Source organism: Scomber scombrus, chromosome 4 (genome assembly GCF_963691925.1).
Source record: "Scomber scombrus chromosome 4, fScoSco1.1, whole genome shotgun sequence".
NCBI classification, from domain to species: Eukaryota; Metazoa; Chordata; class Actinopteri; order Scombriformes; family Scombridae; genus Scomber; species Scomber scombrus.
The window spans coordinates 10,558,963-10,629,564 of record NC_084973.1 but is presented as its reverse complement, the minus strand read 5'-3'; the positions used below and the strand labels follow the sequence as shown (position 1 = coordinate 10,629,564).

The window sequence follows — 70,602 nt, the reverse complement described above, 5'->3', positions numbered from 1 at the left end:
CATTAGGAGATGAATGCAAACCAAGTAGGGAGGAGATTTAGCTCATGCTGTATGGGGGGGTGAAGCAAGGGGTTAATCACTAGCGACGTGATTCTCGTTCACCAAGGTGTGCCAGCGCTCAATCTTCTTGTCCTTGTTCTTCAAACACTCATACCAGTGCTTCAGCCTCTCTCCTTTGGCAGTAATACCCAGCTGACACCCACCTGTCAAAAAAAAGGAGAAGTGTGAAATATGTTAAACAGGTGTTGAACAGGTGGGAATTTTTTCCTTTTTCTTATTTCATCATAATAATCAAATGTTTACCAATGTAGTCGTTGGACTTCCCGATATCATAATCCCACACAGAGATATCTAAAGTCTTCTTGGCCAGCTCACTGTGTTTGATTTCGTAGCCGAATTCCTGAAATTTCAATCAAGACATATTACTTAGGCATCAATTCCAAAGCCATTCCCCAACATTTTTCTTACCTGAGTTGGATATTAACATGCTGTTTTAATAATCACTTGGGGATAATCAAATTTTTATTAATCATGGCTTTTCACCATGAGCTCGCTTACAAACCTCATTAAACTCTGGGTTCAAAGTCCTCTTCTTGATCTGCGTTTTGCACTTGGCCTTCTTCCCCATGTCAGGTTTCAGAACTCTGTAAATTGCATATGTATGAAATTCAATTGATGCCATTTTTTCAATGCACATCACTTACAATATAAGTGTACATCTCACACTGCTCCACCTACATTTTGACATAAGGGTCAGAGTAGCCATTAGCATCCATGGCGGCCAGATGAACACAGCGCACAACGCCCACAAGCAGGCGGTTCTGCTGGGTGCTGTACATGAGGGAGATCAGAATGCGACCACGCTCCTCTACCTCTCCGCCATCTTTCCCTGACTGGAAACACATATCAGAGGGAGGAGGGGGGGAGGGTTATTCAGGGTTTCATGTTAAGAGTTGTATGAACTTCTGGAGAAATCTGTTTAGACATGCTTGGAAATAAAGCATTGCCTCATCTTCATAGAGGGCAATGCCTCTAGCTCCTCCAGCTGTTGCACTTCTCTTCGTCTGTGATGGGGAATGACATTACAGCAAGTCAATAAGACATTCAGATGAGGAGAACAAAGTATTGTTCGACAGTAGCTGAATTCCACTCACAGGGACAACTCTCTCAAGACACACGTTAAAGTTTTTCTTCTGGTTAATTTTCAGTTTCTTCAGCGCCACCCTGGTCTCCCCAATAAACTCATTGTGCCCAAACTTGTCCTCATCGCAGACTGACAGCCTGTAGAAATCAAAAGGGAGCACATTAAATTTAAAACCTGCATAGAGTGCTGTTGCTGGTAATTGAGTGATTTAAGTGTGACTGCTAGGAGTACAGTCTCTACCTGAGGGTCTTGCGCTGCATGTCTTCATCTGTCAGGCCGTGGTATGTGAGCGTCTCATTCCACATGGGGTTGCGGGTGTTTCTCAAGGTCTTTGTGCGCAGCTTCGTAGACTGTTAAATGCAGGGTAGGTTAAGTCAAGGAAGTGGAAATATTCAAGGCACGTTACAGCAGCACAAGATCTCTCGCATCTGTGGTTTGTGTTATTTTTTCACAGGATGCATCTACATGGTGGGGTTTCCTATCAAAACATGTTTTGGCAAGCCTAACCTAACCCCATTCTCCATGCAGTACATAGACAAACACTACAACTGAAATACACCTGGGACTTTTTACTTTATTCATAATGTCTCAATATCCTTTTCTAGATACCATACCTGGTAATTCAAGGATTTTATCCTTTCAACCACAAGGTGTCAGGCTTGAGCTTGCAGAAAGGCCTCTATTCAAACCACAGGGGTCTAAAATTATTATGCCTTCTTTTTATATTTTACTGAGCAGGATTTAAGGGTACAAATCTCCACACACAAAAAAGCAGAAAGAAAGAAAAAGGAAAAAAAAGTAATTGCTCAATGCAGGGAATGTGTGTTTCACCTTACTAGCCCCTGGAAGCAGATGAAGCTTGATGTAGGGATCTGCCAGTCCATTTGAATCCATAGGCTTCAATCCCTGAGGATGAAAAGAGCACCGCGTCCATCATATCATGAACAGCAGATAGCAATTAAGCTAAAGTGCCACTCAGGAGCTTTTTAACATAAACCACTTGATTGTAATTGTTCCTATTTATGATAGTACGAGAATAGTGGTACCTTTGCTTTGAGGATGCTACAGTGGAGGCTGCTGCTTTCCTGTTCGTAGAGCAGACTGAACTCTAGAGACCCCAGAGTAGCTGAAAGAGACCCAGACCAATCATTACATTAGAGTACAGAGAGACAGCAAGTCTGCTCTTGAATAATTAAGAGTATAAATACAGGGGGAAGATTAAACAACATTCTGGTTGTGAATACGAGTGACAATAAGCACTGGCACAGGATGTGGCGAGAGGTCCAAAAGATGTGTATAGATGAACTTGACTCACACGCATGCTGCATGTTCACACGCTTTTATTTACTTTTAGAAAAATCTCATTTCAAAGCAGGAAGATATGCAATAAATTAAAGAAATTACACAAAAGTCTCAAAGGGAGACATTCAGAAAATAAGGTCTTGGATTAAAAACAGACTGAAACTGCTGCCCACACACATTTTCTTTGGAGGAGTTTTATTGCCTTGCATGTAGCTGTGGGGGATGAAATATCCACATGTCATTTTTAAATTTCTTTTATAACTGTTAACTATCCTGGGCTGAGTTTCACCACCAGTTTGCTGCTCCAAAAGCGCAGATGCTCTTCCAACAAGACAAGAGTCTACAGCCACACTAGTCACAATGTAAGGCAGTACTTTGAGCTAAGAGCTGCATGTATACAATGCTAACATGTTGACCATTTGACCTCATGGTGCTAGATGAAAAGTCTGGGGATCACCAAGGTATTCATAATTCATTGTCGGGGGGGTTGCATGAATGTCTGTACTACATTTCATGCCAATCCATCTTATAGCTGTCAAGATATTTCACTCTGAACCACAAATGTCAAACCCATGGTGACACTAGAGGAAAAGTAAGGGTTCTTTCATCTAATAACCATGAATGATTGCTGCTGCCATCCTTTGAGCCATACATGACTAAAAATAAGCAATACATGCTCATCCACTTTTTTTAATGATCGTTATACATTTTGATTAATTATATATAAAAACACATACCTGTAGAGAAAAATAAACATACTTTGTTTAACCATATTCAATTCTATTGATATTGTATATTTGCTTTTTAAACTGAAATGCACCACTGAAAATGTTAAAGTTACAATCAGTTGAACCACTGAAACTGTCAGCACCGGAGGACAAGCTGTTCTCACCCCTCACAGCAACTCTGTAGGGAACAGGCACATGAAACCACTGCTATTTCTGTAATTTTCACTATGAACACAGGGGACTGGATCAAACACAAGGGGAATCTATCTATCTGTTAGCCCTGTTATTTCTTAAATTATTTTCATAGCTCCATATCCCCAGACCTCAATAAAATAAATTATCACCAAATCCCCCTGAGAGACAATGAGGGCCATTTGACGCTGCAGGCACAGAGCATGAATGGCATGACACCATTCCTATCATTAAAATGGGAAATTTAAGGAAAGACAAACATGGTACAGTTAAACAACCTATGTTTCATTCATATGTTTGATTTACTGATTCACATATTCCTCTGCTGTTGTTCTCGGATATTGATTTCTATGCTCCGATATCATATGGCGCTTATCATTTGTAATTTTTCGAATTCTTAAAAAGATAGATGTTGCCAGATACTTGCTGTTAGCTAGGACTATTGGGCAATTTATAGATATGAATTATTACCAGCAGATTAAAATGCTAAAAATCAAGCATCAACACGAAATGAGTCAGAATCCCTACGGGGAACATTACTGCTGCCAAATTAAGGAGGTCAACGCCCAGTACTGTATCCCGAACAACAATTTGTTTGGCTTTACTTAAATATAAAACGTCCCATCTGGTACTTTTAACCTAGGGTGAGTGGAAGGAAATCACTGATGTCAAAGTGTGCACAAGGGGAAATGAAACTAGACACATCAGCCACTTTACTGAAGAGTATGGTTTAGAACCTGCTCTACGGTATGTGTAAAGTGCCTTGAGATGACTTTATTGTGATTTGGCGCTATACAAATAAAGATTGATTGATTGATTGATTTACTCTATGAAAAGAGACAGCAGATGGTGTACTCACTGGCTTCATCAGAGTCATAGTCGTTGACTTCGTCCGCCTCCGCAGCTGGGGGAGGCTGCTGTCGAGCGGGAGGGGCACTGTAGGCAGCGGGCTGCCTCCTGTCCTCTCGTACTGCAGGGGGCGCTCTCTGCTCTGGACCAGAAGAGTAGGCACCTCCATCTCCTGCCACTGAACCTACAACCACATTTAATCATCTGAGACTGGGGATTCTATATTTGGCTTATGTTTGGGGCCCCTCATGAGGACCTGTGCAGAGGTCTCAATTGTGTCTCACCTTGCTGGGCAATGGTGGCCATACCAGCAGGCTGTGGTCTGGAGCTCTGGACAGGCACCATCTTCTTCATGACCACTGGGCTTCCCTGACCCACTTCTTCAGGACCTGCTCCGCCTGTGGCCATGCGCACAGCTGATGGTTTAGGGGCTACAGGTGGGTAAGCAGCGCGGCCCTGTGTCTCCGGCCCTGAAAATTAGCATGAATAGCATAACACAGTATATATACACTATACATTAGGGAAACATGCATAATCACACCACTTCAGGCTCCTGCTGCAGTGGAATCTGTAATACTCCCTAGTCTATCTGGATACTTTTGATGTTGCAGCTTTTTTGTTGCAAAGGCATTGACCTACATACACTACAACAAGCTGTGGCAGCCAACTACTGTATGTGCAGCCGCTATATAGCATTCATCTGCTCAGGCTACCTCTATCTTTTATGGGGATGTCACAATGCACAGGTAATCATGCTGAAAGTGTGAAAAAATACAATATGACCCATCATGCCAGCACCACCTGGAGACACATCTCATGTCACAGCATGCACCTTGCCACAGCTTAATTGGCCTCTCCATCCCCCTCCTTTGTAACAGTGGGTGGTAGGCCTACTCCCAAATTTGGGAAGCAGATAAAAGGTGTGATGTTTGGGAAAAGCGCAAAGAAAGGTGGGGCTGTGAGAGGACTGGTGTACAGATGCTGATGTAATGACACTGAGGAGGTGGTGCACTGAAAAAGTGTTTGAAGTCTAATTGAATTTAAAATTAATTTCTGCAACAACAAAAAAAAATGCAGTGTTTGTTTTGACTTGTGTACTTTTTTGGTTAAAATTGTAATGTAATAATACTGTTGTCAACACTGATAGCCGTTGATTATCCCCATCTGTGATTAGAGCACACCCAGGTTAACTCTGCTGATAAGTTACTGTGTGTCATGATTCGGTAACAGTGTAATGTACATGTGCTGATTTTTGACAGTCTGGTCATTAGCCATCAACATATTTGGACCCATGACAGAACAGCAAAACACCCTCCTGTATAATGTGGGACAACACTGAGTGTGCAGTAGCTGCCAATGACTCAGCAGCTGTTGGCAAACACCCTGCATGTATTAGTGTTTTTAATATATATACACAATACGGTATTATCCACTGGCACATCACCAATTCCTAGCAACGCGGTCAGCTGTCCCTGAACTGATGACTTGGGAAATGCCCACTCTGAGGTTTGAAGCTTAGATGCTGTTTCAACAGTTGTGCTGTGTTTACCTAGTGGTTGTGGCTTGGTTTCTGACTTCCTGGGCCCAGAGGCTGGTGGTCCTTTGGGCTCGGCTGCATCCTGTCTTGTTTTAGATAACGGCATGGGTGAAGGCAGGAAATGTTTAGGGAAACCTTTAAAGAACCAGGCACCAGATCTCTTCCATACCTGAGAAAAAACAAACAAAATGTGTGTTGTGGGGTTCCGAATTAAGTTAAGTTTATTCCTTTATTTATTCTCAGGGGTAAAGCACTCACCTCTCGCTGTTCTCTGCAGATCTTACATAGCCACACCGCGCGTGGCCGACTGCTACACTGTGTACCGCACTTGGTACACATGTTCTACACGAAAGGGAAAAATAAAGATTTCCAGCTGTACATCATTTAAAATGTTACACAGCTCACAGACCATGACCTATTGTCAACTTTAGACTGAATTGCAGCAGAAGAGAGGGTTGTTAATTTGCTTTGTTATAATTGGCTGACTCATTACCTACCTTTTTGCAGTCCTCACACACCACTGAGCTGACCCCAGGTGAGCCAAGCTGCTCCCCACACAGCACACAGCGGGACAATCCATCCCCACACACAGTCTTCTTCATGTCGTCCAGGCGGTTTATCAAGCGCCTGCAGCAGCACAGGGTGACATCTTACTTAAAATTTCACTGTTAATTACCCCAGGTCAAAATGAGTGCACCTCATTATTATCAACAGGTCATAATGTTTTCATACAGGAATATTATTGGTGAAAGCACTCCATGTTTAACAATGGCTCACCCAATCCTCTCCTGCTCCATGGCCTCCATTTTCTCAGCACGGGCGATCACACTGTTTATAATCTCTTTCTCTTCATCTGTCAGGTCTGGACCAGAACCAGATCCTGGCTGTTTGGTCCAGTTGCCCCTGTGAGCCAAACATATTCTCTGGTTACACTGCTGACAATTTCATGATATGATGATATCTAATCTCGCATTTGCCTATACACAGACACACTTCACATTCAATGTTTGGGCAAATTGAGCAGACAGAAAACAAATCTGCAAAGACAACAGCAGATTGTGCACAATACATACGCATCTCATATCTATGAATGAACATGCATTCACAATATCAACACACACATTGCTTTCTGGCAGATACACACAATGCAGAAGGGGAGATGAGAGAGATTGAGTAGGAGTTTATCTACTTACTGCTCTTTATCACTGTGTCACAGATCACACATCAGAGGGATGCAGGTGAAAAAAAAGGATTACAGATTAGTGTTGGTGCAGCCATGATGATGGATGGCAGTACCGAAAATCTTGTGATAATCACGCTTACCTCGCATGCATGGTTCTCTGCCTGTCGTTGGACACCCAGCGATCCGAGCTGCTGCTCATCACTGTGTCCGTCATGACCGCACTATCGCAGTCTGCAGGTGAACACAAAGCATAAAGACAGAGAAATGAACGCAGCATCTAGACAAACAATATTTGCCTGAATTCAGTATTTAAAGTTCCTAATTAAGGTGGGAAATAATGGTGTAGTTGGTTTTTGACAAGTATAGTCGGAAGTCATTAAATTCACGATTCGTTCAGACTTAAATCCTCAAGTTCACACTTTTAGCTGTTCCATGTCCTTATCTAATACTTGGGCAGCACTAACTTAACTGCCACCGTGGGTTGCTCTCTCATTAGAGAAGACATTTGTTCCAAATGTGTGAACCCGGACAGTGCTGAGCTCAAATTGGCAAAACCACCAGGTACACTTAATTGCAGCAGAGTGATGCAAGTCTACATAGTGACCTCCCATTGGTGACCATCAATAGACAAACAACCTCTAGTATGAACACAGATCAATTACATTTTCCAGACAAGTAATGATCACTTTTTTCTCCTTCATTTACTTGCTTCCTATTAATTTCCATACCAAGCCTGGAATAGCAACAAATATTAGCTACCAACTGCAATGTAAGCACATTTCCTGGTGCCAAATCCACAGCCTTATCAGCACAATCTCCTCTTGAAAAGCCTATTATATCTGTTCTTTCCACAGACACATTGAGGAAATAGATGGGCACAGGAATACATTGCGAACGATAAAACACACACAAACACAATGGATCTGCTAATATGAGCATAAGCTCATCAACAGAGTAGGGAAGAGTTTTTTAGTGTGTGTATGGTAAAGGGTATAAAGCTTCTGTGACCTGAGTGAAATGGCGGTGAAGTGGGTGGTCTGGCTCATTTAAATATGTGTGCACTTTCTACATCAGGGCTGCACAAATTAGGGGTGGCAAGACTAGTTATTTTCGCAGCTGTAAGTGAAACTGTGAAAAATGTGCTCCAATTTATGACTCGCCACATATGAAAGAAACAGATGGTTCCAGATTGCAGGAGTGGATCAATTATGCTCCGACAAAGTGGGAGGAGAGAGGATGAGGATGAGGAGGAGGAGGACTGACTTTTTAAGGATTTTTAAGTTTTGAGTCTTTGCTGTGTTTCCAACTGTTGGTGGTGACTTAGCTGAGGCTGAAGTCCAAAGTGGTTAGACTCTCTTTCCAGGGATGCTGGTGGGACTCTGTGTGTGGTTGGATGGTACAAGAGGGGGCTGGGATGAGATCTGCAGGACGTTCTTAAGAGGGAACAGAAGAGCTACTCTTGCACGGAGGTTCAGTTGGGTGTCTGCCTTAATAAAACAAACATACAAACAAAAAAACCCCTGCAATCTTTGTATTTCCCAAAAACAAACTCAGAAGAAAAAAATTGAAAAAATAATCACTAAATGTGTTCATCTTTAGCCTCTTTCACACATAGTTCCTAGTAAACTACTGGGATAACCTTTCAGACCCTGCCAGCGATTTTCACTACTCCCACACGCAGCTACATTCATTTCCGTCTTGTGCATTTTCACACATGCCAACTGCCATAAAACTCAACAGACAAAGAAGAGGATGGGTCAAGTTCAGTTGTACACGTATACGGCGGTAGATGTCTCTTATGTGCAAACTGAGAGGAGCTCCCTTTTTTCTAAATTGGTCCAGTTCTCAGATATTCTTTAATAAAAACAGGAGCTTGTCTGCAAACAGAAGAACTTGTATTTCCTGTTAGCTATCAAATCACCTGTGAAAGCACTGGCAAGGAATCATAAAAAAGTTGCAGATTTAAATACATCATCAGCGGAGTCTTGTAATTGGTTTGCTCGCTCCATGTGAGTGTCTTAAATTGGATGGATGTAACCCTTTACGTGTTTGTCCCTGCAATGTTACTTCTTTTCATTAACAACACAGCAATACCAGAATTTCTTAGAAATGTTTATAAAAATGTTAATCAGCTTGAGGTGGGAAACTGGTGGTGCAAATTTCCCTTAATATTGATCCCTGCTCCCATTCACACAACCCCCTGTTTGTTTTTTCTTACTTGACATCTGTAAGAAGTTACTGTCAATCGAAACAGGATTGTTTGCAGCCAAAAAGAGACTCCCTGTTGTTGAGGAGTCCAAGAACAGTTGTATCATCAGAGTATTTTAAGTACACAATGACAGGAGATAAGATTTTGTCATTATTTGAGTTCATGGATCAAAAAAACAGGCTGAGAATACAGCAAAGTGCTAATGATTACAGTGGGAAACAGTCAGTTGTCAGCTGAATTTCTCACACTTGATAGACCAACAATGTAATTTAATGTCAGAGTGACATGATAAAGATGATCTAAAGATGTCAACAGAAATCAGTGAGGCGAGTGCCTTTGGGCAAGTCTGCTGAGTGTGTGTGTGTCTGGATTCCCTGTGCAATTGCTTCAATTGTCTGCCAGACAATACATGAAGGCATGCTGCTGCAGTCACAGGCCGGGAGATACACCAATGTATGTCCTGAGGGCAAGTACCGCCAGTCAAAGACCAGCGGGCTCGGAAAAGGAGCAACAACGTCCTCTAAGAGGAACTAAAAGCCTCTGGAGCCTCAAATGTTGAAAACTGTGGCTGTGCAGGATGATGAGAGTGCAGGTATTGTATGGTAGAGAGAGACAGCAAGGAGGATAAAGAATGAATAATGGGGAGGATGCATAAAGGGAAAATCAATAGGTTTCTCCTGTCTTCAGCTTTTCGGATGCAATCTTTTCACAGCAGTAAAAATCTTTCACTGTAGAAGGTAATAGAAAGTGAAAGAGGGAGTGAACGGGGGGTGCGCCACTCTCTCTCTCTCTCTCATTCAGCTGCTTGTATTATACTGCGTAACGTCAGGCTACATACCTTTTGGAGGTCTAATCTGTTGCTGCGCTGCCTGCGGGATTCACAGAATAACAAATTTGCTGTGCTATCAATAGACACTCTGGGTGTGGGCTTTTCCCTCTGCTGCTGCTGCATCCAGCCAACAGTCGCACGCCAGTCCTCAGGGAGCAATTGTCTTATTCTGCTTTTCAGCAGCAGTGTAACGGTTCAGACATTACTCTGACTATATAGTTAATATTATACAGTATACAGTGAGGATCTCAAATGTGGCCCTCCTGCAATGGCCAAAATGAATTATACCACTATTGCTTAACATGATTGTCCTGGAGAGGTAGATGCAGACATACAAACATACTTAAAGTATATCCTTTAATGCATCACAGATCTGGACTGTTCAAATGAGCATCCTTGCTGAAGGTGACAATCCACGGATAATATATAAATATTTCTGTCTGCTTTGATGCTTCAGGCACAGAAAAACACAGCTTGGTTTCATATACTATGCATCCAGAGTTTTTACCTCTCAAAAAGTTTACATGTTACATACCAGAAACCATTTATAATGGGCCATCTGGACCAAAATGTCATATTGAACCTTGTTATTCTGCAGTCGTGACGTCACTGTGACCCACAGTGGCACAACATCCCTTATGCTGTCAAGGTTACAAATGCAACTCATCTGTGTCATCTGTGGCTCTAACTTGGTGCCACCGTCATCTTGTACATGTGTTCCACCCATATGAGATGACTCAGTCAGGTGATGGGTTCTTCTCTGGAGAGATATTCTCCTGTGTGTTTTTTTCCAAATGTCACGAAGCCTGCATGATGCTGGTTTCTGCAAAGTGATGCCCAGGAACTGTGCGAGCAACACCACACACTTGTGTCTACAAATACAGCAGGCATGAATAGTAACAGATCCTGTGTGAGATGACAACAGGAAAGACCAGAAGGAGAGCATCGACTCAGATAGTCATCTGCCTTATCATCATAAGACATCCACGCAGCAGGATCTCTCCTGTATAGAATTTCATATGGGGGTGTAGATGCCCAATTTAGAAACCTGCGTCTCCCCATGGGGCCTTGTCAATACAAATCTGCATCCGTACATCTTCCGGGATGCATACATACACAACTAAAGCATACCCTATACACACAGCACTTGCAGGCCATTTTTAGAAACACAGCCATGCATTCTCCTTGGATACTTGAAGTGAATGCTCAGTGTGAGTTAACTCACTTGAAGTCTTATCAGGCACTTGCACAGATTAATGTTGCTATGTGACTTTCAATAGCAGGTGAGTGACTCATTACTGCAGACTAGATGACTGAAAAAGGAGTGGACTGGACTTTTTCCCCCCAAGAATTTGGTATTTGGTGGTGGAACAAAGAACTGAAGAAAGCAGGTGGAGTGACAATAAGGCAGTGGGGGATTGATGGATTGATCCAACATGGATTGTTATGGATGCATAACTCAGAGCTTAAGTGGGGGATGGAGATAGAGTAAAGAAAGTCATCTCCGGTTCTCTTGGACTGAGGTTTTGCTCCCATCACACAGCAATGAGTGTGGGAACAATCACTTAATAAATCAACTGGCAGAAAATTGTTTATTAGTTCCACTAAAAATGTAATCATTGAAGTTATTATAAATATAAACTTTAGCAGTTTCTTGCTCCTCAAATGTAAGGATTTGTTCCTTTTCTCTGTATTTATGTCATTATACACTGAACATATTTGGGTTTAGGGCTGGTTGTCAATTTGAACATGTCACCTTGTGCTCCAGAAAATTGTGATGCGCCAATAAGATTTCAGATTTTCTGTTACATCCTGCTGTGTGCCCTATTTGTAAATGTATTGAATATAATGACACTCCAACACCACATGGGACTGTACTTCAATTCCAGGGCAAGAATTCCCTCGCCATTCTCCAAGAGGGACATTTTGAAAATGGGTTAATGAGGGTTGGAAATCAATGCAAAGTCCTGAAATTGGTTTCACTTTCATTAATCACTAATCAGGTTTCTATCTGTATTTTGATGCCTGAAGCTGCATCGTACTTACGTATATTGGAGGTCGCCTTAAAAATCTCAACCCGACCATCCACCAACAGGCTTTATCACTGGCCGATGCAGAGTTCCTGCACGCTCACATCAGCACTTTCTTCAGAATCATTTCCTAGTTTTAAGTAGATGCCAGAATCGATATCCATGTCAGCACAGCATATCCACAGTACCAGGGATTTAATAATCCTGGTGTAGAAACATTTTTATCAGGTTGCAGTGACCATTAATGTTTCAGCAGCCATAACACACTATGCTGTTTCCCATTACAGGCTCAATAACCTTGCTACCATGTGCAATTTCTCAAAAGCCTGCAAGAAATGAACTCAGCCATAACATTCTTTAACTTAGCCATTACTGGGCTCATTCTGCCTTGCATGGCTATATAATGTAATCTGCTCTGAGGGTCGGATCAAATGAGCAACATGCACCAAGCAACATGAAAAATATGCATCTATCCATAAATCATCATTATTGAGATGTTTGGTATAATTTAAAGGTGGCACTGTCGTCCTCTGCAAAATTCTAATTCTGATAGCATTAGGACTTTGGAAAGTTTTAAGATTTGAGAGTTAACATTTGTTTACGCAGTGTGTCTTGAGTTTGGTTAAAGAGGAGACGGTAAATCTTTTTTTTGTCATCATTTTCCTGCTCTACCATCTGCCCTGGCTGTATCTCAGAATGTTTTATGTATTATGAAACAGAACAGAGTCTGAAATCCTCAGACAGGAGACTCCTGGCTGGTCTACAAATTTGTCCTGTGATGATCTGGAACATCACCCTTAAGCTGGGAGGACTGAAAAAGCCTTTTATTTTCCTTCTATAAATACAGACTTGTTTGAGAGCCAATCCGAAGTCACATTCGCCGATATAAAAATCCCTTAACATGGAAGGAAAACAATATTAGAAGGTTTCCTGTTACAACTATACAGCAGCATCGATAACTGTGGACACAGTTCAATACAGTTTGAGTGGCAAGAACAACAAAAAGGATGTATGTTTGTAGCTTATCTTTGCTCACAAATCGGTCAAATCCACCTGCTAAACTGGCAGAGAGCATTTGGAATTGTGCTTATATCTCAACTTCATAATCTGAATTGTATTGACAATTTCAAGAACAAAGGTTATGATAAATATAGAGTTTCATTCCAAGAGAAACAGCAGACAACTGAACTGGCTACAGTAAAAGACAACCCTATTAATGGTTGTTACTGCCGAGTTATGAGTCATCAAAAGACCTTCACTAAAAAGGTACTGAAAGCATCTCACACATACTATAGGCTACCAATCATCAACAACCAGCCGCTCCCTCACATTCTGTGGTGACACATGAGGGCTGAGGGTTGGTGGTGCTAACTGGTACCATTATAACTAGCAGCTGACCAGCCAGGCCATAAAAACACAGCACAAGTGTACCCAAGTACAGTTTCACAGATCCGCTACCATGAATGTAGACCTGTTTGAATTTAAAGGATTAGGCTGATGTTTTTCTAAAAGGATTTTTTTTTTAAGTTTCAAAAGGGTTCACAATACCCATGTTCCTTTTCATGACATTTGTTGAAGAAAAATATTAAATACCACCAGATTTCTCCATTTGATAATCAGCAGTGATGATATCAGACCCATGGTAGATTAATTAATGGTTAAATAATGTTCTCACGTTTCCGTGTCACTGTACACTGATCCTACATTTGACGACCATTTGGTGTTAAACAATAGCTCCGCACAGTACTCTACACAGTATGCTGCTGGTGTGTGATGCTTACACACCAAGCGAGTGGGGAGAACGGGTGGGAAAGACCAAAAACACGAGGTAGCCACCCACTCCTGGTTGCATGGCACAACTCTATCCATCCCCCATAGAGGGCTGCAAGGCAAGATACCAACGTACTGTAGCAACACACTGAGGCTAAACCTGGGCAAGATTGTAAAGCACTGCACCAAGAAGCCCTCCACTGCAGGAAGAAAACATCACTCAGCATTTCTTAACTATTTACAACTCCTACCCTCAGTGCCGTTCACTTTGTATAAATCCCCTCTTTAAGGCATTACTATATGCTTTATGATACTCAGATCTTGATCAAACATTAACAGTGAGGGCTCTATTTTGGGAAACAGTACGGATGTTTTTAACTATTGGTCTTTTGGGTTCGCGGCATCTAAAAATCATGCATGTTTTCATTCAGACAATGGCGTGGATGTGGGACCATCTGTGGGACCATCTGTGAGGACTCTTCACCTCTCAAATGTGAGAGTGTTGCACCGTTTGAACTACATTCTCCAGGCAGGCATGGCTCCAGGTCCCGCATCGCTGGAGAACAAACAGGAAAGACCATCCAGTGACCAACCTACCATGCTGTTATCCCGCTATCACGGCAGCCCTATCCAAGAGAGCTGAGAGAGAAAAAAACAGCCTGGTGTATTTTCATTCTTAAATCCAACCAAAACACACACTGAATAAGCAGTTTATATCCTTTACAGCAGATTTCATTTCCAGTAATCATCTTCAAATCTAGCAGAGAAAAAAAACAAAACACGTTGCTGACACACATTTTCTCAGGCAATTTGCTGTAATTTAGTGGCTGCTATTGTCCAGGCCTTATTTTAGAACTACTGAAATAAACAGCGATCGGACATGGAGCATTCAATTAACTGCACTCCGACGAGAGCCTGCAGTAAGTCTCAAATTTGCTTGGCTGATGGTGATTCATCCCTGTATGCCCCAGAGGTAAGAGGTGGGACTGGCTGCTGATGTATTGGCCAGTAATGCTCCTTCAATTTCCTCTCATCTTATCTCATGGAAACAAGTACTACCGGACAGGGGCATTAAATCAGCACACTAAAGGTCTGTTGTAAAAACATTATGCATCTATTTCATACTAACTAGAAGAAACCTACAGTACAGCTGGTGGTCTGTTGAGATAATCTACAAGGCTCAGAACATATAAAAGGATGTCAGATCTGCTATCAATCCCTCAGTGGGATGGTCATGATCCTGTCTCTTTGTTGCTCTGCTTTGAAGATCTGGCACGTCTCAGCAGCTGGATATCTGACCCTCCCTCTTGTCCACCTCGTGAACCAGCAGCAACAACACCCTTGGGTGTTTTTAGCAGATCTCTGTTGGCAAATGACAGCTTGTTCTAATCTGGAAACACTGCAGCACTAAAAAATACTCTGTACCCCCAACTTTTGAGATTAAAACTCCTGTCAGAAAGACTTGAGATGAAAGAGACAAGAGCATCACCGTGGCTACAACATGTGCACAGAGGTGATTTTAATCAGTTAAATCAACATGTACGTGATTTTAAATGGTAGTGGACATGCTTACATATAGGCTGCTGTTATAGATTCAATCACACCCCAACAGCAAGGAGGTTTTGGATTTTTAACTCCTTGTGATCTAGGGGAAACTTTGTTAAAGGCCACATTAATTACATCTGTCTTTTCCAATATGCCAGAGCGTTTAAGCAGATCTAATCACCAGTTTTGCAGAGGCTGGTGAATCAATTCTCATCCACTGCTCTGATGAGAATTTGAAGATGAGGCCACTCCCTTCTGAAGCTCGACCACAAACAGAAGAAAAATGTCTCCTCGTACTGTACACAAGACGTTAAGCTTTGCTCGAAAACAAGGCACAGAAACCTGCAGATATCACAATGTAATGTATAATTTGGGATCTAAGCTCCATATATGGATTGTGAAGAACACAGAGGAACATAGAGTCATGCACCTTTACCAACTGTGGCCATGGTAACAGCAAGATCAGAAGACGAGAATCAGAATGATTAAACGCTGTGTGTGTGTGTGTGTGTGTGTGTGTGTGTGTGTGTGTGTGTGTGTGTGTGTGTGTGTGTGTGTGTGTGTGTGTGTGTGTGTGTGTGTGTGTGTGTGTGTGTGTGTGTGTGTGATCATACTACCTGTGCCAAATTTCAAAGCCCATGCAGAATGGGTCAGTGTTTTAGTAACAGTGTCAGTGGATCATAAAACCTGGTTGCAATCTGACCCAAATGATGCATCTCAACAGTAATAGTTGAAAAGACAGCATGGCTGGAGAGGAAGACAAGGCGAATACATGGGATTCTGGGTACAGTCGCCTTACATCCTCCAGCTTTAAATAATGCAGTTAGTGTGCAGAGCACTTACTTCATTCCTCCATCTTTTTCCACCTTTTTCTTTCCCTTTTGCACTCTCCTCCTTTCTCTCATTTCCTCACATTTTATGTGGCGTTTTCTCCTGCTTCTTTCTTGCCTAATTCCATTTTTAATTCTGAACTCAGAGGAAGTGTGGCAGGCTGACAGAGAGAAAGAGAGATACAAAGAGAGAGGTACCAGCATATGGGTGTAGTCCAATCACTACTGTAGTTGCTCATGTGAGAGGAGGCAGCTGCAGATATCTCAGACCGTTCATTCAGTCTTCTCTCCCCTCCCCCATTTAATCCCCATGCTTCAGGTCTGTAGGAGGAGTTGGAGATGGTGGAACTGGAAGACACATTCCCAGCTCCTTTTTCCTCTGTCCTCCTTGCATACTAACACTAGCAGCAATTAAGTGCTTTGGTCCAATAAGTCAGTTTACGCTGCTCTTTAATGACCTACGGGTGCAGAATAAGATAACGTCACAACAAGTAGGCGACTGAATCACCTGTCCTGTGGCACAGCTGGAGTTCAGAGCTGCCCTGCCCACATCAGCATTTGGAGGCATCACTAATGTTTTCCTCCTATTCTGCAGGCACATCAAGCCCCAGTGTGCGCTCCTAAAAATCATGCAGCAACGCCCAGGGACTGCAACCACACAATCTCCTACATGACTTACCAGGTCTGTTTTCTTATATCAGATCTGCGACCAGGAAGCACCTTTGTTTTAATTAATCTTGAAGGCGATTAAAACGTTACCTATCTGAGCAAGACCTAAATTTACCATAGTCATTCATGAATAAGCTGAGTACATAACCATAACACCAAAGCATGCTGTAGTGAATCAATGCAACAATTCAAAATAAGGAGGCAATCAGCTCTATCAAACACCTCTGCATGAATGGGAGGAACATTCTGCTGCAGAGCAATGTTTTCACCGAGACATATTTTCCCTTAAACAAAGGAATCAATCAAATGTTCATTTACATAATTGGTACCTCACATAGGTTAATTAGCAGCAGCAGCTTCATGCATACTGAGCGCACTGCACACATTCACATATGTTCCTTGTTTCCCCTTTCAAATGACTCAGTAAGTAACTGGCTACTAGAGACAATGAAAATCTGTTCCATCAAATTAATAAATACATGCACTGAGATATGTTTCCCTCGTAAGAGCTCATCTGGTCCCTCTCTCTTGTGAATGAAATTGCTGCATTCATTCAACTTGTAAATGAGAAAATCTAATTCACTGAGTCACTGGCCGAAGGCAGTAACCTCAAAGTGATTTCAGGTCGAGGATGCAATATTTGAAAATCCTTCGAAGGCGATTGTAAAACCTACCTGAGAGTCCAACCCAGCCTCCCTCTCCTCTCTCTCGTAGAGCTGAATGATGCGGACTAAATTTCTGTGCAGCGCTTGGATCCGACTACTGAGTCAGTCATTGCGCATGGTTCCTCTGTCACCAAAACCCCCGTTTTTGTTTTTTTTTGCTTGGAGGAGTAGTCTGTTGCCAGAGGCGCCGCGGATCTCCACAGTGCGTGGGAACTCGTCTTCTATCCTTGCGTGGAGGATGGAAAGCCCTTGGTACCCTGGGAAGGAAACCCCTGGATCTTAAGTGATAACACTGATGCTCAAGTGGACAGTCATCACCTGATCAGATTCTCTGTTTAACAGCGCAGTGTCTAAATTTGTCTCAAGATCCATGCAGCCCTATCGACAAATCACTGCCACTTTGAGAAGATCTTGTTTATCATATTAGGTATAGGCCTATCAAGATAAGCCTTTACAATGTTTAACTGGCATTTGAATGCAATCGTTAAAATAATTAAGCTACTCTTCTCATTTCATCTTAAGAATTTGTTTTTCTTTCTTTTGTGTTCAAATATATCATTTAGGCTATAACTATACACACTCACTTTTTTGGCAGCAAACAAGATATGGCTACTGAAATACTTTGATGTTTCGTACATAATCATAAAAATCTACTAATGTCCAGTCAGAAAAGTTAGGCTAATATATTGTTTTGCAGCAAAAATGCAATCTGCAATACATAACCACTTAAAATCCGAACATCAGTGTCTCAATTATCGGGGCATACCTCCACTTTGATTCTACTGCTGACACATTGCGCCATCTAATGGATTAAGTATTCATTGCGGCAAAAAAAGGGGGATGAAAATCGCTCGTTCTGCCTTATTACAAGCACGTACGGAAAAATGCAAACGCACTGACTGGGAGAGCAATCGGCATTTATTATCAAATAAGTGCAGATTTTTTGCGGTCAATACTGTATGTGAAGCCGCACCTATACACAAGAAAAGGCTGCAGGACATAAGATTTACATCCTTTGTACTTCCGTGTTCGTGTCTCGAGATAGGAAGAATGAAAAAGGGAAAGTATACAGTATACCGTGCTGCTTAAGTTCTGAGCAGAAATGTTTGACAACAGGTTGAACGTACTGATAGCTCCATGCGCATGAGATGTAGATATTCTTCAAAACGGGCTTCAAGTAAAGATATTTTACGAGCACACAGTACGCATGCGCGAGACAAATGAGCTCTCCCGTTAGCTAGTTAGCATCAATCATGATCATTTTAGACCTTTGTTTCGCTGGCCATAAACTGTAATAAAAGAATATGTGCAGTCTATGGTGCAAACTAAAGAACCAGTGTCCAAAGGCTGAACGCAATTAAATGTACGTTTAACAGTATTTTTGGGCTGTGGCATGATGTGAACTATCTTAACAGTGCATACTCTTTGGTCACATGACTGCGTTGTTACCCGCTGAAGTCACCTGACTCGTTGTGTTGTGCAGATGAAGAGAAATGGCTGCCCACCTGTCGTACGGGAGAGTCAATTTAAACATTTTGAGAGAAGCGGCACGAAAAGAGCTGCGAGAGTTTTTGGACAAATGCGCGGGAAGCAAGGTGACTTAATAAACACATAAAAACGAGTTAATCTGACAGCTGAGCCTCAGCGTTACCATGGAGCTATCAGTTGAATATTAGCTAACATCATCTGACAACATAGCAAGAGGCCTGTCTGATATATATGTGAGCTGTAACTTCATTTGAGTGCATGTCAGTTTACTGTAATCTAAATAATTTGCTAACATGAGCCGTTTCTCTTTAGGCCATAGTTTGGGATGAATATCTGACGGGACCCTTTGGACTGATAGCACAGTACTCTTTACTGAAGGTAAGTGCTGTCTGTCTGTCTGTGTGCAGCTTTTGTATTGTAAAGTAACAATAAACAAGGTCAGCACCGGGTATCTGAAGGCAAATGCACAGTAACTAGTAACTAGTAACTAGTCTTTCTGTCAGCTGTAACTGTCAAACACACGTTGCATGTTTATTCCTATGTTTTCCAGGAACATGAAGTGGAAAAGATGTTTACTCTCAAGAGTGGCCGGCTCCCACCTGCTGATGTCAAAAATATTATCTTCTTTGTCCGTCCCAGACTGGAGCTTATGGATATCATCGCTGAGAATGTATTCAGGTTTGTTGACCCATCTCAATTTCAAGCTCCACGCTGTAAACATTGATATAAGCATTTTTCTCCATGTCAGTAAATTCCTGTATGTAAAAGTCTTTCCAAAGACATTCACTGTTTTTACCTCTTTGGTTCTGAATTCAGTGTTTTTTTCCCCCTAGTGAGGATAAGATACATTCATCACGCGACTTTCACATTCTGTTTGTGCCTCGGAGGAGTATGCTGTGTGAACAGCGGCTGAAGGAGCAGGGAGTGCTGGGCTCTTTCATCAACATTGATGAGTATATCCTGGACTTGATTCCCTATGACGGGGACCTTCTGTCCATGGAGTATGAAAGTGCCTTCAGGGTGCGTCCCACATGTACACACCAAATAAACATCAACCATTAACATAAAAGATTGCTGTCTGATATGGTTGTTAAATTGTTTTAAAATCTCTAGATGGAAACATTTTGAGTTATTGTCATTACTTGCTTTAATTGCATTTTGCCTCATACAGGAGTGCTACTTGGAAAATGACCAAACAAGCCTTTACCACACAGCCAAAGGCCTCATGACCTTACAGGCGCTGTATGGCACCATTCCACAGATTTATGGGAAAGGAGAATGTGCACGAGTGAGTGTGGAGCAAGCTGGAATAACTTTGCATGAAAAATTCTGATAATTTTCAAAGTAAAATTGGCTCTCAGCAGCAGTCAAGTGAATACTTCTTTGTTTGTTCTCAGCACGTTGCCAACATGATGCTGAGGATGAAGAGGGAGTTTGCTGGTAGTCAGAATCAGATTCTGCCAGTGTTTGACACACTGCTCCTCCTGGACCGAAACGTTGACCTGCTCACCCCTCTGGCCACACAGCTCACCTATGAAGGTCTCATTGATGAGATCTATGGAATCAATAATGGTCAGGATTCACTTTTTTCCATTTCTTCTCATACTTGTGAACATCAGTCTTATACAGATGCACGGTTATTTTTATCAGATATTTGCATTTCCTCCAGTGTTTAATTGCCTGTCCTTGTTTTTACTTCCTCTGGCTTACAGGTTATGTCAAGTTGCCTCCTGAGAAGTTTGCACAGAAGAAACAAGGTGAGGCGAGTAAAGATTTACCTACAGAAGCCAAGAAGTTACAGCTCAACTCAGCAGAGGAACTGTATGCAGAAATCCGGGACAAGAATTTCAACGCGGTTGGAGCAGCACTCAGCAAGAAGGCCAAAATCATTTCTGCTGCTTTTGAGGTTGGTCTGGTACTTATAGAAAGCAACACTATATCACAGACATCTCTGCTGATCTGATGATAATCTCTGTGGCATTTTGCCTCAAAGGTCATACCAGAAATCCATTAGGTTTAGGAGGTAATGGCAATCACAGAGAGATAAGACACAGTACTAATCTGTCAAACAGAATGCTTAAGAAGACCACAATATTGTCAATCTGTCATCAGCTCAGAATTCAGACACACTGAGTGAAATACAAATAACATGAATACAGATTGTTGATAAGCAAATTGATGTACGAGCAGTGTTTTTTCATTTGTGCATTAGCAGGCTGCTCTTTGCTAATGAGGGGAAAGATGCTTCCCATTAGATGTTTCAGAAATGCAATTAATTGATTGTGTGGTCACTGCTTAGGTTGAAGGCAATTTGTGTAGAAAGATAAAAGACTGAGATCACATTATGTGTGTTGTGTCACATAGAAAAACTGTCTTGTCTACAAATATAATCAGACGAAGAATCCACAGCTTTGTTTATTTTTGGTACTTTTTAATTAACTGTCATGCCCAGACCTGTTTTTATGATTGATTTCATTTTGATAATTAAATTGGCTTCCACTATTTATATGCTTTTTGGGCTGCAATATTAAATTACCAAATGATTTTTTTTTTTCTTGTCTCACAGGAACGTCATAATGCCAAAACAGTAGGAGAAATAAAGCAGTTTGTGTCTCAGTTGCCACACATGCAGGCTGCACGGAGCTCACTGGCGAACCACACATCGATAGCAGAACTCATCAAGGACATCACCAGTGCGTAAACAGTCCTCTGGGTATCTTCTGTTAACCACATGGCATCTTACTGTCTCTTTTTGCATTTTGGACCAAATCTCATGTCATATTTTCAACAATTACAATATAAAGCTTTGTGGTTTGTAAGAATGTGCTGATGATCTTTATTTTGAAAAAAACATTATCTGACACTTGACCAAAAAAGACGGTATTTGTTTGTGGTGAAAATATAAATCATGTAATTAGTGCTTATGTTTCTCTTGTCTTACAAAATAAAATAAATGCATCTTGTTTCAGCATCTGAGGCCTTCTTTGATAACCTAACAGTGGAGCAGGAGTTTATGACTGGAGTCGACACTGACAAGGTACCGCAAACCTTTTTTTTCTATTTACAAAAGAATATTACTTCTTAAGATTTTTAAAAAAGAAATATTTAAAACTTAAAAATTAAGGGATGCCTTACTGCATTTGTATTACAGGTTTTACCTCTTCATTTAAATATTTAGTTCTGATGAATGCTCTTTTATTACCCAGGTGAACACTTACATTGAAGACTGCATTGCCCAAAAAGACCCACTGATCAAGATTTTACGTTTGGTGTGCATGCAGTCTGTCTGCAACAACGGCCTCAAGCAGAAAGTGTTTGACTACTACAAGAGAGAGATTCTCCAGGTAGAGTGGGAGACATAAAGATTTGTTGTGAAGTGAGAAGTGATTGTGATGTAATAAATCAGGAGTTCACTAGTCTAGTCCGTGCCCGCAGATTTCTGCTGCATCAGAGAAAGACACTGTGTTGGTGAATGACCAATTTTGGGTTTTGGTTTTTATCCAAGAATTACTTTAATTAATAATCCACTTACACTTCTGGCGTCTTGCAATGCAGTTAGTTTTACTCTTGCAAGTTGAGTTTTTCAGATATCCACCTCTGCCACACCTCCAATACAATGGAAGTGAATGAAAATTCATCTGTACTCGTGAAATCATCTAAATTGTATTTAAAAAAAACTATATATTACTATCTTTTCTAGAAGTAATGTCCAGATGTCATAGAAATAATTTTATTGGTGAGGTCTGCTGGTTATCCAGAGTAGTTGGGACATTGTCTCTGGAAAGGCAAGTTGAGTATTTCAGATGAGTATTTCAGATGAAATTTTTTGCTGTGTCAGATTGATATCTCAACAGGTGAGTACATAAAACCAAAGACTATCTGCTTGCTTAGATAGTAGGGGTCAGAAAAATGGTAATTCAGGTGAACCCACCCTTTAATATATTTAACAAACTAGTAAAACATACAGGTGACTTTTTTTTTAACGATGCCTCTCTCTGTCTCCCCTCTTTGTCTTGTGTGTAGACCTATGGTTACGAACACATATTAACACTGAGCAACCTAGAGAAGGCGGGTCTTTTGAAGCCACAGACAGGCTCGAGGAATAACTACCCCACCATTAGAAAAACCCTTAAACTGTGGATGGAGGATGCTAATGAACAGGTATGAGTTAAAAAAGAGAAGTACTTTGATTGAACGCTTGAACTTTTTTTGCCGTCCTTGACTCATGTTTTTGTTTTTTTCTCAGAACCCCAATGACATCTCGTATGTGTACAGCGGTTACGCTCCACTAAGCATCCGACTGACCCAGGTCCTGGCCAGGCCGGGCTGGCGTAGCATTGAAGAGGTGCTGAAGATGCTCCCAGGTCCACACTTTGAGGAGAGACAACAGCTACCTGCTGGACTCCACAAGAAACGTGAGCACAAATACAAACTGCTGTTTGCCCTGCTGCTTGCTGAAAAGCCTCCTGCCTGCTCTATGTAGATAAGACACCGGCTTTGTTCCTGTTTTGTCAAATGCTGAGCGGCAGCAGATTGATGGCACCGAGCTGACAACACTACAGAACCGCTGTCAACGTTGGTTTGTCTCCGTGTTTGTATGTGTCTGTGTTGAAGAGAGGGGTAGATAAAAACACTGTGCTCAGTTTGTCAAGTGACCACCAGCGCTTTCCTTCATCCTGTCATACCGGCATCAGTAGGTGTTACACTGATGTGAATAATTAATTTAATTATACACTCAATTTGAAATGTGCTAATTAGAACAGTGAGTTTGGGTATTTGACTTGTTTCTACATGTCTACTTTACACTGGATTTTAAAAGGTGATAATAGAGGACTCTTATATAAGGGGAGGGTAATGGCTTAATTAGTGTTTTCACATTTCCAAATAACATGCTTTAGCAGAAGGGACTTGGCCTTCTTTGTTGTGGCTTTGTTAAACCGAGCAATGACACAATTCGATGGATCCATCATATCAGAGTAAAATCAGGGAAAAAATCATAACTTTGAGTGTAAGTTCCTTTTTTGTTGTCAGTTTTGTCATTTTCTGTTTGTGCGACACACTGTTTATCTATCTCCATCTCTGTTCTGCAGGCCAGCAAGGGGAGAATCGGACTACGCTGGTGTTTTTCCTGGGAGGAGTGACATATGCAGAGATAGCCGCTCTTCGTTTCCTCTCTCAAATGGAAGACAGCGGGATGGAGTACATTATAGCCACAACGAAACTCATAAACGGTACAACTTGGATCAAATCCATCATGGACAGGCCTGAAGCTCAGGCGCCCTGAGTCACCTGCACGCGCACCTGGACATAACAAATGCCCCGTCGATCAGAAAACACCAGCTGCTGTTTTTATGTCCATATCAGTGTGCTGCAGTTGCCTGTGCTGGTGAGACAGCAGCTGGTCTTTAAGTTGTTTTTTTTCCAGTCCTCGATTTGCCCTCAGACGACACAATGTAAAGCTGACTTAACGCTACCGTTTATTGTTTATCCTTCTGTCCTCGGGTTACATTTCCATCACTGAGGTCATAACTCTATTATGGAGCTACTGTATATATGTATGTATGATTAAACGCTTCGGGATGTCATAATCCAACGTGTAAAGATGCACTTTTGATTTTGATTTTTGTAGTCCATTGTTGAACACTTCTCTGCTTTGTTTGTGTCTCTTCTCCCAGGTAAGAGTAAGAAAATAAAGTCTTAACCTACTGAAATTAGTCTTTGTATTAATTGTTCACTGTGCCTTTTTTTGTTAGTGGATCATTTTCGGAAAAAGATGATTGTGCTCATGGAGAGGAGATGAAAGGCAGGGATGGGAGTGTATCCGTCAGCGGTGGTCCGGCTCTCTGAAGGAGCAATTAGCGCAGTAACAGGCCTCCCGATCAGCCGATAATGGTCCTCCGTTGTCTGGAGAGCTCAGCCCACAGCAGCCCGTGATTTGACAGTGCAGGACACTGATTGAATTAGGAGGCCATTTGCTCCATGTTCCGGTAGAGGATAAGTGTGCTGCAGGAGGGCATTTGATCTGTTTCGGTCAATACCATCTCCGTGCCTATGAACACAGGAAGACCCGCTGACAGCGGATATTTTGGTGTACTCTTCTTGGGTAAATTTGTGTTAATTTCCTCCATGTTTATGAGCTAACTGTCTCAATTAAAGTCATGAGGAAAAAAATACTTGAATCTGTGGGTTTTGCTTGATAGACAAAATCTCACACTAGAATTTCTTTGTTTGAGGAGCAGGTGTACAGAAGACATCAACTGCCATTAGATTAATCCCACGGAGATTCAGATCCTTGTGATCAGGGTTTGCTTTTGGCTCCTCCTCTGCCGTAAGACACTGAAAGGCTGAAGGCAGCACACACCAACTTGGACTACAAGGCTGGATGTGCAAGAGCCCACCCTCTGATCAGCTCCTGCCCTGCTCCAGCAACACCAAGGTAAGTTACTTTGTACATTAGATATTGAGCTTATCTGAATTCCGCATGTTTGGCTGTTTTGGTTCAGTTTAAGTCTGTAAAGCCTTTTCCAAAACAAGATAATTACAAAACAAATATTTTGTTAATATTATTTTGTAAAAGGTACATTAACATTTATTTTAAATGACAAAGTTCAACTTTATAAGCCACATATAACAAAATTAAATATGCCTTTAACAGATAGATCATTTGAGCTTTGTTACAACTTCTTTTGCCCACCATATAAAAGAAGAAATAACTACAAAAACAATAAAAAAAATAACCTGCATGAATAGACTCAGTGTTGTGCTGCTTATTTTAGAGCATTCATGGCAGATGAATGCTGAGGATGCTCAATAAGTTGTATTGTTTGAGGACATAAAAAAAACCAGCAGATCAATGCTAAACCCACTTCACAGATAAATTATTAACAGCAGTCTTGTGACAATGCAGCCTCTTCAGCTCCTACAAGGCTAGAAACAAATCAATTTGCACCTCTAATGCAACTTCAAACACATTTAATAATGTATAAGCTATTAAAATACATTTGCTACTCGTTGAAATGTAGAAAATCTGACTTTTAATAAAGCATGAGCAACAAAGAACACATACAATGTCATTTATCCCAGTGATGCAGAGACTTTAGGTCTTTTTTGCTTAATTTCTGTGTGTAGCATTTAAATACTTAAAGTAGTCATATTTATTTTGTGCAATATGTGATGTTTTAATGAACTTCCAGGAGGATCTAATATAATTCTATGCTGTGGTATTTTCTGAAATTTGACAAAAAGTGTATGTTTGCAGAATGGGTCGAGGTGGGAACACGGGACACCTGATTCAACCTGTTCGCAGGCAGAAGACCCAGCAGGAGCCTCTGGATGTGGATCCCTTGATAATCCGCTTCCTCCGGACACTGAAGGAAATCCTCAAATTTGTCCTCTTCAGCTACACTGTGCTGTTTGGTGCTTTGCTTCTTGCCAGGTGGACCACTTATTTTATGGTGGGAAAGTAAGAAGATGCAGACTTAATGAGCCCGTTCATGGACTTCAAGCTCATTAATGAAGCTGATAATGCAGACCCTGGGATTTGTGGTCTATGCCCCTATAAATTACTAATGTTTTCATACACAACAATAACAGCTGGAGTGATCATGTTTCTTATTTGATTGATGCTGCGGTATAGCTCACAAGTATTGTGCAGTTAATGTTTGTTTTTTATAATCTAAACAGGGTGTTGCAGGCAAGGACCCCACAATGAAACTAATTTTAAGCAAGCCAGTTTGCCTCAGATGTATTTGTGAATGTGTGCTTAAATGTGCGATCTAGAAACTGTTTTATCTGCCACATTGCAAAATGATCACAGTGAAGCTTTAAAACATGTTTGTATGGTTGTGTAGCTTACATAAATATTGTTGTGTATTCTTGATTGATAAGAGCTATACAACTACTATCTTTAAACCTGTCTCATCTTCTCATGAATGAATTGGTGAAACAACGTTTTACTTAAACTGGGATACTGACAGCCTTCCAAGAACCACCAACCTGGATAAGCAAAGGATAGGGGCTATTTTTTGTCGAGGGGCCCCATCCTGACTAAATACGGCCCCGGTGCATGGGCCCAAGTTTGCATGACAGTGTCACTCTTAACATCTTTATAAAGTGGTGTCCTCTGATGCTGGGGTCTAGCAGATGCAAGTAACAGTGATGTGTTAAAAAGCAGTGGCAGCTGCAGGTGCCACCGGAAGTCTCAAACATTAAATTAAGTTTGTTTTAATGTGTATTTTAAAATATAAACATGTATTTAATTTCCCTATGGTTCTATTATTAATAATATTACGGATATATGACTGTTTTTAGTTACAACTTTCATTAAATCTAAAATAGAAATACATTTTTTTAAGTTAAATAACAAAAACCTGCGTGCGCTGGCGAGTTCGATTTCAATCACTACAGCAATCCACACGGGCGGAGTTTAGCCAGTACAGGGTTTTCTTTAAAAGTCTTAATGACTTTTCATTGAAAATTAAACGTGCTATGAATCAATTAAAGACGTTGTCTCAGTGAAATGGAAAAATGAGCGCTGACGGCTCAGGGATCAGTCAGGATAACATTTCCCGGTGCGCTCTCGCCGCGCTCCCTGTCGGCTTGTTGCTCGCTGAACCACTGAACGCCGCCCGCGTTGCGCCATTTTGAACGTGAATGCAGGGAGAGGCAGAGGCGAGGGAAACCTCAAAGTAAAGTGCAAAGTCTAAAAATCAGCACTGCAGGCTGTAGTTTACTTCGTTAGGTTGGAAACTGGTTCGTACTGTCTGTTTCCACTGTACCGGGCACTTGTGACTTCTTCCGACTAACCAGCAGCTCCCAGACGTCATTCCTCCACTCCTCCTCGGGCAGAACCAGCCAGCCGACCCGGGTCAGCACTGCTCCAGTCCGGGGCCCGAGCCCGCTACAGACCCGCTCTGTCCTAGCCGCTCAACATGGCAGGTAAAACCCGAGAGCAGAGGCCGCCCGGCTGTGAGAGGTGTCCTTATTATACAGCACATTACGGCGGAGTTTAGCACAGATGTGTTTGTTGTTCTTTCTGCTCTGAATAACCAGCTAACAGCTAGCTACTCCCAGATGCTAGTGTGTGTAAGTGACAGTATGAAAGTGAGCGTTTTGCACAGTGGATATCTGAACAAGCTTGAACTACTAACAGTAGCATTTAAAACTAACAGATGTAACTACTGTGAAGTCAATGTGTGGTCTTGTTCATATAATACTGATTTTAGCCACGTTAGCACCGGGCTAACGCGTGTAAAGTTGTCTCTGATGGTGGTTGTGTATTAAACATGGGTCCGTGCCTCCTGCAGGGGCCGGCGGTGGGAGCAGTGATGTGCAGTGGTGCTTTTCTCAAGTCAAAGGAGCCATAGATGACGATGTTGCTGAAGGTAAGTCCATGTGATTGTCACATAACATTTGCTAGCATGCACTGTATGACTGGCATCCTGTGCATACTTGTGTTTGAAGTTTCTAAATGCTGCTGAGTCCAACTCTTTATTTATGCACAAGTTTGAATATGTGTTTAGTTCAGTAGGCCTGCTACAGCTCACCCTGTCAGCTTGTTTGGCATATTTCCTATAACTATGAGTTGCAACTTGTAAAATTACCAAGCATCAAAACTGTTGTGCAGGTTTGTACTTTTGTAGCAAAAATACATTTACCAAGCAGGTAGGAAGTTATTGAAGCATTGCATTTGTTTGGTAGAGGAATCGGTTGGCCAGAAAACCCAGAGTGCATTACAGTCCTTAAAGTCTCTGGTAAAATCTCTTTAAAAAATAGCTCAGGTTGTGAGATGCTCTAGACTAGAAACTGTAAGGGTCCCTTCAGTCAAGACACAAATACACAAATAGTGCTTTCCCACATACTACTCGTGGTATTGCAAATAGTTTTGGTTCTTTTGGGAATTATACTGCAAATGTGAAACAATGGAGGTAATTGCTTTTGTGGTGCTCAAAATATTGCAAAATAATTACAGTAGAAATAGTTCAGTGGAAAACCATTGACTCAGCAATCTGTTGATTTTCGTTAGAAACAAACAACCTGTTTCTGTAAAGACCCTTTGATGTTTTCCAGCTGTCTTCATGGCTAGAAACATTGTGTTAAGTGTCAAATGTTTCTTTTGTTTTTGGAGAACTGACCCAAAAATTTAAACAAGTCATTCTGATCTACGCTAGTGACTAGTCGTATTGACAATATATAATAATAATATAGTCTTGCAGTGCCCTGGTCTATACTTTTGAGTTACTTCTAACAACCATCTGTAATTTATGCTGAACTTTAGTCTTCAATATCTTGCAGTGCAATAGATCATTTTCACTTAGTACATGGGATGCTTAATGGAAATACAGTGATAGGGTAGGTAGGTGACATGAGCATGTAGCTTTCACCTGCATATGAAAGTCAAGTGGTGGGTGGTACCTGCCCCTTGTCCCATTGTCCAATGATTGAGTTCACAAGGGCCTGAAACACTTATGTTTACAGTACACCGTGGACTTATTTGTGTGTAAAAGACTACATAGCTGTTTACAGTAAGCTTCTCCCGCGAACAACTATAAATGTGAGCTTCTCCTTGTGTCAATACACAGCAGACTGAAGACTACAGGCTACAACAGTGTGCTGTTTTTATTTGACTCCTGCAGACATCCTCTCCCCTCTTTTGTTTCGTATGAGAGCTTGTATGGAGTCAGGTCGTATCAGGCACTTTGTGTGCTGTGTTAAAAGAGGAACAAGTCCGTTGCCTATATTAAGGGTAGCTATCGCCCAGAATAGTGCCAGGCTGTTAACAGGGATTGATTGTTGTATTGTGGGATTTGATGAGAATGCTTGCCTTTGAAAAGTGCTGCGTAGCTGCAAATGGCAAGTTTTTTTTAATCCTCTGATGAGGGTTGGTTGACTTTCAGTTCCACTACACCAAAACATGTATGCCAATGCTCCTCACTGTACGTTCACCATGGTTGACACTGTTTTCACCCGTCTTTCATAGGAGGCCAAAACAAGAGCAAATGTACTGTACCTCTTTGGCCGCTGGAGGAATTTTGTGTATCATTGGGGAGAAATGAAGCGTTCATCTAGAAAATTTTGCAAACCAGTGCAAAATATTTTAACATTGAACTCGCCTCAAATTTACACAACAGTACAGAAGCGGATTCAATTCTGCAAAAATGGCACTATGTTAAAAAAAAAAAAAAAGGAGATTTTCTAATCACGCTACTTTATTGACAGCTGACATCATATCTACTGTTGAATTCAACCACTCTGGGGAGCTACTAGCCACTGGGGACAAGGGGGGCCGTGTTGTCATCTTTCAACAGGAGCCAGAGGTAAGTCACATCATCTCATATGATATAAATGTGTTCAAACAGTGCAAATGTTGTCTTTTACATTTAATAATTTCCTAAATGATCGCAAGCAACAACAAAAAAAACACAGCTGTCTGTGCTCTTCCGTCATACATAAAGTTTTGACTCAAACTCTCACTATAGGTCTATTTCTCTCGTGATAAGACTTGAACTTAACTTTTTGATCTGTTGTTGCTGTTCAGAGTAAGAATCAGCCGCAGTGCTCTGGAGAGTACAATGTTTACAGCACCTTCCAGAGCCACGAGCCTGAGTTTGACTACCTGAAAAGCCTCGAGATTGAAGAGAAGATCAACAAGATTCGATGGTTGCCTCAGAAGAATGCAGCACAGTTCCTTTTGTCTACAAATGGTCAGTTAACTACTGTATTATACGTGAGCAGATGCACTGTTGTCTCGTAAATGTTTTAATTTTATTTTTAGTTGGTGACATTTTAGTATTATTAAGCTAACACCAATAAAACCTGTCCGTCGGTTCTTTGGAAACGGTATCGATGAGTCACTTTATAACAATTGTTTCATCTGTTCTTCCTTATCTCTGCTTTCTCTTGTTGGTAGACAAAACCATAAAGCTGTGGAAAATTAGTGAGCGTGACAAGAGACCTGAGGGCTACAACTTGAAGGAAGAAGATGGCCGATACAGAGATCCAAATTCAGTCACAGCATTACGGGTGTGTATACATTGACAGAATACATATATTTCAACTATGTTTCAGTCTGCAATATGAATGATAGGTAAACTACTGTTGAGGTTCTGTTCTTACTTTCCATTCATTTGTTCCATAAATAAATGGAACGTAAGGAAACAAACCTGTTTGAAAAAAATATATTAAGCTTTGTTGTAAGTTGCCTAAATTACCCCACATGGATGGTAGTAGCAGTTCATTCAGTTGATTGTACTTAGTCAGCACTGTGGATTCTGTGTTTATTGAATACATTTTATATACAATTTTAGATCAGTTGCATTGCACTTAAAAGACACACCTTTAACACGATTTTTTTTCATTGAAAAGTGGGGTGCGTCCTATAAACCAGTAAGATACAGGGAGAGGTTGGATCTGGATATGTTTATAGGTATGTAAAAGGCCGTCCACGATAAGAACAATAACCCTAACTATAACAATAAACATAACAATGTGAGCATCCACACTTATGAACTATAACTTCCTGTAAACAGCGGTCAAGCACGGTCTGTGCGCTCCAGCTGTGTCTGCAGCTGATGAAAATAGACTATTGATGACCCGTTACTGCTTTATGTTGTTCTGAAAAGGAAAAAAGAAAACCAGGCAGGTTCCCAAGGCGGGTGCTGATTCAGTGTTTTGTTCAGAAGTATTTCGGGACATTAGTTGCTGTGATATTTCAGTATTACCGACCAAATGCAGAATGCAAACTGATGTTGAAGTGTGATGTACAAAAGCGCACAGATGAGCAGCTTTTATTGAGCTGTGGCAGCTACACACAGTATGAGCACAGATCTGAAGCCTCAAAGATTCACTAACTTTGTTGTTTTTCCACTGGATGGAAGAGCAGATGATGCTTTGTTTGACTCTGGGACTGTCACAGAGTATGAGGACAGTGTGCTTGGTGAGCCTTGCAGCGAGTTTTTGGGACTTGAGTGAGCACACAGCTACACACTGTAGCCATTAACCATTAACCCAATACATTTTTTCAGGTGTAATATGTGTGTTTTGATTGTGTTTCAAATAAAATTAGACTGAAAAAGTTTTGGAGTAACTTCTATTAACATATGTGTTTATAAATTAATAGCTACTGGTTCATTCAAATAATCCAGACCTTAATAGAAAAGCGTTTTTCCAAGCATGAGACCCCCCAAAATAGACTGCGTCTTATACACAGGTTTTTACAGTACTCAATTTGCACTCTTCTGCAGTTGTTTTCAGTTGTTTTTCATTCATACAAACATATTGACTTGTAATACCAGCAGAAGGTGGAAGTAATAACGTTAAATACGGCCCCATTCTTGCAATCACTGCAATACAAAGTATCAATCATTGTTATCAGTTACACCTCTGTTTGAAAAGCCACAATGTCGAATGTGAAAATGGTCTATTTAGCTTTAGTTTCAACCCAGGTTTTAACCTCCAGTCATGTGCTTCCCCAGTGAACCACTGATCTATAATGATTGAATAGTTTCCAAATATAGCCCCAGTTTAACAGACCGGCCTGTTACACTGAGTCTCTTTGTTTTATAAAACAGTTATTGTTACTGTTTACATCAGTATCCCTGAAACCTTTTTTTTCTTCACTCTGCCAGCAAAATCTGCCTGATGGAGAAAAATTGCTACCTTTTTTCCTTTTGGAAACTTAGAGATTTTCAAAATGGAGGATAACATGATGACCACATAATCTATTGTGTTCTACACAAAAATAGAGCGAAGCTAACCCAGCCCGTCTCCTCAGGTACCAGTATTCAGACCCATGGATTTGATGGTGGAGGCCAGCCCCAGACGAGTGTTTGCAAACGCTCACACCTACCATATCAACTCCATCTCAGTCAACAGTGACTGTGAGACCTACCTGTCTGCAGATGACCTTCGTGTTAACCTCTGGCATTTGGAGATCACTGACCGCAGCTTTAGTATCCTTTTTTTTTTACACTCTATCATCAATGATAGTTCAGTGACTAATGATTTTTCCCCAACAGGAATGATGATGCAGATGTATGAGTGGACGAAAATATCACAGTGTCATTTGTTATACCACCACTAGATGGTGCAAACAATTTTTTTATATTCAGGGTTTAAATTAAAGCTGCAGTTGGTAAGTCTTACAAAAGTAACTTTTTGTCATATTTGCTAAGACTGTCACTATGTAAAGACAGCATTACATGAAACTAGTAATCAAAAAACAGGCTCATTTAGCCCCACCTACTGTAAATTGCCAGAATCCACTGATGGACAAAAAGAACCAATCAGAGCCAGGATGGTGTCTGATTGCATGTCTGACAGCTGTCAATCACTGCTCACGCACACAGCCCCCTCCCCCTTCCTTCTCAGCTTGGTCAAGCTCATATCTCCGAGAGCGGCTTCAGGAGCATAGAGAAAGTAATGGCACAGCAACAACCATCAGCGAGGACAAAACTACTGATACCTCCGTTACCAACAACAGCATACACGGTAGCTTGCCGTCGCGCGCACGTCAGCCTCCTCTGGGGGAGGGACTTTGGAGACAGGGCAGGAGTGCAGCGGAGAGGGAGGGGGAGGGATCTGAAAGTTGTACTTCTTCAAATTTGATGCTAAGTCCTCTCTCTCCTCAAAGTTACCAACTGCAGCTTTAAGAAAGTTGAATTTGTACTCCTGACCGCAAGGCTGTTCTAATGTTTTAGTCCTGTACTAAGTTAAACATATGACTCTCAATTACAGGTTACTGTCCTTAATATCTGAGGGGAGGCACCTAATTAACCCAAGAGTGGCTGCTATCGATGGAATTTTTATGGTTGATTACTATGAGCCACATACATAACTATACCTACAAATATTTTGTGACCTAGGGACATGAAAAAAATGTTGAGCCACTGGGAAAATGTAAGTATTGTAAAATGTCAGTTTATTCCTTTTACCTTAACCTCACTTCTTCAGATATTGTTGACATCAAGCCAGCTAATATGGAGGATTTGACAGAAGTGATCACAGCAGCAGAGTTTCACCCCAACCAGTGCAACACTTTTGTGTATAGCAGCAGCAAGGGCTCCATCCGTCTATGTGACATGAGGGCGTCAGCGTTGTGTGACAAGCATGCCAAACGTGAGCAGAATTCATTGAGGCTGTGTACATATATAGACAATTAATCATGAAAATAAAACTGAATTGTTTGTATACAGCATGAAATTTGTAGATGGAGTTTAAGGTAGCTTGAGTATAATAATGACACGCATCCACTTTTTTTTCTAAGTGTTTGAAGAACCAGAGGATCCAAACAACCGCTCATTCTTTTCTGAAATCATCTCATCCATTTCTGATGTGAAGTTCAGCCACAGCGGTCGCTACATGATGACCCGCGACTACCTGTCTGTCAAAATCTGGGATCTCAACATGGAGAGCCGACCTGTAGAGACGTATCAGGTCTGTAACTGTTGCCATGTTTAGACTAAAGTAATAATGCTGCTTCAGTTCTTGCAGGTGCATAAGACCAATGTCATTCTGCTGGTTTTCCACAAGAGGGAGGTGTTTTTGAAAGAAGTCCTAATCTTGTCATATTATTTTCTTCCTTGCACATTTTTGGATTGTAACTACAGCTCCTCTTCATCACTTTCTTCTAACAGGTTCATGAATATCTCAGAAGTAAGTTGTGTTCACTGTATGAGAACGACTGCATCTTCGACAAGTTTGAATGCTGTTGGAATGGGAACGACAGGTGGGCACCATTTATTTATTTGTTATCAATTTTTTTCTTATGAACTGCTGCTTCAATTTTTAAAGCTATTCAGCATTTCTGGAGGTCATTGTGGTTTCTGTTTATCATGTCATAGGAATTTCTCAGAAATGCCTATACAACATGCACAAATATTTTGGCTGACCTCTTTTATGTCGCCACTGAAACCAGCCTTATCAATAACTGTGGTTATCTGCTCAGTGCAGGGTGTAAGGCTACGCATGATTCGGTTTGGGTGGTTTGAAATGCATACTGTGCATGCTCCTGGTTGTAGTCAGTGACAGAACAATAATAATAATACACTCTTTCATCTTTAAATGTATTATCCTTATGAAAATATGGTTTACCATCCAGGTTGACAGTTGAGATAAAAGTTGAGACTTGCTCACTCACACGTTGTCTCTCTGCAGCGTTGTGATGACCGGTTCCTACAACAACTTCTTCAGGATGTTTGACAGAGGCTACCGGCAGGACGTGACTCTAGAGGCATCGCGGGAGAACAGCAAACCACGGTCGGTGCTGAAACCTCGCAAAGTAAGCACAGGTGGGAAGCGCAAAAAGGATGAAATCAGTGTAGACAGTCTGGACTTTAACAAGAAGATCCTCCACACTGCCTGGCATCCTCTGGACAACATCATCGCTGTGGCCACCACCAACAATCTGTACATATTCCAGGAAAAACTGAACTAGCATTAGATGAACCACTCAGATCCCAGTTTCTGCTTTAGCCCCACTGCTCTGATACCTGCATTAAAAAAAATCTGTCTTTGGCTAAATCCTCAAGTCTGCACAAGATCTGATCGATTATTTTAGTATTGAATGTGACAAGCACACAGTATATCACTGCAGGCCATCAGCAGGGTTTGTAGATCTCAGTCCAGACTTTGGGATTTGGTGTCATAGTAGTCCTCCAGTAGGAGCTCTCCATTTATCCAACTGCAACTCCACTACATCCCAAACCAAAGGGAAAATGTGTTAAACACACATATTTGGCTAGTTTGTTTCTTCTTTTTTTTTCGTGCCATCGTGACATAATTCATCTGTATGTCATAGCTACTAATTGTTAAAAGTTTTTGTAGCTACCATATTTTATTAGTTTGAATAGGAAATTATTTTTACTGTTTATACATCTTTCTGTCACAAAGTTCCTTTTTGTACTGGTCTGAAGCACTGCTAATACGAGCTGTCAACACTCCATATTTGCCCCGAGTATTTGTCAAGTTGCCAAGTTCACTCACCACTCCTAGTAGGTTTATGCTGTTATAAGGCCATTCTAGTGTTTTCTCATGTTTAGCTCATTCTCTGCAAAAAATGTGTTCTTTGCATTACTGCCAACCTTTCTCCATTGCATACTCATATTTATTAGATTGTTTTCTTACCTTAAAGGCAGCCGCTGGTTTACATGAATTTCTTTACAGTAAGAAAATCAACTTACATTTTGTTCTCCTTGTATTAATCACTGTAAATGTTTGGTGACAGTGTTGTTATCCTCTGATATCTGACACTTTGATGTAAACAGAAACCACTTTATTTTCAAAGACATAATGAAAGCCAGTTTCAGTATATCCTTTTAAAACATCCATGTTTTAACATTTTGGGTTAGTTTGTGTTAGAATCACAAGTACATCAGCATCAGTTGTTTTTTTAAAATCCTGCTCTCAGCTGCATCATCATCATCAACTGACAAAATGTATACAGATATAGATAACTGATCTCAAGGAAGTTCCAACACTGTAAGCTGATTTTAATAATGTATAGAAATGGCTACTTTTTGGACAATGTTGGCAGTAATGAATATGTCATTTTCTAGTTAATGGGCGAGACCTGTGTAGGTCTTGAACATACACAACAAGAACACAAGAATGGCATGCACGCACACACATTCAGCAGGTTTGCGGTTTAGAGAGGTGAATGGGAGCTAACCATGCCAAAGTAACCAGTCCTCTACACTCAAGTTATAATCATATAAAGCTGTCTTGCAGATGAGGTGCCCCTGGTCAGACTAATGACCCTTGCACATGTATGGACCACCTTAAAATGCTCAGGACAAAAGCTTATTATATACGTGGAAGAGCGTGATGTGGCCTAATTCTCTCGTGGTCTGTGGTACCAAAGTTGAGTGCTGCTGCCAGCTTCCCCACAAAGCCCGTCGTGTTGTTGCTGATTGATCGATCACTTTGCCCTTTGGTTCTAGATTCTGTTTGTAGTTTTTTTTTGTTTTTTTTGTTTTTTAATGACGTTTTGTACTGTACCTGATAAAACAGAAGAAGAATCACTTTAGCTGATTTATTTTTGTATAAATTAAGGCAATTGGATTACAGTCTGATCACTGTAGTTTCTTTAGCTGTCTATCTCGGACTGATTGTAGATGGAATGTTGCCTGATCAGGTGATCTGTTTTTGTCGTATGACTGCGTCGTGCCACTCGTTTTGGCAGGTGTTTGTTTGAAAGCTAGACTTTTTTTGTGACATCGAAAGAAGTGTGTCGTTTCTGACGTGGGACGTCCAAAGACAAGTATTTTCAGGTGTCAGTACCTCTGTAGTCATAAGCACTATAACAGTTTATTTTTTTAATTTGGCTGACTGTAACTGATGTTGATGTAGTACTTATTTAGATGCTTCAGAGTTAGATTCTGAGTTCATTTTGTTTCTTAACGTTCTGTTTTTGTGCCATGGTTTTGTTTATGAATCATTTTTGCTTGCTGTGAAAGAATAGGCCCTTGTCGGCCTTAATGGGAAAGGCATTTTTAGTCAAACATAAAATTAACAATCTTAAAACTGTCAAATCAAGTTTTCTCTAAAGCTAGTTAAGTCAATTGACTAGGCAGAGTTACTGATTATGAATAATTGTATGAAATGTTTTCTCTCTCCTGAAGCAGGTGTAGCTCACTTATTGATTTGTTTATTTAAAAGGAGGATTTGTGAAGCACTTGGTCTGCAGATTGATGTATGGAAGCTGTCACTAATGACTGCAGTGAACACGGGGAAGTACTTCGAAAATTAAATGTATTGTTTCTCTGCTACGCTATGCTTAAGTCACACCCTGCCATTTCTCTTTTAGAGCAAACAGGTTGATTATAGCACAGGTTTTTTTTCTCCTCTTTCTGAAAATACTGTTTAATGACATAAAGCCATTGAATCAGGGCATGAAACTTACTGGTCCATTGGATCATATTCATGTAAAATTAAGGTGTCACTTTTACCTTAGACAACTGATTTCCAATCACTAGGACGCCACTAAAATAACCATCTCCACAAGGTGGTGTTAAGCTACTGTTGAGTGTCACTTCCTCAGGGCTCTGGGTAATGTCCTCTAGTTATGAGACACTTTTTTTTTCTTTTTTTTTTTCTAATTTTGCAACCTTTTCCAAAGGCTTTTCTTTGTCTGATGCAAGAAAATGTGTCGTATGTACAAGTATAAACCTGCATAATGTGGATCCTTTGACCCATTCCACTGTCAAGCATGATCTAATGTTTTAGTCACCAAACAAGAAGATTTATCCATTGGACAATATGAGTTCAGTCTTGAGATCAAACTTGTTCTGTTATCCATCCAAAAGAAGCTTTTATTCATGTCAATGTTGAAATAATTTAGTATACTTCTAAAGATCTGTTGAAAGATGTGAGAAATGTGGGGAAAAAAACAAGAATCTGTATAAAAATAGTATTAGATCAGAATCTGCAAGTTTCCTTCCTGAAAAGTTTTGTGAAATAATGTTGAAATCAACATCTTTGAACTCACAGCAGAAATGATTATCAGACTGTATGAGTGTCAGACATACAGTAACACAACAACATTGAAATCATTCATTCAAACATATTTACACAGTCACTGACATTTGTAAAGACTAAATGACTAACCAGTAATCTTTTTCACTTTCCCCTCATATTGTCTTCATAGCTACTGTTCAAGGCTGTGGTGAAAACCACAAAAATGTTCAAAAGAACCCGGTTGCCTTTCTTAAAGCATTAAGAAGAAATAAGATAATCAAGTATGTTTCTTGAACTTTCTGGCGTGCCAGACAGGAGACTGCTCAGGGGAATTTACCGCTGCTCTGTGATCAAAACCTTGTACCTTCAAGAAAGCAGCTTTTCGCGACTTTATTAAAAAACTTCCTTATTTCTACAACGGCTTTTGAATTGGTTTCCTGAGCTTTGGGTTAACTAAAACATCTACATGAAAACTGTCTACGTTGGAGTTATGAGGTTTTTCCACTTAGAGCAGCATTATATACATGTCTAATGTATCACAGGAGTTAAAACAAAATGCACTTTTATTTTTGTGAATTTCATTAATTTGTAAAAGTATGTTTTTTTGTTTTGTTTATTTCTTTCAAGGGGCTCTTGAATAAAGATTGTAGGAGAGTTTTGGTGATCTGTTTAGGGGGGAAAACTACAAATGGTTCATTGTACAGCTATGTTTCTTTGTCAAATGGAATAAAGTACAATTTAGATGAAAAATAATAGAGAATTTGAAACCTGAGTTCCGAATAAAATGATTTATTTACTTGCTTTATGAATTGTTTTTATAAGAGAAATAACTATAATGTTAAGTGAGGAAATCTAACAGGTTATATAGATCAGATGCACTGCTGGGCTTTTTAAGACTTATTTCATCACAGGCAGAGTTGCAACAGTACTTTCAACAGTCAAAATGTTGTCATATCCTGCCAGTGTTGGCTGATGGCGCCGCTTTAACTAAAATTATTATAAAAGAATGTGTTTACAGCAGCAACACTGCAAATTACTTCTTGCTGCAATCCTGATTGCCCTGGACGTGGTCATTTATCAAAGATGTAGTACCCAGCCATGAGAGGTTAATAGCACGTCCAGAGTGCAGAGGATTAGTTTAGCATCATCTTCCTCTTTGAAGCAACATGTTGATGTTACCTGCTGTTTACTACTGTACATGATAGTGTATATTTATTAAAAGACATTATCTTTATATACAAAACCAGTGCCCCGATTACAGTGTGGCTTACAATGTATCATGGTCAGCATATCCAAAAGTGATCCATTCGTAACCAACAAACAGAGCCTTTTTATGGTGCTGAAGTAAGGGGTGGTATGCTGCTTTCTCCTGCCAATTCAGCAGTTATCTGCAGAGAGAGTGATGGTAGGTTAGTGGGGCCAGTCTTACCACTATCATCAGTCCTGCAAGTCTTGTACCCCTTAAAAGGCTGGATACTTCTACACAACCATACTGTAAATCCCCTGGATATAAATGGCCACACATTCTTCAAAACTAAATTTAAATTTTTACTGTTTCCATGCAATAATATGTACTAAAAACTTAAATAATCACTGCTTTTGTGAAAGGTGACTATTTTGATCTCTAATAAAAACATATTTAATAGAAAAATAAAAATGCCCGCCTGCAGTCACTTGTCTGTTCATATTTTGACAGTAGACTGCATACAAATAAGTATCTTAATACACAGTCCACAGTCTGCACCATAGACTGAATAAATAAATATATCTTCATATACAGTCCACAGTCTGCACCATAGACTGCATATAAATATTATATATTTATACAGTCCACAGTCTGCAGCATAGACTGCATATAAATAAATATATCTTAATACACAGTCCACAGTCTGCAGCATAGACTGCATATAAATAAATATATCTTAATACACAGTCCACAGTCTGCAGCATAGACTGCATATAAATAAATATATCTTAATACACAATCCACAGTCTGCAGCATAGACTGCATATAAATATCTTTATATACAGTCCACAGTCTGCAGCATAGACTACATATAAATAAATATATCTTTAAACACAGTGTATGGTCTGGACTCTGGAAAGACTTGGCACATGCGCACACCGCAGTTTGTCTGCGTGTCATGTTGATGAATGCTGAAGCTGGGTAGTCAACATGTCCACCGCTGCTGCTCAACACAACAATAACGAAGAGCCCGGGCTTCACGGTACGTACCGTCCCCAATGTTTCTGTGCTCCTCGTTACAAATGCAGCTTTACATATTCATAAGGAGCGCGCTTGTTTTTGACAACAATTGTGCTTTGAAGATTTTATTGTAAAAGTTACATCGCGTACGGAATTTCCTCTTCTTCTGGGAGGGGTGGAAAGGGTGATGTTGTTTTACGTAACCGCAAGATAGCCAACTAGATCGCACAATATTTTTGACTGATGGGTTGGCAGCCAATCAAGTACACAAGTTAGCGTTGGGTGGGCTCTAGCCCAAATGAAAACAACTTTGGGACAAAGGACGAAATAAATACTGTTGGTATTATTTTTTTCTTTTCTTAGTGACTTAAATGTATCCGCTTCCGAGTATATTCCAGTTGTCTTTTTTGACAAGTCACTCTTCCTAAATAAATATCAATTTCGAAGGAAAACAATGGTAGGATGTTAGCCCTAGTCCCTGCACAGTCACAGCTCCTAGAAAAACACATTTCAACTCTAAACTGGCACAGGGTGTGTTCAGGCTTGAATCGATACACACTATCTTTCAGAACCAGATATATTAGCTGGGACAGAAAACTGGGACATGTTTCATATGTGACAACCTTTTATATACAGTCTATGGTGACAACACACACAGCTGGAACGGCGACATGCCTGGGCAAACTGTCCCCCACTACAGTTATGCAAGACCTCATGAGAGCTGCACCTAACCCTGATGACAAAGTCGGCTATAATGGTTCATCCGATTATGCACAGATAGGCACGTCGTCGAATAACAGAGAAAGATTAAATTATATTTTTAGCGAGACTAAAACGGGAAATAAAGGGCGTCTCTTGGTATCATGAGGTTTTCATTCTGTGCTCATCCAAGCCCTCTGGCTGCAAGAGATTGCATAACCCCCTCCTGTCTGGAAAAAATGTGCAAGCTGTTTGTGGGGCAGTGGCACAAAGAAATGCATGCTACCATGGATGCAGTGCACAGCCAGTTCATTTGAATGCAAAGTGTCAATGGTGCAGGAAATGTAGGTCAGCTGTTTCTGTGTGGTAGGACATGTTCTGGTGTCCAGTTTGCGCTCAAGTGTAATTTCCTTTCCTTCCTTCCTCTTCACCCTTCTGTTGTCAAGGCTCTTGGGTTGAGTTGGAGCTGAATGGGAACACAGGGGCCCAGCGCACACAGACCAACCAGCTAATGATCCCTGCAGCAGACCAAATAAATGCAAATGATGGCATTAGTGAAACTCTGCCAAACTTAGATGTGGTGCCTGAGGCTGATGAAACCCTGATCGGAGGGCTAGAGCATGTTCCATCGTCCTCCTCTATCCACAATGGAGACATGGAAAAGATCCTCCTGGATGCACAGCATGAATCCAGCCCGAGTAGTTCATCCTGTGATAGGTAAGATTAAAGACCCTCGAGCTCTATAAAGCTCATACAGTGTGTTTATGTTGTAGCGTCATGTTGTTGTTTTTTTAACCTCAATGTGTTGACTCAGTCCCCAAAGGCCACCGAGTCCAGATCAAGATGACGGTCAGATAACTTTTGATGTGGACATGTCCAGCCCGAGAGGTAGCCAGGTAAAACACATACTCAACCCTAATGCTCAGACCCATTTAAGCTGTTTTCATTTGACCTTACATCCTAATTGAGCCACCTCCACATTTACAGTCAGAGGAAGATGGTCCAGAGAGGGACAGAGAGGAAGACATCCTGATGAACAAAGAAGTAGACTGGGTCTCTGATTGGTCCAGCAGACCGGAAAACATCCCACCAAAGTAAGCAGGCTTTTATTGTTTGATGATGTCATTTAGTGTCATGAATTGATTGTAATGTCAATTAATTATTCTTCTCAGGGAATTTCACTTTAGGCACCCCCGACGTTCAGTATCTCTTAGTATGAGAAAGAGTGGAGTCATGAAGAAGGGGGGCTTCTTCTCTGCTGAATTCCTCAAAGTCTTCATCCCCTCTTTACTCATCTCACACATTCTTGCTCTTGGCATCGGGTAAGTCTGAATTCAAACCACCCAGAGAAGAAACAGTATGTGCTATATTCAAAAACAGACATAACAGAAAGCCTAGCATTTGCTCTGACAAAATAATTTCTTGTCTTGCTTTTCTGTTAGTTTGGCATTTTAATGACTCGCCATGTGCCATAATGGCCATTATAGTATCCTATTTTCTGAACTTGTTTCATTTTCATGCTTTTTTTTTTTTTTAGGGTGTACATCGGAAAAAGAATTGCCACAGCCTCCACCAGCTCTTACTGAGTAGAAAATGAAGCAGTGCCCTTATGTTCTCCTGTCTACAAGTCTCTCAACCATCCTCCCGTAGCCAAGCTGTCTCTGCATTCGTTGTACGCCCGCATCGCCTCCCCAATCAGCATTCAATTCTGTCACATTGTAGATGTAGTTATATCTATACACATTACATAATGTGGTTGCACTCCTTCACATTTTGACACAGGGCAACACTGTATCGAACAATTGGCACCAACTTGAATCCAGTAGGTAACGAACGCTGTTCAGCTAAAAAATATGTGACACGGATTTGATGTCAGGGGGCTTAAGGGTTGGGGATGTTTTTCAGAAATTTCCCTCCTTATTTCAATGTTATGTCATGAAAAATCTGGCCTTCTCCAAAGCTGCATCTCTCTGCTGGTCTCTCAGCAGGCAGAGTGCATGAACCAAAAAAATGTGTCGTATCTGCAATACAAACAAAATTAATTGGCTCTGGGAAGAGAAAGGACTTTTATCGCCTTAACTTTTTTGAGCTCAACTTTCAAGGTGCAGACATTGGGAAGAAAAAATAAAACGATGCTGCACAGTGGGATTAGTTTTTCAATTCCACAAATTTTTCAGAAGTTGTATCATATTATCTCCTGTGGGTTTTCTTTTTAAAGCTTTGTTTTTTGAAGGTTGGAAAGCTTAAATGCTGATCTAGTATGTAGCTCCAAAAGTTTCTGTTGGGGATTTGAGTTTAATATGGTAGTGAAATTTAGGCCGGAAGGCAATTTACCAGGCCATATGCTATTTTTATTTCTTTTTGCCTACATATCTTCTTCTTTAATACATAATATAGCAGCAAAGGCAAAGTGCCAAATTCTTTCACCACTGCACATTGGTGATTTATCTTAGACTCTTTTTTGATTATTTTTTTCTGATATGTTTAGATATTTAAATATGTAGATGTGAAAATAATTTAAGCTGTGATCTGCCCCATGTAATAGAAACCTTTTGACATTGTATAATTTGTTTATACATTGATATTAATGCATATTATACCTTATGCATTGTGGCAGTGTCAGTGATGTGTTTTTGCTGTCATTTAATTGCTTAACCGTGGTGGCAGAAACCACCACATAAGAAGGTATTTCGAGGGGCCTCATTGAAGAGTGTTTTCTGATTTTACCTAGATTTCACTGTGCAATCATTTCAAACAGTATGATACAATAAAACATGTACAGTGTCTGTAGGACCTCCAGAAAGACGAAATGTGAGAAGCGTCTCCTGAAGTAAATGCATGTGATTTGTGTTGATTGATGCTGATTAATTGACTGGATGATTCGTCTCTTTGTGTTTTTTAATGGATAACATCATAATAACATGAATAATCAATAACCATAATGTACAATATTGGCAGCATTGGTTTTAAAGCACTCAACAGGCATCTAGGATTCAGTGCATTACATAACTCATACTAACCCATAAACTGTGCATCTCATCATAATGAGCTTGTTTACAGTTGATAGGTGTTTAATACGCAGCATTTTGGAATTTGAATAAAGTTTGTACTTCATACAGTGGCTGAGATATAAATAACAATGAAGTGGATGGAGCACCATAGACTTTAATGTATTATATAGGTCACAAGAACTCATTAAATGCACATATCTTAATCATGTTCTTCTGCACAACTGCTAGTAAGCAGCAAAGAGGAAAGTGAAAATTTTAAATTGACTTTGTAAAGGATATAGAGGATAAATACAGTTTTGTCTATGGAGTTTTGGTAATTATTTTAACTAAATTAACACATTTACCAAAAAAATTGGACAGAGTAAGTACAGTATAAGAAGAATGACAGAATGGGTGTAATTGCTGCATGTCTAGATAGGATGATCACGCAGGCCCTCTCTTTCTCCTGCCCAGCAAAATCGGGTATCTCCACTTCTGTATGCTCCTCTAAATTAATGTCCTCCGCTTCCAATTTTAATAAGATCTTTAAACTTAATATCCATTCGCTCCTGTGGTAACCTCTCTATGTTAACGTACCACAATCAAGCCAAAATAAACTCGGATAAATTCATATTACTTATTTTCTTGTGTTATTTGCTAAATCTGTTTTTAAAAAGCCTCAAAGTATCTACTGTACATGTACTTGTAACAGGGTTTTTTTAACAAGGGAGGATTTGTTGAGAGCAGCTCTCTTTTTTTCATGTTCACACTCACAGTTGCACACAAACATCTGGATGCTGCCTCATGCAACCACAGTGGGCTAAGGCTCTTGTTCAAGAGTTCCGCAGTGGGAGTAATGAGAGACGGCATATGCCACTTTTTAACTATCCCCACACAGATTTATTGGTTTCTTACCTGTAGGACACTAACAAGCAAATCTTTGTATATTTCATTGTGTTGCATCAGAAAGGCCAGGGTTTGCCTTTTGACTGCATATGACCACTGCCACTTTTTTTTTGGCCCGACAGATCAAACATTGCTTGTTCATAGGTGAAAGTATGAAAATAAATGATTATTCAAGTGATATGTCAAATTTAACTCAAGCAGGGCTAACAAGGAGACAATGATCAAGGTGTCTGCTAGGATGAGATGCTTTTTTCTATTCCTATTGGAAAACTATAAGAAAAAAAGGATTACATAGAACAGAGGTGTCCAAACTATTCCATAAAGGGCCAGGTGTCTGCAGGTTTTCTTTCCAACCAAGCAGGAGCACATCAGATTTGACTCATTTAATCAACTGAACTCAGTCTTCAGACAGTTGATTGGTTGAATTGTGCTCTTGATGGATTTGAACAAAAACCTGCAGGCACACGGTCCATTGACCGAGAAACAAAATAAATGAAGTGGATATCCAAGGGATCCACATCACTGCAGAGATGGTGCATTTTGTACAGTGACTACATTTTTTATAATATTGACATATGGTGTCGAGGACAAGAAACCATATAACTAAAGTATTATTGTTGTTTCGTTTCCCAGTGTCATGTGGATTTACCTGGTCCTGCTCCACGCTGGTCTGACCTGCCACGGTCAATTAAAGAGGTGATGCTTTAACCTGTTTTCCCCCAAAACATCAAAGAAAACATGGGAGCGCTGGCTGAGCAGGGTGGGGTAGTGCGCATGCGCGGTACCTCTTTGTGGCCCTTCGCTGCTTGGTTCTGGTCTGGTCTTCTGGAACCTTTTCGAGCAGTAAATCCAAGGATAGGACTGTTAGGCAAACGTATAACTACTCGTTTGACATTTTTTGCTAGACTGCACCTTGCAAACTGTCATTACTCTCGAATCAGACAGCTCAGGGCGTCGACTGGTTGACAAGTAGAGCATCCATTCATCCTTTTCATTGGCAGCTGAGGTTTTCCAGTCCAGCTAGCTAGCGTTAGCAGCTGTGTCAGAGGGATACTCAAAATGTCGGGTTACCAAGGAAAGAAGAACATCCCAAGAATTACAGTGAGTATTATTTCTGCATTTTGATTGCTTCATTTTTTTAATGTCTCAGTGCTGGTGTGTTTTTTAAAGCTGTGGTGAACCTCAGGATTAAAGCAAAAGCTAGCCCACCGCTTAGCTGTAGTCTCCATTCATTTACACTGCAGCCCTGCTTCAGCTTCACATATCGAGAGCCTGGGATGAACAATGATAACCAGCCAGTGGGTCTGCAGCAAGCTCTTTTGACAAGTTTGGTATTTTTCTATATATTAATAATGATGAACACTGATTATGAGCTTGCAGTAGCTCGTTCCTCCTATTTAAGCTGCAGGCTGCAGCATTCCTCATCAGTCCATCCCTGCCAGCATCCTCAGTTTGTAGGGTGTAGATAACAGGTTTATGTGCAGGACCTTTAGTTTCATCTACTCATCCTCCATCCTCCATCCTCCCCCCCAACCACCCACCTATTAGTGATATTTTGTCTTTTGCAAAAAATCTTCCTAATATTGCAGAAAGTATAGCTTTTGTTATTTAACCTTGATTATGTGAAATATTGTTGGAAAGAATAGATTTGTTAATCTGCTTTGTAGTGCAGATTTTCATCCAGAGAGCACTAAATGAAGGGCCTGCAGTAGGGGATGTAGTGGTTGTAAAAGAAGTAAAACCTCCTTGTAAAGTAGGTCATTGGACAGCATCCATCCAAACCTTTTTCCCTAAGCTTTCGTCATGCAGCTGGTAAAGCCAGAGCTGAGCTGAAGTATATAGACCGCAAATGCTTTAGAGGGGACCTATTGTGCTTGTCCATATTTTCAGTCATATACACATGTATGTAAAATGTTACAATGCTGGACGTTCATATTAAAAAAAAACAACAAAGTGTTAAATAATTAAGTAACGTGTCCCTGTGAGCAAAAAGCAGAGGCTTCTGACTGCTTTGAACGGTTGGTTTCCAACAATTTTTCTACTTTCAGCCCGAGCCAACGTCAGCTCGTGATGAATTTCTTTGTATGGTCAGTGTCCGTGTGCAACTTCCGCTCTGCTAACATTATGGTGTTTTTCCATTGTTTTGGTGGGAGTCATGCCGAGCCATGACTTGTGTTGATCTGGCACGCTGTGAGTGTTTTTCCATTGCTCAGCAGGCAACGTGAAATAAGTAGTGTACCTGTTGGAGGTGTGGTAGTTGTCTGCAACTCTTCATCAAACATTGTCATCACTGGCTGTTTCTACTTATCTACTTCGTACTATTCCTCACTGCATTATTTCTAACTGATCCAAAGAACAAAGAGCTCCAAATATCTGACATATCTCTATATATTGTTGGTTTTTAGGGCCCAAAAGAAGCACTGTTCAATTCAGTTAGGAACATGTTTCATTTCCTGTACATTCTTCACAATAAGAGTCTCCCATTATTAAGTCATTTAAAGGCTTTTTATATGAAGTGGTAAAGCTGCAAATGTTGGGTTTGCATTGGTGGTAGCTCAGCACAACTCTGATACTACTGCCCCACAGCAAGCTTCCAGAAAGCTGGTCAATCAGAACAGTGTGGGCTATCAGGAGGAGGGTCTCAAATCATGTGTTGCAGAGAAAACGCAAGTCTTACGATTCATTTGAATGGGGGTAGTGCTGTTAGGCTGCGGGGGTTTTGGCCACAGCAGCATTGGCCTGCAATGAGAAAATTGTTCCAGAGTCAGCTTTTGGAGAAACACATCTGACGTCACGCTGCAGTGGCCAATCACAGCCAGTGATCAGAGTGATCAGACCTCTACAACCCTGGAGGACATTTCTCTTCGTTAGATGAGGTTAAAAGTAAAGTTGGAATTTGCTGTCAGCTTTCCAGACTTGTTTTAGAAAAGACGAGAGAGAGAGCTGAATACACCAGTGAGAGAAAGAGAGAGTAGCTGTGGTCGAGGGAGCTAGAAAGTGAATTAAATCGATAAAACATTATTTTCTGATTGTTTCACAGCTGTTATGTTCTAGAGTACGATAAACACGCCCACACCTACACACTCCTCCGTCCAACCCTGCGGTGGTGCACTGCACCACCTGATTTATTCTGAATACAGCCTTAAAGAGACAAGAGCTAAAATTGCCTGTTAAGAAACAGGATGAACTGACATGCTGTAGTTTTTTGAACTGTAAATTGTGGATTCCAAAAACAAAAATTAGCGTTACAAGTCCCCTTTAATTTAGACTGCCCTGTGATCTGTCTTTCTACATTCTAAACATTATGTACTGTATGTAGCTGTCAGGCCTCTCTCATAGGTGGAGGCAATGTTATGAACTCATAGACCCGAAATCCCAGACACAACATGCATACGGCAGCATGCCCCCAGACACACACACACACACACACACACACACTAGACACCACTTAAATGAAGCGCATACAGTAGTTTCACACTGCACAGCTTTGCATAAAGCATCAAAATCAACACCTCAACACCAATAACTGAATTCTTTAATATCACCTTCATGTTTGCTCCTTCATAGTTTATCTTTTGTGCAACCATATTGCTGGTGCTGAAAATATTCTGAGCAGATTAATGACAGAATATTAACAGGATTAATAATGAGTACTTTTTAGTCAGTTAATAATAAAAACAACTGTAGTAACCTCTCTTTGTTTCTTGTCATAGATTAATAAAACATAGGTTTATTTGGCTTCTAATGAGATTAAATAAGAAATATAAAATATGTTTTAGCAACTTGTAACAGACATTTTTATTAATTTTCTATTCACTATAATATTAAATTAAGTAATTTATAGTGATTTTTAGTCCTTAATTGATTCAATAAAGATGATAGTGCTGCAAAAGCAACATGTTCTGTTTATTCTGATTAGCATGATTGCTTTCGTATCACATAACCAATGATAAAGTTGTTTATACAACAAGTAAATCATGTTTTATTCATGCAGATTGTGTGTAAAGTATGTAACACACAGTGAGTACTTCTATTTATAGTATAGGCTACACTGCTTGACACCTGAGCCCTCTGCTAAATATATTTAGTTCTTAGAAATCAATTTAGTTAAATGACTTTTGATCACAGGATTAATCACAACGGTTTGTATTCAGAGAAGCGTATATATCTATGTTCATTCTGATACGTTCATTCAGGGAGTTTAGAAGTACAATTTAGATCCTAGAGAAGTACAATCTTTTCTAGCCACAACTTGTATAACATATATGTCCCCGCTGTCCACGTTCCGCCCACTTTGGACATTAGAAACGGAGTGTTTGCTGCTGTGAGGTTTATAGTCTTTGTCTTCACTCGCTTTCCTTCCTGTCCTCTGAGACCCCAGGAAGCCTTTAGGAGAAGTAGGCCAGCCTCGTGTGCCCTCCTTCCCTCTCATACAGGTGGAGCTAATGATGCCACTCATGTTTGTGCTCTTCCTTGAGCCAGTCTGTCATGCATCATTTCCAAACTATATGTAATGTTAACTAAATCCTATAGGCTAACTATACCCAGTTATTCCACAGGATGAAAAGTTAAACATAGCCTAGTTTTCATATGAGCAGTGTTGTGCTTGTTTGCAGTGTTACAACCGCAGTAAAAACTCTAGCAAACTTGGACTAGTTCCTTTTTAGAGCCTGATCAATTTATCAGACATTTTCACCTCAACACAGTTATTACTGTATATATTGATATTCCAAACATACAGTATGTTTAACGTATGTTAGTAGACAATTCTACAGTAAGATGTCTCCCTTAATCATTTTTTAAAATATGATATCAGTTTTAGGCTAAAAATCCTGTATTAGTCATTTTGTGCTTTGTGGGTGATGTGAAATGCTTGCTCTTCCTTTCAGAGTGATCGTCTCCTCATCAAAGGGGCAAAGATAGTGAACGATGATCAGTCATTCTTGGCTGATATCTACATGGAGGATGGAGTCATCAAGTAAGTTTGATTTCACTGTGTTTTTTTTGTTTTTTTTAACTGAGGTGACATAATTCATCATATCTTCAAGAAATCAGCATACACCTATTATATTGATTCTTCCATCATTCATTTCTGTATTCCTCTGTTGTTGTTTTTTTTTCCCGTTACTTACTTGCAGGCAAATAGGAGATAACCTCATTGTTCCAGGGGGAGTGAAGATCATAGAGGCACATGGGAGAATGGTGATGCCTGGAGGTATCGATGTGCACACCCGCTTCCAGATGCCTGACCGAGGCATGGTGGCAGCAGATGACTTTTACCAGGGCACCAGGGCAGCTCTAGCTGGAGGGACGACTATGATCAGTATGTACTACATCAGACAGATGTCCACATGTGTTTTCAGCTCGTTTATAAAGTGCAGTAAGCCTGTTGCAGAGATTTTAACATTGCATGTGTGGATTCTGTCAAGTGTATGATACGCAGTATAATTACGCAGTTTGCTTGCGTACACAGGAATCCTAACCTGTTTGTTGTTTTTTAAATTATAGTTGACCATGTGGTGCCGGAGCCTGGCGTCAGCTTGATTGCAGCTTTCAAACAGTGGAGGGAATGGGCTGATAGCAAGTCCTGTTGCGACTATTCTCTTCATGTGGACCTCACCGACTGGAACAAAGGCGTTCAAGAAGAGATGGAGACCCTCGTTAAGGATCATGGTATGTAGTATCAAATTACATCTTATGTAGCATTTAAAATCACTGTACCTGCAGCTCTTACTGGTGAAACATTACCAGTTTTCAGTTGTAAAATATGTTTTTCTCGTTCTGACATTGTATGGGGGAAAAAAAGAACCTTAAAACAGTAACTTAACATTTCTGCCCTGTAATCTTTATCATTTTGGTTTTTCTTTTTCTCTTTCGCTCTTAGTTTTCCCTCTTTTGCTCTCTTTATTCCACCTTTAGGCTGTTTTCTCTCATAAGTTTTCTATCTTCAGGTGTCAACTCTTTCCTGGTCTATTTGGCTTATAAGGATGTTTTCCAACTTTCTGACTCTCAGGTATGCTCGGCCTCTTCTTGTCTGCGCTCTCTTGCTGAGTTGTCTGTCACAGCATTTGTGTTCTAGGCTGTTCGATGTCTTTGGGGGACAGTACATGGCTAACCCATGACCTGACTAGTCTTTTTCATGATATTATAGATCTATGAGGTGTTCAGTGTCATCAGGGACCTCGGTGCCATTGCACAGGTGCATGCTGAGAATGGAGACATCATTGCAGAGGTAAAATACAACCCAGATTAAGCTGATCAAGTTTCAGCTGTTGGCAGTTTTTTGCCATTTTAGATCACAATGTTCTTGTGTGGCTTTTTAGGAGCAGAGGCGTATTCTCGAGCTGGGTATCACTGGGCCTGAAGGTCATGTGCTTAGCCGTCCAGAGGAGGTAAGATCTTGACCTCATACGAAACATTATCACAGTATCCTCATAACAAGCTGTGGGATAATCTGCTGCTGTATGCTTAAAAGAACAGAAGAGATGCTGTCAGAAAGACGGAAAGAAAACCAGGCTGCTGCTGAATCTGACTGTGTGTGTGTGTGTGTGTGTGTGTGTGTGTGTGTGTGTGTGTGTGTGTGTGTGTGTGTGTGTGTGTGTGTGTGTGTGTGTGTGTGTGTGTGTGTGTGTGTGTGTGTGTGTGTGTGTGTGTGTGTGTGTGTGTGTGTGTGTGTGTGTGTGTGTGTGTGTGTGTGTGTTGGTCTGCAGGTGGAGGCAGAGGCAGTCAATCGCTCTGTCACCATAGCCAATCAGACCAACTGTCCCCTCTACATCACCAAGGTGATGAGCAAGACTGCTGCTGATGTCATCGCCCTCGCCAGGAAAAAGGGTAGGAACGTTGTTTTTGAACTTTTTCTTCTCCATTACTCACTACATTAAACTTTACTCTAACATTGTGCCGTCTGCACCTGTAGGTGCTGTGGTCTATGGAGAACCTATATCTGCCAGCTTGGGCACAGATGGTACCCATTACTGGAGCAAGAACTGGGCCAAAGCAGCAGCCTATATCACTTCTCCACCACTCAGTCCTGATCCCACAACCCCTGACTACCTCAGCTCTCTGTTGTCATGGTAGGTGCTTTATGACAGGGCCTAAAGAAAGCTGAAACACAGTGTGACATATGTAACTGCTGTGTGCTGCATTTTATATTGGGACTACCTTCATTGTGAAATGCCCTTTGCTGAGGGGGGACATTGGCATTTAGATTAACAGTACTGATTAATGTTCATAATATAAAAATAGAATCATTAATTAGTGGAATTAATCTCTAATTTACATATCAAATAATTAGTAAAACGTGACAGCTATTGCATGAAGAAAGTCTTTAGTTTTCTTGTGTTCTTTCATATCCAGTGGGGACTTGCAGGTGACTGGTAGCGCTCACTGCACCTTCCAGACTTCTCAGCGTGCTGTAGGCAAAGATAACTTCACCATGATCCCAGAGGGCACCAACGGCACTGAGGAGAGGATGTCCCTAATCTGGGACAAATGTGTGGTGAGGCAGACAAAAAATAAAAAAGATCCTCTCATCAAGTATTCTAGTGACAAAAAAAAATAGCTTTTAGATGCTATAATGTGATTTGTCATCCTGTGCCACAAGGTGACTGGAAAGATGGACGAGAATCAGTTTGTGGCAGTGACCAGCACAAACGCGGCTAAGACCTTCAACCTTTACCCGCGCAAGGGCCGCATCGCCGTGGGCTCCGATGCTGATCTCGTGCTGTGGGACCCAGATTTCACCAAGATCATCTCAGCCAAGAGCCACAACCTGGTCAGATGGTTACTTTGTCTTAACTCACATCCACAATGTCTGTATTTGTTTATTTGTCCTGGACATTTTGAGACCAAAATTATTAAAACGTTATGTGATGTGCTGCAGTGCAAATTGCATGCTTTAACATGCTAAGTTAGCTTTGTTAAGAAGAAAGTTACAGTGGCTGTTAAAGATATTAACACACCTGTACAGGAGCAGTAATAGATTAAGTAGTACATTATAATATTAGTGAAACATTTACTTATTGTTTACAGTGCAAACACTTTGGTTTAATCATTTTTATGTAATTAGAGGTACTGCAAGTGCAATCAACTGCTCTAGAAGCAGTTCCAAGAGCTCATTTAATGTAAATTAATATGTTGCAGAAATAAAATTACTTTTAGATGAGTTGCTACATGATAATAAAGTGATAATCAGGTAAATATATTTTATATTAATATATGTTTTATATTTAACAGCATGATTTATGTAAATAATGTGATGGGACACACAATGCATTCCATCAACTCTGTGCAGTGTTTTAGTTTTCCTCCCTTTCTTATATTACAAGCCTCTTCTTCTTGCAGGCTGTGGAGTATAACATCTTTGAGGGCACAGAAGTGCGCGGAGGCCCCCTGGTGGTAATCAGCCAGGGTAAGATTGTGTTGGAGGACGGCAGCCTTCACACCACGGAGGGCTGTGGGCGCTACGTCAGCCGCAAACCCTTCCCAGACCAAGTGTACAAGAGGATTAAGGCTCGCAGCAGGGTGAGTTGGCATCGCAGGTAGTCGCTTTGCTGCACAGGCGCACTCTCTCACCTGTGTGTACTGACTGACCAAAATTTCCTCTCTAACTGGTATTCTGGACACTCACTGATGGATTTTTATGTTCAGCTGACAGAGTTGCGAGGAGTCCCCAGGGGCCTGTACGATGGGCCGGTGTGCGAGGTGACTGTGACACCCAAGGTGATGTCCACCGTCTCCTCGGTGAAGACTTCTCCTGCCAAGCAGCAGCAGCCGCAGCAACAGCAGGTTTCTGTTCAGCCTGTGCGCAACCTGCACCAGTCTGGCTTCAGTCTGTCTGGTGAGTAAAATCAAACATTTTGTTACTCACATTTTCCCATCCATGACATTTTGGCATTTCTATCTACAGAATAAACAACTCAAGCGTAACAAATGGCTGTCATGTTAATGTTGCAGGTGCCCAAGTTGATGACAACATTCCCCGTCGTAACACTCAGCGCATCGTGGCTCCCCCGGGAGGAAAAGCCAACATCACCAGCCTCGGCTAAGCCGTTTTCTCACTTTGGTGCAGGGCATCATGGGACCAGAATCCACCATTACCACCATCACATCACATCTGGTCCACAACACAAACCTGTGACTCCCCCGGCACCCCACCCGAAAGCACTCCATCCATTCTCATTCACCCACTACTACGTCACCTCATGCAAAACAAGAAAAAGCACTATTGCATTTTGTTTAATCTCTCCTGCCATATTCCATTGTTAAGGAAGAGTCAAGTGAATTGAAACAGCTTGCTTTTTTGCAGTTTTTTCAAGCCCAGTGTGACTATTGATGAAATGAATTTGTTTACATTTGTTTACTTTTTTTTGTATAATTTGTGCTGTACATGTTTGAATTGTTAAATTGCCTTTTCTGCTCAAAAATCAACAGAAAACAAATCCAAGAAGCGGTCAGTTTTATGAGCTGGCATTTTTAGAAGTAGCATAGCATTTGTTTACAATTTTTCTTCTCGTGCTGTTCATTTCTCAGATATTAAACAGAATGTGCTGGCGGTCGTGCTACAACCACCTGTCCGCGTGCGTTACATTGTTGTAACATTGCTGTTTTAATACAAAATACTATAACATTTCTGATATAGAAAATTCCAAATACTAATCATAACACATTTCTTTCTAAAGTGGACAGTATTTGATTTTGTGTAGGTCCTGCAGTATACTGAGTGCTGCTGAACAATTCACCTTGGTCTTCCTTTTGTGTTATTGTTGCACTTTGTCCCTGTTTTAAAAAAATGAATCTTTTTGATGTTTTTATCATGTTAAGTCATTTTGATATGCGCTGACTGCACTGAAAGGAAAAGAAAGGGTATTTAAAGGGTTCACACCACTCATTCATCTTCATTCTGAATCATTTTAAAGGGAGGGAAATGTTTGGCACATAAGAGTTTGTCTGAGACACATGAACATTTCCCCTCATTTCATCATTTTGTTTTTGCCTCATGTTTGTTTCAAAGGTTGTCAAGGCAACAAGTTACAATAATCAGACCGGTATATATTGTTCAGGACCCAAAACAGACACTAAGAAACTAGAAAGAGAGGTTTTTCCGACAGCCTCTCTGCACCTGGTGCTATATGAAACTCGCTGTATATGATCAGATGATGTCAACATGATCTGCACAGCAGTTGTGTCAGCTTTGTAATAACAGCAGCCAGGGTAGAGTTTCCATTTACCCAGTTCTGACAGAAATTGTCTTGCACCTGTAACAATCCAAATTGTAAAAATGTATGTGAGCTTGCAACTTTTATTTGTGTTGGATATGTCTGTATGCTTTAAGGATATTTGTTGAATTAAAAATAATTGCCTGCCTGTCCTGTAAGATATTGATAGCACACTGTATCTATGAAGGCTCTTAAAGAAGTGAAACTGTGAACTTTGAGACCTGATGAAAAAAAAGCGTCAGTATGCATATGAAACCCCCCCCCCCCCCCCCCCACCACAGTGTGCTGATGATGTGTCCACTGTTATAGGTGTTAGTGTTGTGAATGAATTACCAGATAAACAGTTCTTCACCCCCCTCTACCTTCCCCTACCAGTTGTTGACACCAGTTTCACCTGAGATAGTAACTCTGTTCACGAACCACAGCAGGTTTTCAGTGACACCGCACTGTGAGCTGCTCTGTACGACCAATCTCCTGCATACTGTAAAACACTGGATCGTTTCTTCCTCCATTGCCTTGTCAAGTGTTGGTTTTGTATGCCAAGCTATAATGTGAAGTGAATTACATTTGGGAAGGGGTCTTGGTAATGGTTATTGAGTTGTAATGTTGAGCACTGTTGTTGACCCTCTCCCAGCTATAGCGTGATACTCTCGGTCATGTATGTTTTGTAGGATACCAGGGTTTTGGGGAGGGGAGGGGGGGATCATCAGTCCTGTCAGCATTTGACCCTATCTGTCTTGACTTCAGTGGATTAAAATAATCAAAATGAAACCCATGGCAAGGAGTCGTTTTTTGCGCATGAATCAGTTAACCATGTAGAATTTAAAGGTAACACTTAATTTTATTTAAAGTGCAGAATTACCATGCAGCAGGATCCCAACACACTTTACAGTTAAAGAGAATACATAGGCCTACAGCAATCAAACATCAGAAACATCAATGTAAGAGGGATGTTATAAAGGTGATGGACCCGATTCAGGTAGGCTATAACGAAGTGAATAAGTCAGGTTTTCAATCTTGATTTAAATATTTCAACTGAACCTGCTTCTTTGATATGTAAAGGAAGACCATTTCAGAGAAAACGGGTATGATAGAAAAACACCCTGAAACCAAATGATTTTTCGTTAACTGAAATAATGATTAGGAGACCAGCATCGAGAGGGCATATGCAGGGTAATATGTAAAGGCGATGCAAATTTCTGCAAGGCCTTATGACGACCTTAAAATCAGCTTGCACAAGAGAGGCCAGAATCGGTGTTATATGGTCAAATGTTTTTGTCATGATTCTAGCTGCTGCTTTCTGAACCAGCTGGAGACTACCAGCACATCTAGGAAGACCAGAGACAAGGACATTACAATAATCAAGCCTAGAGGATACAAATGCAAGCATGTTTCAGCATCATATATTGATAGAATAGGTTGCATTTTGGCAATATTAGGCTACTAAGACGAAATGATGCTGTCTTGGTTATAGACATAATCAGCTGGAATGTCAGACAATAATAAAAAATGAATTTGATGGTCAAGCTTTCAGACATGATAAATCCATCAATGTTAGCACTCAAATTCTCATACAAATAATATTTGGCTGGTGGAACATCTAATAATTCCACTTTATCAGCGTTAAGTTCAGACCCATCTATTTTTTTTTAAAGATTTCTGATAGACATGCCTCTAATATTAGTGGGGAAAGGTCGTTTAGCTTTACAGGTCCACATATGTATCATAAATGGAAGCAGTTACCAGAGTGGTAATGGCCTCAGGGGAAATTATTTCTAACTGTCAAAGAGTGCAGTTGGTCTGAGTCACAGCGTCTACATCCATCAAAAATATTGGACAGTACACAACCATCATTATGACAGGAGTGTGGACTTGTGACTTTATCTCTAATTCAATCAATCTTATTTGTGAAGAATTTCAGAAAATCTTCTGTATGAGTCTGATAACAGTATCAACCAGAATCCAAGGATTATTATTTTTTATCTATGTTAATCAAGTAAGAAAAATACCCTTCCTAGCAGCAAAAAGTGCAAGTTTATACTTCTTAAAACTCTCAAACCAAGGAAGATGAAAAACTTCTTGTTTTGTCATACGCATCCTGCACTCGAACTTTCTTTAACTCTGTCTGAGTGCATCTGAAAACCATGGCACCATGACTTTATTCAAGTGTGTTTTCTGTTTGTTACAGGAGCAACAGAGTCAAGCGTTTTGAGCAAGGCACTATCCAGATTGTCTGCGAGATTATTAAGGGAATCAGAATATGCACTAGAGGTGTCAAGTGATATCAGATAAACACTCAGCCAGTATGAACCTAGCAGTGGTGTCAATACAGCGATAAGTATATGTATTAGGTTCTGAATACTTACTTTGAGTACAGAGAAACATTGAAAAAGACACAGGAGTGATCAGAAACTGGCAGCTGTAAAACATCAACATGAACATCATACCCTTCAAGATTTGGTCCAATGTATTTCCACAGTTGTGGCATTCTTAACATGTTGGGTAAAGTCAAGACCAGTAACAAGGTCCATAAATTAATTTACATGTTACAGTTAAAATCATATCTGATAAAAGAAATAGACAATGATTTAGTAAACTCATACAGAAAATTGACGTTGTGCTTTGGGGGGTCTATAAATGGTTAATGCAAGAATGTGTTGTTGAGTTCTAATAATCATGGCTAAATATTCGAAGTTTGAGAAATCTCCAAAAGTGCATTCAGTGCAGGTGAACAATTTAGAAAAGATGGTTACTATTCCAGTCCCTTTCTTTCCTTGTTTAGCAGAAAATAAGAGGCTATATTCTGGAGGAGAAGCCCCAATAAGTGTCACTGAGGCAGTGGTTGAGAGCCAACATTCAGTAGGAAATACAAAATGTGGACCATTTTTGAGAAATAAAAACCATGAATGTAAAAACTCTTCCTAGAGAGCAATCTAAAGTTTAATTATGCAAACTTCAAATCATCTGAGGAGGACATATAAGGTGCAGAATCAAGCTTCAAGCTGATTTGTACTAAGTTTGTTTTGTTCTAGGCCTACATCTTTGGTGTAGGCACCAGCTTGAGCTGTATTACATAGGACATGTATGTTGTGGTGGAGGTCACTGTGTGTATCAATTATAATGAAAAACAGAGAAAAAATAGAGAAAATGTCCTGAGGCATCTAGATTTTGTTAGCTATGTATAAAAACAGCTGTCACTAGCAAAGAAGTACTAAGATTATTTACTTAAATGAAAGTGCTAGTACAATACTTAAAAACCTTAACTAAAAAAACAGAAGTAAAAGTACTACTAGTTTTGCAGACCAGTGGTCCCTTTGAGTGATATATATGACATTATTGGATTGCTAATACTGATGCATCAGGTACCCTTTTGTTGATGTAGCTTTTTACCAATCAGCTGGTTTTAACTACTGCTTGAACCACAGTAGTTCCTCAGCAATTTTTGATAATTTGTTTTGGTCCTTAAACAGTTATTTCAAATATCTGAGAAGTTTAAAGGGGGAATCACTCTTTGGTGAAAACTGTTAACAACTGCTATTTTATCACAAGAGGACACAAGCCAGAAATGTTGGAAACCAACTTTAATAATGAATTGTATTTTATTAGTGTACTGTGTGTTTTTCTATATTAATCTGGAAAGTCATAGCTGTCAGTAAAGGGTTAAATAAGTATTATTTATATAATTCCATATTACATAATCCTTTCACAACAACTCATTTCCAGATAGTTATTATTAAGGTACTAGACATATACGATACTGTCTCTGATTTAGAATTTAGAAATCAACTATCTTGTTGAGTCAAACCACATCGCAGTGATAGAACAGCGTAAATGCAGAGTGATAATTAGACACTAGGTGGAGGCACAGAGTTATCAGATCAGTGCTGTTGTTCTGGCTCCTCAGATTCTCCCCCCACAGGGACCCTTCCAGTAAAATGAATTGAGCCAGACAGCAGCTACGTCACAGCCAATGCACAAATCAACGAAACTTCTGTGATTAGTTGGAGCAAACCCCCTCTCCCTCTTCCCACCCCCATCTCCTCTCTAACCTCTGGCTGTTTGACAGTTGTCCAATTAGGACTTATTGTGTTGAGTGCACTGATTAAACTGGAGAGGGGAATCCTGATGTCAACATCTTCGCCCAACTGATGGGAGCTTTAGAAGAGAGAGAAAGCGACAGAGTGAGAAAAAGCACGGAGAAGACTTGACAAAGCTAAACCCTCCTGGGGAAGTGTGCAAACATGAGTCACCAGCAGTGCTTGCTTTGCTTGCCATCCACTGAAACACAGACAACACTAATATAAGACCATATCTGCCATCACTACAATATCATCATGTACATTAATCTTGAAATGGATTCAATTTATTTCCCTTTAGAATTAACAATTGTGGGTTTTGGCTTTTTGAAACTTTCAGGAACACACGCATAGAAAAGATCCACTTATTGATATTTTCACCATGAATACATAAAATTAGGCTCCAGCATAAAATCAGGGAGTGTTGCTGAAACACAGGAGGGGTGTTCTTGCTCTGTTCCAGTCTATATCTGACTCATGCAAGGCTGCAGATCTAATTATAGTATTCATTACAGCTACTGCACTTGGAAGATGATATATCTTTAAAGCGTGACACACAGGTATTTTCTGGCAGAGGTTTTTATACGTAATCCCACCACTCTCTGCATTGAAAGACACAATAGAGGGAGGAGTGAATTAGGTCATCTGTACCATCTGTAATTTATTGCCGCTGCTGGCTGGTTGCTCCTCTCCTAATGGCATCTGAGCAGAGATGGTGTGATTTAGAGGTTCACAGGCATGCCAGTCAATGACAACGCGGACACAGACAGGCACTCTCACTGCGTTGCTGGTCCCTCCCCTGTGGGAAAGCTGTCTGTCGACTCCACTTCCACAAACTGAACTTAATGCGCGGAAGGGGAGATTGGCTTTAACGATGCCGGCTGCATCTCTTCCCCTCTCACACTCACAAAGGGAGTACATCCTGGTACTACAGAAGAAGCAGCCAGGAGAAAATAAATCAATACTGTTGGAAGAGCAGTTGTCCTCTTGCCCTTTGATGTAACTGCGTAAACAGAGAAAAAACTTCGCAGTACTGAACTTGCTCTAAAAACACTCAAGTTTTCACCTTCGCACTGTCAAGCAGCACCCTCACAGGGGATCTTATGAAGGCCGGGGTAAAGAATCTGCACACGTCAGAAACAAGGAGAATAGCCCGAGAGGAGAATGTTTGAGACTGTGTATGACTTAACTTGACATCTCTAAATCTGATGTTTTTTTTTAAGAGGCTTGGGGGCCGGTCAGGATTGAGGTCATCAACCGCAAGGTCAGATAAAATTCCACAGAAGTATATTAAGACATCCATCTGGCACTGCTAGGAGGTACATGAAATTGTGGGAATGTGGATAGATGAATTAGACGTTTTTTGGGGCTATATATTTAGCTAATAAACCAAAGGGGGGAAAAAAAGAAAAAACAAAACAAAAACAAGAGTCCAAAAATGTCCTCATGAATCCCTTGTTAGGAATATGTCATAGAAATTTATTGTAATGTGACATGGAAGTACGCGAGGTTCCTTGGTTTTTACTGTGTACACAGCAGTACACAAACAAGACTTTGAACAGGAACAGAATTAGGCAAACTTTGGAGACAACTGGAGCACCACTGACCAGCATATTCGTAGCATTTGTTGAAATCATGCAATATAGAAAAGTTTCTTATTTACATTTGTATACATTTTAACTACTCTCTGTCATATAAAATATGTAAACAACATAAAAATCTTTTGGTCCTCTTAAGGAAATACTTTCACAGCTTTTCTTTTGGTCCACCCTCAGGAAGTGTTTCTAGGATCTTTCTTCTGCACGTACAAAATTGATTTATTCAGATTTTTGTAAAAAGACGTATTTGTTCCTGTAATATTCTGACAAATCTTTGAAACCGTGCTTTGTCGATGTCTGTGTTCAGAAGGCCAACAAGCTATAATCCTCTTAAATGGTTAAAAGCCAAGAAATATCAAGCAACAATATCAACACTAAGGTATTTCAATTTCAAATTTTAACCACAGCTCTTCTTTTGTGATGTTAACAGAGCAAAGGAAATATACTCATCTGTGACCTTCAGAGGGGAATCATGACTAATGGATGAAGGATTACAGTGCTTATACAGGCTCTCCTTTTTCAGACAGGGACAATTGGTGGATTTTAATGGTGGGAAGGTTTCCGGCTTGTGGGGGGTGGGCACAGTTTGACTCTTGCGGGGAAGTCCCATCACTGAGGATGCAGCAGCAGGTCCGCTGGAAGCTTTTGCTGCAGAATTTGGCCACTTTAGCCCTGCTTGTCTCTGCTGGTCCAGATCCACCAGTGGGGCCGCTAGAGAAGACCCTCCACTCCCTGCTGTCCCTGGAGGAAGGGGTTCTAGATAGGGCCATAGAAGAGGAGGGGCTGAGCCGACAGGGCGTCCCCCTATTGTCCAGGCTAAGATTCAGGGGCTGGTTGTGACCCTGCGTTTGAGTCTGAACTGCACCCATATGGTGATGATTATTTGGTCTGGGATTAACTCTCAAACAATGAACTCCTAGTAAACTCTGGAAAGCCTTCTTAAACTCCTGGTTGGAGCAGGGGTAGATGATGGGGTTTATGCAGCTGTTGAAGTAACCGAGCCAGAAGGTAATCTTGAAGACAGTGTCTGAAGGTCTGTATGCAGGGAATATGGAGCCTGTAGGGACATTAGACACACAGATTACAGCAGAAGGAACGCCAAAATGTGCACAGTTTGATACATCTGAAAACAAGAGAAAGAGCCTACAGCCATGCTAGCGGCTCTGTGAGGCATTACTTTGAAACAGGAGAGATTTGAGCTAAACATAACATTCTCACAGTGACAATGCTAACATGTGATGTTCAGTGGGCAACATTTACCAGTTTAGCCTGTTAGCATGCCAAATATAAAGTACCAACAGCTGAGGTTGATGGGAATGTGATTAGTTTTGCAGAGGTTTGGTCATTAACGAATGTATTGGATGACTAGACATTTTGACATGGTGGTGCTTGATGAAACTCTAGGAGCCTTGAATATGTGTTGCAAATTTCACCGCAATCCACTCAATAGTTGCCAAGATATTTCTCTCAAAAAATATGTCAACTTGCTGGTGGTACTAGAGGAAAAGTCAGAGGTTCACCAAAGTCATTAAGATGAATCCTCTGGGAACCATGAATGTCTGAGCAAAAAAAGGCAGGCAATTTATCTAGTAGTTGTAATTCAGTCTGGACCAAAGTGGCGGACCATCCGACTGACTCCCCAACCGAGAGGCTGACAGACTATTCGGCCAACATACCAGCATTTCCACCATTTAGAATACATTTTTAGAGCTCCAGTACTTATTCTATCATCGAAGCATCAAAGGTTGTATTTATATGAAATAAGCACATGATCTGCGACTACTGAGAGAAACATCATTGCACTCATTTACATCCACTTAAGACAATTTATTTTTAATGGTTTTATCCCCATGGGAAAAAAGCACCCTACTTGCCATCAAGGTTAAGGATTTTATTAAAATTGCTGTCATAAATTGTGCTGCTCTTGATTAGCGGAAGCATTCACAGCAGACAATGTGAGTGAGTTCTTTAATGAAGAAGCTGAAAAAATGGTTTAACAGCCACATTACACGCTGGCCTGTTTGTCACTGTAAATGTAGGTGACGCTGCACATATCCAGTGGCTGCTGGTGAAACATTAAAATTATTAAATGGCTGACTACTTATGTGGCTGCAATTTTATCTATCTATCTATCTATCTATCTATCTATCTATCTATCTATCTATCTATCTATCTATCTATCTATCTATCTATCTATCTATCTATCTATCTATCTATCTATCTATCTATCTATCTATCTATCTATCTATCTTCAGAGGTAGAAGGGGAGAAGCTGTCTTGTGAAATGCTTTATTGGGCAGGCTGTTGCAGGCAGTTAACCATTGGCTTTTGAAAAATGAGATGTGATATAGATGTATAGAAAGAAGAGACAGAGAGAGTTTGAGAGCAAATTATGCTGTGCCTTGCTGTACAACTCATTCATTTTGTCCCCAGCTGAACCAAAAAGAACAATTCTATTATAGCCAGTATCCTTGATAGATTCATTTTTGGAGTGACAAAGAAGGGTATCACAGATGTAAAATAAATGTATTGTTGCCCAAAATCAAGAAATGTCTTGGTGAAACAGTTTTGGGATCAGATTGTTGAGATTTTAACCTCTATTTAAGCACATGTGTCAGGTTAAGGAAAATTACATGATGCCTTGGCTCATGAAGCCCTGTCAAAGTCTTTTGGAGGACCAGTAAAATTCAGTGTGGCCCATCTGCAAAAAGGCTGTTTTTTATAGTTGCTGAGATACGAAGCTTTGACCAAACACTGACAAAATCGTGGATCCTGAGAGAGATCAAAAGAAAGGGAATAAATTCTTTCCCACATTAAACATTGAAGGATTGTACCACTACAACTGCTATGAAAACGTGGTATGACTCCTAATGCCATTGATGTTAAAATAATCAGTAAAAGAGGTTTGATTTAAAGCTGCATTCATTGATTTTTTGGCCCTAGCTGCACACACCACACTGATATATTAAAAGTTGATATGGCGTAACATGTATACACATCCAGCAGTTATGAAGCAACATCAGCATTCATTTCAAGTCCTGTTTCTGATGAATGTCCAATATTCACTTTTCTTTAAGCTCTATTTTGGTCTCCACCAACACTTGTGCACCATCTACTTTTGTCTCCAGTTTGTGCCAAGTGGATTGAAAACAACCACCTGCTGCAGCTGAGAAAGGTCCTGATGAGACTGGTGGGAGTGAATCAAAACACTACAGTTGTAAGCAGTAAACAAAGAGCTGAAAGATGCTAAATTGCTCTAAAGAGTTGGGTGATAATTAAAAAAAATATTGATTAGTACTTAAAAGAGCAAATTAACACTAGTTGCACACTATTTTTTCTCGTCTTTACTGTAATATCTCTCCCTTCAGTTGTGATATAGAGGAGGTGTACTGCAGGGTGAGTCAGTACACTGACATCGTTGTTAGATGTGGTTACAAGTGAAAAAGAGCTCACTCACCCAGCCAGACCCACCGCTGTGCAACGGAACAATCAGACAGAGCAGAAATACTCTGTTGCCTGGTTAAGTTACTCTTTCAATTATCAATACCTTGCTTTACATCTCCGCAATGTCCCTGAGGGGTACTTCTAAAATCTCAAAGACAATCCAGAAATAAATACAGAGCTGAAACAACTCATCTTTTTACGATTTCTGACATAATTAAATTCCCACAATTTATTTTCCCCCAATAACAAAATAATGTTTACTCCAGTAAACCAAATTGAACCATCACAAGATATCTGGCTCTACATGTCATAACTAAACCATTTTCTTTGTGATTCACTGCTGAATCTATCATTGTCCGCAGAATTATGTGGCAGCGGTATGGGGCCTGACGCCAGCATTGGTAAGGGAGCGTTGGTAAGCTGAGTCTTCAGCCAAATGGTAGCAGCTATATTTAAAAGCATGAGAGCATAGAATAAATTTTAAAAAAAAACCTGAGGGATTTGTGAGGGTTTTGCCATATCTCATATATACTCGGTTCGGATTTCCTTCTCACATTCCATCCATATTAACACTAGCTCCTATATTGCATGCATGACTAGCAAGCTATGTCCCCTTCCCTTCAAGCTTGTCTCGATCGGTGTTCTTGAGGGGAGCATCATATAATGTCTGATAACGATGTGATGGCTTTATCTGTCATTCCCAGACAGGCATTGTGATGAACTGACTCACAGAGACAAGGGAGAGGAAGAGGCAGAGAAATGGCTTCACACTTCATTCAAGGGTCTGTTTTTGAAGTATATGTTGGTCTGATATTTCGTCCATTTGGTTTACAGACAGGGGAGTGCCGGAGGCTGTCAGAGATCTGAAAGATTTATAGAGACTATTTATGGAACGTCTACCTGGCCAAGTCAAAGCATTTACTATATTACGCTGCTCAATAGGCCACAAGGCTTGTCTGAATAGCAACTTTAGTGTGCTCCCACAGAGGAGCAATTCAATTAATATCATCAAATATTAAACTTGCCAGCACTTAAAAGGCTGGCATTGATGTGAATCAATGAATGCATCTGTAAAATGAATTTTATTTATAGGTTTCTAAAAGTATGACTCATATGTGTGATGGCAGGTGCTCAAATGTATGAACCTGTATATTTTTCTGAACTTTTTTTTATTTTAAAAATGTAAAATGCAAAGGTTAGGCAATTTAGGAAATTCGCTTATTGCAGAGAGTTAGATGAGAAGATCAGTAACATTTTTATGATTGTACAGTAACTTAGCTTAGCATCAAGATACCCAGAGATTACAAAATCCACCTACCAGCACCTAAACCTAAAGCTAATCAAGGAGTCCAGAGAATCACTGCACCCATCCAAGACAAAGTCTAGTATATGACCACCCATAAAACAACATAAAAAGTTTTAACAATTCAGTTTGCAAGCAAGAAAAAAAAAGTTTGAATTACTGAGCTCTAGAGGTGCTGGTTGGTTACCTTTGGACAGAGTCAGAAATAACCATCTCCTGGCTGCAGCTTCATATTTACCATGCATACATGACATATGTATTGCTCTTCTCAACTAACTCACAGTGAGAGAATGATTAAGTGTATTTCACAAAACATCAAACTATTCCTTAAGCATTCATTATTTTTGAAACAATATTGTCTGCACTATATTGAGTTGATTTCTTTAATAAAAGTTGATTTGCCCAGACCAATGCTGCAGAGTGCTTCGACATCAAAAACTCAGAATCACACACAAGAAGATGGACATAATGATACTCACCAATAGGTAGCACCAGGAAAAACGGCAGCCAGCACAGCACAAAGCAGCCAACAACAATGCCCAGGGTCTTGGCAGCCTTCTTCTCACGTGAGAACTTGAGCAGTCGCAGGGCAAAATGTGTGCGGTTGCGAAGGGCCTCATCATCTGATGCAGTTGTGTTGCCTCGATGTATCCTGAGAATCACAAACTCTGAGTCTGACTTCTCTGTCTTTTGGCCCTCTCTCAGACCTTGACTCTCTCTGTGAGCTACCACATAAACCCTACAGTACATGACCAGTATGATGGACAGAGGGAGGTAGAAAGAACCCACAGCAGAGAATATAGCGTAACCTGGCTCCTCTGTGATCTTGCAGATGGACTCATCTTCTGGTGCTGGCTCTTTCCAGCCAAACAATGGTCCAATGGATATAATGATAGACAGCACCCACAGCAGCATCACTGCCAACAGCGCCCTGCGCTTTGTCATTATTGCCGGGTAACGCAGAGGGTAACTCACTCCAATGTAGCGGTCCACAGAGATCACACAGAGGCTCATGATGGAGGCAGTGCAGCAAAGCACATCCACAGCTGCCCAAACATTACAGAAGACTCGTCCAAACACCCAGCGATCCAGGATCTCTAAAATGGCAGAGAAGGGTAGTACAGTGGAGCTCAGAAGCAGGTCTGCCACTGCCAGATTAACTATGAGATAATTTGTCACTGTCCGCAGGTGTCTATGGCAAACTACCGAGAGGATTACCAGGATGTTTCCCACAACTCCAAACATGATGAAGCCACCTAGCACCAAGCCCAAAACCACAGCTTTGACAACGTTGAGCTCTGGCACTAACACCTGAGTGCAGTTGGAGCAGTTCTGAGTCAGAGGAGTTGGGGTCATATTGTCCAGCACAGGAACCATCTGTCCCAATACTATGTGAATGCTTGACACTGTCCTGTGCAGCAGAGGTAGACTGAAACACAAATCTTTTTAAGTTCACTACACAAGAAAGGGGACATCAGGGCATTCTCATAAAAGCCATTAGAGTAATGATCACATTAAGTCTGTCTTGTCAAAACATAATTTGAATGATGATGCCTCGGGCAAATGAGCCATTATGTTGGCAATGCATCAAGAAAAATAAAACTACAGGATGCATGCAGAAGTACAGCGAGAGAAGCATAATGTATGCAGATGAAACCTACTTTGCTAGAATCAGGTAATCCATCTTGAAAATGTTTCTGATGTTAAAATTGAGTGCTATTATGCAGCTGGAACGAAAACACTTTTAAAATTGCATTATTATACTGCTGAGAGACGAATGTACACATCTAAAAAAATCTTGGCATGTTCAATGAACTGCAGTTTGTTGACAAAGTCCATATTTTTAAGAACTGTAGTGAGAGAAAATACTTTTTTGGATAAGATGGTAGGTGATCAGTAGTTAACATCCAGGTTCCTCCTGTTGAATGCAGGGGCAATTTCAGCTTCAACACAGCAACAGTATCCAGTGCCTTTGAAAACAGAGACAGAAGAATCTGCTTTGAGTGAAATTGATGCATCCATCATGTACAGTAAAAAACAGAAAAGCATTCATCCTTGTATATCTATTGTTACACTTTGCAGCGTTTTGTTTTTCTTTTCCATATTACTGCTGCTCAGATCCATCAAGACTGTGGGCGAGAGACAGAGTTTGAGCCGCGGTTGCTGTCAGCAGATGCTGTCAGATCAATGTGACCGCAGCCTCATCTCTTGCATATCGACTAAACACAATGTGAGGTTGAAGAATAAAGAAACCGATATCAGGACTGACCAGTCGCCTGCTTCACTGAATCGTCTGGGAAACATCACATAATTAAAACTTCAGATGGCATTGAACCAAACCAGAATAGCTGGAGAGCAAGCAATGAACCAGCCTCAGACACAGGACCTGTGGGTTTTATGGCTGTATTGTAGTGCTAAAATGATCTTCAACTGACCCACATCAAGATAGGCCTGACCTCACTTTTAATCCCTCCGCTAAACAAATCAATATCACACTGTGGCCTCTATACAGGTGGAGGTCAAAGCAATACACAGTGTTACAGTTACATATATTAACTTATGTGTGTGTATTCAGGTGTAACAATGTTGAGCCTTTACCTTAAAATGGTTTTAAAGGAATAGATTTTTAGAAATATGCTTTTTTTTTGCTTTCAGAGAACATTGACATGAAGCCGTTATCAGCAGTTTGTTTGGTTTGGTTTGGTTAGCTTAGCTTAGCTTAGCTTAGCGTAAAGGCTGGTAACAGAAGGAAACAGCTAGTTTAACTCTCTCCTACCAGCATCTCCAGAGTGACCCTAGCCTGGACAAGCATTTGACTCTCAATAAAACCACAAACTGTCATTTTTATACTTACATTTTTGTATATATTAAACAAGTGAGATGTATCCTATTAGTGAGCTTTGGAGGTGCCGGCACTTAAACTTTATTACCTCTGCTTGCTTGCATTTTTTATGCTAAACAAAGCTATGCTAAGAGATAACGGATGAGAATGGTTCACGAGGATGTCTTACATACATTTTTGTGCCTACTTTGGCCTGAACTGCCCCATCTTCATTGAATTAATTTCACTTTGAATGTTCTGACTTCAAAACAATGTCTTAGTTCAACACAAACTCCTCCAGTTGGACAGATGTGAAAATAATCTTGTCTATGCAGATTACCGACATTTGTAATGGCCATGTTCCTTAACTAAATGTAGATTAGATGGGACAAGTAAAAGTAGTGCGGCCATGTTGACGATTTGGGGATTTTGTTAAGCTGCTTTATTTGTGACTAAATTAAAAGTTCATCTGAGTTGTCCTGTATCTTTCTTTCTTTCTTTCTTTCTTTCTTTCTTTCTTTCTTTCTTTCTTTCTTTCTATCTATCTATCTATCTATCTATCTATCTATCTATCTATCTATCTATCTATTATTGTTCTTTTTCAGATGTCCCTGAGTTTACACAACAACGCTGGGGTCAAACATGCTTAACAATGCTTAAGGCGGAAGCATTAAGCATTACACTATTAACCAGTACCTGACCTTTTCCTCTGCTTCTCACAAATCTCCACACTGGGTGTACAGCTGCTTAGCATGTTTGATGGATCAGACTTGAAATTCCTGTACATTCTTCCAGTGTCGGCTTGGTGCGACAAAGCCTGCTTTCAGTGCCAACCATAAACCAGCACCTGAGAGCTTCTTCCACCCACTCAAATAGAGGGAGGAGGTAATAATGCCTCTAAGGAAATTATGAAAGTAAGAGATACATACTTATCCACAGGAGCTCATTACACTGTCATCATTTTATACAGTAGGGGGATTAAGTTACCTCACCTCAAAATATTAAGTGTCCCTGCTGCATTTAAATTGTTTCATTTTTCTACGACACAAACTGCATTAATTGAACAGGAGAAAGTTACTCGTTAGTTGTGGATCCATTTAGTCATGATTTGCTCTCCTATTCTATGTATTCTCACGGTAGTAAAAGGGTTTATGGTCAGCTCAACTATAATAATTACAGTGTTTAGTTACCAGACATTTAGTGCTAGTATAATGATGGTGTGACATCTGCCGCTGCTCACAATAAAAAGTAGAGAATGGGACTAAGTGGCAACTGATGATCATTGTGGTTAGCTTTCTTTTCTTCATTTATATCACATCAAACTACAAGAAAGACATATTTCTTAAGAGCTGATCCAATTACAGGTTAGGAAGATTTCCAATCAGCGTACAACTTTGCTTAACAAACCTAATTTAATTGATTAATTCAGTTGATTCTGTAAGTATTAATAATTAAGATAGAATGGAACTGAAGTTTATTTCATTGGGCTGCTGATAAAAGTCCAGTTGATTTCACTAATTTGTATGAGTTTGAGGAGTATGGATGGAGATAGATCCAGATCCAGTAAAGTAATGCACAGTGGTTAAAGGCTCTTTTCCAGCATCGATCTGTTTAATATTCATACAGAGTCACACACATCTTACAGTGGGGGCTGCCCAGTGAAAGAGCAGGCGTACTGAAGTAGATATATAACCTACTGAGGTAGCTGGAGGTTATGTGCCTTGCTTAAGGGCATGTAGTATGTGCACATTCACTGTCACGAACATCTACAAACAGGATTTGTGTTCTTGGCTGTTTTCCAAGCAGACGCAACAATGTGTTAACGATGTTAATGTGCAGCAGCTGCTGAAGGTTGGACAATAACTGTTGAGGACAGTCCAGGACATGCAGCCACTTCATGCCCATTATTTTTAATTGGCC

The 70,602-nt window shown here is 40.5% G+C and overlaps 6 protein-coding genes across 6 annotated transcripts; 4 read left to right on the top strand and 2 right to left on the bottom strand.

The window, feature by feature from the left end:
• Window positions 1-72: 72 nt before the first annotated feature.
• On the bottom strand, window positions 73-7,149 carry LOC133979142 (rabphilin-3A-like). Its single transcript, XM_062417600.1, has 17 exons — window positions 7,076-7,149; window positions 6,946-6,957; window positions 6,530-6,655; window positions 6,250-6,379; window positions 6,011-6,094; window positions 5,765-5,921; window positions 4,500-4,685; window positions 4,226-4,393; window positions 2,191-2,270; window positions 1,976-2,050; window positions 1,385-1,494; window positions 1,155-1,281; window positions 1,008-1,064; window positions 739-893; window positions 563-644; window positions 304-400; window positions 73-203 (listed from the first exon to the last, which is right to left on the bottom strand). Exons 1-17 carry the CDS (start codon window positions 7,147-7,149, stop codon window positions 73-75), a joined length of 1,851 nt encoding a protein of 616 aa, XP_062273584.1.
• Window positions 7,150-18,975: 11,826 nt separating this feature from the next.
• Window positions 18,976-24,675, top strand: vps33a (VPS33A core subunit of CORVET and HOPS complexes). The gene is made up of 13 exons (XM_062417411.1): window positions 18,976-19,077; window positions 19,283-19,348; window positions 19,521-19,648; window positions 19,804-19,990; window positions 20,142-20,258; window positions 20,368-20,542; window positions 20,683-20,876; window positions 21,537-21,663; window positions 21,940-22,007; window positions 22,177-22,314; window positions 22,994-23,131; window positions 23,217-23,385; window positions 24,061-24,675. Exons 1-13 carry the CDS (start codon window positions 18,976-18,978, stop codon window positions 24,252-24,254), a joined length of 1,803 nt encoding a protein of 600 aa, XP_062273395.1. The 3' UTR covers window positions 24,255-24,675.
• A 2,959-nt stretch (window positions 24,676-27,634) lies between these two features.
• Window positions 27,635-39,197, top strand: ppp2r2aa (protein phosphatase 2, regulatory subunit B, alpha a). Its single transcript, XM_062417433.1, has 10 exons — window positions 27,635-27,907; window positions 28,276-28,353; window positions 30,188-30,285; window positions 30,507-30,672; window positions 30,879-30,991; window positions 32,742-32,919; window positions 33,920-34,084; window positions 34,233-34,402; window positions 34,603-34,694; window positions 35,123-39,197. The coding sequence occupies exons 1-10, from the start codon at window positions 27,901-27,903 to the stop codon at window positions 35,400-35,402; spliced, it is 1,347 nt and encodes a 448-aa protein (XP_062273417.1). The 5' UTR covers window positions 27,635-27,900; the 3' UTR covers window positions 35,403-39,197.
• A 1,370-nt stretch (window positions 39,198-40,567) lies between these two features.
• Window positions 40,568-44,948, top strand: bnip3la (BCL2 interacting protein 3 like a). The gene is made up of 6 exons (XM_062417800.1): window positions 40,568-40,650; window positions 41,774-42,044; window positions 42,142-42,223; window positions 42,315-42,421; window positions 42,500-42,649; window positions 42,865-44,948. Exons 1-6 carry the CDS (start codon window positions 40,599-40,601, stop codon window positions 42,911-42,913), a joined length of 711 nt encoding a protein of 236 aa, XP_062273784.1. The 5' UTR covers window positions 40,568-40,598; the 3' UTR covers window positions 42,914-44,948.
• Window positions 44,949-50,101: 5,153 nt separating this feature from the next.
• dpysl2a (dihydropyrimidinase like 2a) lies at window positions 50,102-55,711 on the top strand. The gene is made up of 13 exons (XM_062416842.1): window positions 50,102-50,201; window positions 50,362-50,546; window positions 50,732-50,896; window positions 51,175-51,236; window positions 51,375-51,455; window positions 51,547-51,615; window positions 51,934-52,054; window positions 52,140-52,296; window positions 52,580-52,721; window positions 52,827-52,997; window positions 53,567-53,746; window positions 53,873-54,062; window positions 54,179-55,711. The coding sequence occupies exons 1-13, from the start codon at window positions 50,182-50,184 to the stop codon at window positions 54,268-54,270; spliced, it is 1,635 nt and encodes a 544-aa protein (XP_062272826.1). The 5' UTR covers window positions 50,102-50,181; the 3' UTR covers window positions 54,271-55,711.
• Window positions 55,712-61,614: 5,903 nt separating this feature from the next.
• adra1aa (adrenoceptor alpha 1Aa) lies at window positions 61,615-67,238 on the bottom strand. The gene is made up of 2 exons (XM_062417666.1): window positions 66,341-67,238; window positions 61,615-62,171 (listed from the first exon to the last, which is right to left on the bottom strand). The coding sequence occupies exons 1-2, from the start codon at window positions 67,236-67,238 to the stop codon at window positions 61,615-61,617; spliced, it is 1,455 nt and encodes a 484-aa protein (XP_062273650.1).
• Between the last annotated feature and the right edge of the window lie 3,364 nt (window positions 67,239-70,602).

Bases quoted from the DNA above. Each gene is read 5' to 3' on its own strand.
- ppp2r2aa (XM_062417433.1), top strand. The intron at 30,286-30,506 runs GTAAGTCACATC...GTTGCTGTTCAG, and splicing joins TCTTTCAACAGGAGCCAGAG to AGTAAGAATCAGCCGCAGTG. The intron at 32,920-33,919 runs GTATCCTTTTTT...TCACTTCTTCAG, and splicing joins GATCACTGACCGCAGCTTTA to ATATTGTTGACATCAAGCCA.
- adra1aa (XM_062417666.1), bottom strand. From the start codon at position 67,238: ATGGTTCCTGTGCTGGACAATATGACCCCAACTCCTCTGACTCAGAAC. The intron at 62,172-66,340 runs GTGAGTATCATT...ATGTCCCTACAG, and splicing joins TTTCCTGGTGCTACCTATTG to GCTCCATATTCCCTGCATAC.
- LOC133979142 (XM_062417600.1), bottom strand. From the start codon at position 7,149: ATGACGGACACAGTGATGAGCAGCAGCTCGGATCGCTGGGTGTCCAAC. The intron at 4,686-5,764 runs GTAAACACAGCA...GCTAATTTTCAG, and splicing joins AACCAAGCCACAACCACTAG to GGCCGGAGACACAGGGCCGC. The intron at 645-738 runs GTAGGTGGAGCA...TGCAATTTACAG, and splicing joins TCTGACCCTTATGTCAAAAT to AGTTCTGAAACCTGACATGG.
- bnip3la (XM_062417800.1), top strand. From the start codon at position 40,599: ATGTCCACCGCTGCTGCTCAACACAACAATAACGAAGAGCCCGGGCTT. The intron at 42,045-42,141 runs GTAAGATTAAAG...GTGTTGACTCAG, and splicing joins AGTAGTTCATCCTGTGATAG to TCCCCAAAGGCCACCGAGTC. The intron at 42,422-42,499 runs GTAAGCAGGCTT...TATTCTTCTCAG, and splicing joins CCGGAAAACATCCCACCAAA to GGAATTTCACTTTAGGCACC.
- vps33a (XM_062417411.1), top strand. From the start codon at position 18,976: ATGGCTGCCCACCTGTCGTACGGGAGAGTCAATTTAAACATTTTGAGA. The intron at 20,543-20,682 runs GTCAGGATTCAC...TCTGGCTTACAG, and splicing joins GATCTATGGAATCAATAATG to GTTATGTCAAGTTGCCTCCT. The intron at 22,008-22,176 runs GTACCGCAAACC...TTTATTACCCAG, and splicing joins CTGGAGTCGACACTGACAAG to GTGAACACTTACATTGAAGA.
- dpysl2a (XM_062416842.1), top strand. From the start codon at position 50,182: ATGGAGGATGGAGTCATCAA. The intron at 50,897-51,174 runs GTATGTAGTATC...TTCTATCTTCAG, and splicing joins GACCCTCGTTAAGGATCATG to GTGTCAACTCTTTCCTGGTC. The intron at 52,722-52,826 runs GTGAGGCAGACA...CTGTGCCACAAG, and splicing joins TAATCTGGGACAAATGTGTG to GTGACTGGAAAGATGGACGA.